The sequence below is a fragment of the Aulonocara sp. 'chitande type north' Nkhata Bay genome, linkage group LG15, assembly GCF_057382095.1.
Source record: "Aulonocara sp. 'chitande type north' Nkhata Bay isolate Kocher_YH1m ecotype deep benthic linkage group LG15, A_spYH_male_GT1.1, whole genome shotgun sequence".
NCBI classification, from domain to species: Eukaryota; Metazoa; Chordata; class Actinopteri; order Cichliformes; family Cichlidae; genus Aulonocara; species Aulonocara sp. 'chitande type north' Nkhata Bay.
Genome location: NC_141358.1, coordinates 42,862,874 through 42,933,356, shown reverse-complemented (window position 1 = coordinate 42,933,356; position 70,483 = coordinate 42,862,874). Strand labels below are relative to the sequence as shown.

At 44.2% G+C, this 70,483-nt stretch overlaps 6 protein-coding genes across 10 annotated transcripts in view; all 6 read left to right on the top strand.

The window, feature by feature from the left end:
* The window catches only part of mlpha (melanophilin a), a 15,193-nt gene extending 7,434 nt beyond the window's left edge, over positions 1 to 7,759 (top strand). For 2 of the 4 annotated variants that reach the window (XM_086263560.1, XM_086263561.1), the window contains exons 6-16: positions 586 to 644; positions 732 to 821; positions 893 to 995; positions 1,515 to 1,708; positions 1,961 to 2,044; positions 2,129 to 2,365; positions 3,373 to 3,543; positions 4,101 to 4,262; positions 4,431 to 4,487; positions 4,868 to 4,910; positions 5,060 to 7,759. In XM_086263560.1, coding sequence (XP_086119686.1) covers positions 586 to 644; positions 732 to 821; positions 893 to 995; positions 1,515 to 1,708; positions 1,961 to 2,044; positions 2,129 to 2,365; positions 3,373 to 3,543; positions 4,101 to 4,262; positions 4,431 to 4,487; positions 4,868 to 4,910; positions 5,060 to 5,100 — 1,241 coding nt within the window. In that variant the 3' untranslated portion in view covers positions 5,101 to 7,759. The remainder of the gene's footprint in view (positions 1 to 585; positions 645 to 731; positions 822 to 892; positions 996 to 1,514; positions 1,709 to 1,960; positions 2,045 to 2,128; positions 2,366 to 3,372; positions 3,544 to 4,100; positions 4,263 to 4,430; positions 4,488 to 4,867; positions 4,911 to 5,059) is intronic. The other 2 variants (XM_086263562.1, XM_086263563.1) reach the window with 2 other exon arrangements.
* Positions 7,760 to 27,036: 19,277 nt separating this feature from the next.
* On the top strand, positions 27,037 to 30,890 carry LOC147313766 (uncharacterized). 2 transcript variants are annotated; one of them, XM_086264769.1, is made up of 4 exons: positions 27,037 to 27,102; positions 28,456 to 28,605; positions 28,693 to 28,782; positions 29,753 to 30,890. In XM_086264769.1, the coding sequence occupies exons 1-4, from the start codon at positions 27,052 to 27,054 to the stop codon at positions 30,062 to 30,064; spliced, it is 603 nt and encodes a 200-aa protein (XP_086120895.1). In that variant the 5' UTR covers positions 27,037 to 27,051; the 3' UTR covers positions 30,065 to 30,890. The 2 variants fall into 2 exon arrangements, with proteins under 2 accessions (XP_086120895.1, XP_086120894.1); XM_086264768.1 differs by having other exon boundaries at positions 28,456 to 28,611.
* Positions 30,891 to 41,290: 10,400 nt separating this feature from the next.
* Positions 41,291 to 43,684, top strand: LOC147313765 (uncharacterized). The gene has a single exon (XM_086264379.1). The coding sequence runs from the start codon at positions 41,291 to 41,293 to the stop codon at positions 43,682 to 43,684; it is 2,394 nt and encodes a 797-aa protein (XP_086120505.1).
* Positions 43,685 to 45,700: 2,016 nt separating this feature from the next.
* On the top strand, positions 45,701 to 47,887 carry LOC147313764 (uncharacterized). The gene is made up of 2 exons (XM_086264766.1): positions 45,701 to 46,913; positions 47,370 to 47,887. Exons 1-2 carry the CDS (start codon positions 45,749 to 45,751, stop codon positions 47,885 to 47,887), a joined length of 1,683 nt encoding a protein of 560 aa, XP_086120892.1. The 5' UTR covers positions 45,701 to 45,748.
* A 5,655-nt stretch (positions 47,888 to 53,542) lies between these two features.
* LOC147313763 (uncharacterized) lies at positions 53,543 to 55,936 on the top strand. The gene has a single exon (XM_086264378.1). It carries the CDS (start codon positions 53,543 to 53,545, stop codon positions 55,934 to 55,936), a length of 2,394 nt encoding a protein of 797 aa, XP_086120504.1.
* A 2,016-nt stretch (positions 55,937 to 57,952) lies between these two features.
* On the top strand, positions 57,953 to 60,139 carry LOC147313762 (uncharacterized). The gene is made up of 2 exons (XM_086264756.1): positions 57,953 to 59,165; positions 59,622 to 60,139. Exons 1-2 carry the CDS (start codon positions 58,001 to 58,003, stop codon positions 60,137 to 60,139), a joined length of 1,683 nt encoding a protein of 560 aa, XP_086120882.1. The 5' UTR covers positions 57,953 to 58,000.
* The last annotated feature ends 10,344 nt before the right edge of the window (positions 60,140 to 70,483 follow it).

The window sequence follows — 70,483 nt, the reverse complement described above, 5'->3', positions numbered from 1 at the left end:
ATGCAACTTTGCACTGTCCACTGCTGTAACAAAACAAATTTCCCACGCGTGGGACTAATAAAGGTTATCTTATCTTATGTTATTGGAACCTGCAGGAAGCGTTTAGAGGCTGTAATTTCTGCAAAAGGTGGATCTACTAAATATTGATTTCATTTCTTTTTTTGTGGTGCCCAAACTTATGCACCTGCCTGGTTTTGTTTAAACAATTATTGCACACTTTCTGTAAATCCAATAAACTTCATTTCACTTCTCAAATATCACTGTGTGTGTCTCCTATATGATATGTTTAACTGACATTTTTATTGTAACAACCAACGATTTATACAGGAAAATAATGACTATTAACAAGTTTGCCCAAACTTTTGCATCCCACTGTATACTGTGAATAGATTTGGTCCTAGTAAAGAACCTTGTGGAACTCCATAGTTAACCATGTGGTATGCATACAAATGTGTACACATTAATAATGATTTGCTTTTTTATAAAGCACTGTTCAAAATTAGCTGTGGAATCAAATGGTTCAAAAGGAGCATCATCTAAAACTAAAACTGGACAGAATAATGACAAAACATGTTGCATTTTCAGACGCGTATAATGGCAATGAGGATGATCAAGGAGAATTCGAGGGTCAGCGCTACAAAGTGGTAATAAACATAAAAGTGATAAAGATGTGATTCTACATCTGTTTTATGAAATAATCCACATTCAGGCGTAACGTGATGTGTTTTCAGATGAGGAAGAACAAACGTCTGCTGTCTGTTCATCCTATGGACTTTGACAATGAGGATTATCTGCCTCACTCACGGCGTCCGTCTGTACAGGTAAGTCAAAGTTATGAAAAGCAAACATACAAAAGAGATCTAAAACCATGTGTGTAACTTTGGATTCACAGCAGCAGCAGGATGATCGGTACTATAGGAATGACGTGGACTACGACCATTACAGCCACAGAGGAAACCGCAGGAAGAGCCTGGACCGATATGCCATGAGACCTGGTCAGTATACCAGCATACCAGTCTTCCAGCAACATGATGCAGGTCCCAAAATACACAACCAATTTCACATGTCCAACAAAATAAACTGTTTAAACCACTGTGGTCTATATGGGGGTTACTGGGGCCCACAGAATCTGTCCACCATGATTTACCTTCCCACAGAAAACTTCTGGGAGTAACCCTATGGAAATGCGGGAATTAATGGAAATGCTGTTTGTCCTGTAGCTGTTTTCACTGGGGCTCCACCTGCTGTCTATTGGAGGAATCACAGCTTTTGTTTCACAGATTTATCACATCAAACAGATGCCTTCAAAACAAGCCTGTGAGACTGGATAACTAATTGCAAATTTTACTTATTATCAGGTTTAGAAAAAATTTCTACTTTGGATGTCCGACATGCTGCTTTTTATTTCCAACATGTACATTTACCTGAATGTTTTTACCTACCTGTCCATCTTTGTAGATCTGCATCCACCTGGGTGTTTTTGTGTGTCCATGTTTACCTGTGTTTGTTATCAGATGACAACGGAGAGAATCGGATGGTCCGGACTCGCTCTCTGTCCAAGATTACCTCGTCGGTGGCTCGGCAGCAGTACATTGACACATCAGACGAGGAGGAGTACCAGAGGTACCCGCAGATGTACCAACAACCACCCCACCGCCGAAGGGGCAGTAGAACCTCCTCCCAGGAGAACCTGGGACAAGCCCCGCCGGTAAGGACAATCAACCAGTCACTTTAAGTTAAATTTTGGTGGCATAAACATTGGATTTTCTTCTCTTGATTCTTGGAAAACCTGTTTTAATTCTATGTTTTGCCTTTTTTTCTTCTTCATGGTATTTTGTACAAAAAGTTTCAGTCCGTATAATCTCAGCCATAAAGAACCAGGAGATATTGTTAACTGACACGGAGTCTTTTTGTCATACAAAATCATCTCCTTGGTGTTCATGTTGATTTTACATTGCAGATAAATGAACTGAGCAAACGAATGTTGGCCATCGAGAGTCTGCTGAGCCGCCTGGAGGAAAAGATTACACCTGGTGTAAACGAGGTGAGATGCGATGATGATGTGGGATAATGTGAGATCATTTCCTGAAACCAGTCGGTACAAACATTCTGTAACTTTGTTTTACAGCAGGCATCAAATCCATCAGCTCAGAATGAGGAGGAGAAACTGAGAAGGAAGCTTAGTGAGCTGGCGGGGAACCTGAGCGATAAGGGCCCGTCATCGGACGACGAAGCTGGGAAGAAGTCCTTTTCCGTGGGTAAAGGTTTGGCCGGACTGAAGGGTGGCCCAGCAATCGCTCTGAACTCCCGGAAGAACAAAGAACTGAGCTCATCCAGTGATGAGATGCCCACTGAGGCTCAAAAGGTAGGAAGACTGATTCAGTCCACTGTTTACAGAATTAATTGAATTCCAACCCATAAATCCAGAGAATGGGAACCTGGAGGTTTCTCAGACCACCAGTGGATCCGATGTTATAAAAAGCTTACTTTTGGATCAGTGCACAATCATTTAATGGCGAATTCGTTTTTAACATTGTTTTCAAAGAACAAAATAAAGTCTAAAAGGTTTTTTAACTCTTTATTTTGTCCGATGTCTCATAAACATCCAGGTTCCCACGTGTGATACATTCAGTGCTTCTACAGCATGGCTTGGCTTCTCCCCAAAAACGCTGTTTTACTCCATCTATAACGGGTCTGAACACCATGTTTCTTGTTCATTCTCATGTTTTTGTCCTCATCCACTCCTGAAAATACTGAACGTTTCTCTAAACTTCTCATTGGTTTTCTTATTCCATCTGTGACAAAAAAATAATAATGAGAAATGAGGTGTGGTTCCTGTCCTAGTAAATCCACATCTACAGACTAGATGTCCAGTGACCTCCTGATGGAGGAGAACTCTTTCTGATGCATCACGGACTAGTCCTCACTAACCTGCTGCCTCCTGCATTGACTAACAGCCGTCTGTTAGGTTACTGTTACTGTGAAGCTCAGCAGCTACCTGCCTGGACCACATGACCCCTCACCTGTACAGGTGTTCACCTAAAAACTAAACCTCTGCTCAGTCATGTGACACCAAACAGAAGGAGAAATCTGTAAAAGCACTGAGTGTTGGGAAACCTCTTCGTCTGCCTCTGAATCATAGCTGGGGAATCAGCAGCATGGTTTTTAACACTGTAGTCAGGTCTGTCTGAAACACATGCCACCATTTTAGGAACAAAAGGTGTGCACCACATTTAAAAGTAGAAAGTTTTTTTTATGTGAAGTCAGACACAAGAAATGCTGTGGTGCTGTGGGGCATCCAGCCCGGTAGCTGCTGCAGGATGGGATGTTGTTTTCCAGCTGCTAACATCTGTCCCTCTACATGGCTTTCAGAGATCGACTGCCGCCGCCCTCTGTGACCTCACCACTGAGGTCCTGAGAACCATTAATGCCACAGAAAACGCTATGGTCGAGTACGGCCTCTCAGAGCCGATCGACAGGTCCCACTTAGTAGGCACTGACGTAAAGCAGGCCGATGATGCGTTCAGGGAACTTGAGGAAAATGTAAGCCTCCAACATGAACTGCACACCTCATTGTCCCTGAAACCCAACCCTCTACCTCGTCCGAAGCATGACGGAAATGTCTGGACTGGCTTTAACCTTCCCGGCTGTTGTGTGTCCGTCCATCAGCGACAGGGCTGGTGTCGGTCAAACACACTGGGTCCAGTCTCAGTCCAGTTTGAGTCCAGTTACAGCAGTTCTAGATTTAGGAAAAGGTTACGTGATCATTTGAAACATGCCCCAGAACAGTTGGTAAAACCAGGTCGATGCTCATTATTGTTCAATAGCCTTAAAGCTATCAGTAAAAATGACCCGTTAGGAGAATGTGTACAATATAAGGGATTTGTTCTAGTTTCATCATCAGGTCATAATGTCATGACTGAACTCTACATCCTCTGATGAGACCAGGTCTTCTCCTGTTACCTGTTCAGTGATTGAGTCAGTCAGAGAACCAGTGTGTTTCACTGATGCTCAGGCCTGTCTTCATCATCATCACCATCATTCTCAGTGGTCTGGAGGCGTGTCAGCTGACCCAGGGGTCTGTCCTGTTACCTGTTTAGGTGTACATCACGGCCGGTCAGTCCTACGAGCTGGAGTCGAAGCTGCGGCGGCTCGAGCAGAGTGCCAAGAATCAGTTTGGAGGGGCGACGGACTCGGAACTGTCTGAGCTTGAGGACGTGGTGGCACTGACCGCCGCCAGAGTCCAGAGTGCTGAGAGCGAGGTGGGTCAATGGCTCTGGATGGACATGGTCATGTTTACGCGGTGTCTAGGAACAAAATGGCTGATGCTGGAATAAACACAAATTTCTTACTTACAGGAAGCTTTTCAAGTCTTCCTGTTTTTAATAAGCAAACTCAACAGTTTCCCTTCATGTTTGTTCCATCTGCAGGTCTCTGATATTGAGAGTAAAATCGCTGCTCTGAGCGCCGCCGGATCCAAGAAGAAGGTCAGTGTGTGAGGAAATGATGTCAAGGTTACATTAACGTGTGCTCACTCACAGGAACAAATAAAAAAGTTATCGGGCTTCAGCTGTTAGACGGTCATCACTTTTCTAGTGTAACCTTTTTGAAGGGAAACTCAGAGCATAGACTGGACTGAGTTACTGAAGAGAAATAATGGCACTGGATATCGGTACCCATCCCTAATTTTAACATGGGAGTATATGAGGACTGAGTCACTGCTGGAGCCTCTAGTGGACACCAGAGGAACTGCAGGTTTTGGTTTTCAGAGGTAGACGGTTGACTGGATGCCATGTTAGCTGCATGGAAACAGTTTCTTTCTAACATCACTCAGGACTAAGTTAAAAACTTCCATGTTTCTTTGCAGGTTTCAGGAACTCAGAGAAAAAAGTCGACTCAGGATTTTCAGAGTAAGAAACACACTCACGTTGCTTTCTGCACGTTTAAAGTGAAGAAGCTGAAACATGTTACAGTCACGTTCCAGGCCATGACATTACAAAGTTGTGATGCGTGTTCATTAACAGCGAAGAACCGTGTTAATGAGCATTTCTTGTTTCAGAAGCTAACGGCACTCAGTGGAAATCCAGCAACATGTTCTGAAGCAGAAACAGACCTTCAGCAGCTGCTGCTTGCTCCTCTTCGTCATGAAGCCTTCATCATAGAGCAACTCAAAGAGCAACTTTTATCTGTAACTGCTGCTGCTTATGTGTTAGAAACATAACCCATGATTACAGCTGGTAGATTTAGACAAAATATGAGAAAACGTGAAAAAGTACGTACCAAACTAAATGAGTATTCAAATGTACAGTCATTACAATATTTTTTGAAGCTCAGAGGCAGCTGGAGAGAATTACATGGGAATGAAGTAACATGAAAATGTTTAAAAATGTATAAATCCAAAATATTTCGTTTTAACACTGACAAAGTTTCGGCTTGTCTCAGCAACGCAAAGCCCCCAGCATCCGACATCAGCATGGAGGAGAGGAAGGCACTCACATCACTTAGTGATGACAACAAAATCATCATCCTTCCGGCAGACAAGGGCAGGTGCACAGTATTGCTAAACCAGAAAGACTGTCATGAGAAAATTTTGTTACTACTCAGTGACAAAAATACTTATGAGCCCCTGAAACGAGGCCCATGAAGTGGACTGTCTGTCTGAAGCAGTTAGAACAAGACAATGCTATGGACTTGATCTCATACCACAGGCTGTACCCAGGGTAATCAACACCAAGTCTGTATGGTTTACCGAAGATACATGAACAGGATGCACCTTTAAGACCGATTGTCTGTATGATCAACTCGGTCACCTATAACAACCCAAAGTTTCTGACTTCGATCCTCAACCCGCTGGTAGGCAGCTCTGAACACCACATCCAGAACACCTTGGAGTTTGTTGAGAAGGTGAGAGATGTCATTATGGAGGCAGATGAAACCATGGTCTCGTACGATGTTACATCTCTTTTCACTTGCATCCCAGTCACGGAAGCGTTGGCGGTAGTAAGAGATTACAGGATGACACCAACCTTAGCAACAGGACCACTCTCAGCATCAGGGATCATATTTTCCACATATTTCACATACAAGGGTCAGTGTGCCATGGGTTCCCCAGTTTCACCCGCTGTGGCCAATTTGTACATGGAAGAAGTGGAAAAGAGGGCTTTGCTATCCTACCCTGAAACACCACCAAGTCATTGGTTCAGGCATGTGGATGACACCTGGGTGAAAATCAAATTTCAGGACGTACCACAATTCATGTATCACATTAACTCGGTGGACCGACACATCAAATTCACCAGGGAGGATATGAAAAGTGGCAGGTTAGCCTTCTTAGACTGTGACATTTCCATCAGTAATGGGGGACATCTAAAAGCTAAAGTGTACCGGAAACCTACGCGTAGGGATCAGTATGGCGCGATATGGCAGCCTCGCTTCTGTCAGTCTGCCCCAGGGCAGCTGTAGCTACAACTGTAGCTGCCTCCACCAGTGTGTGAATGTGAGAGTGAATGAATAGTGGCATTGTAAAGCGCTTTGGGTGCCTTGAAAAGCGCTATATAAATCCAATCCATTATCTAAGGTTTGACTCTCATCATCCACTGGAGCACAAACTGGGTGTCATCAGGACGCTACAACACAGAGCGAACACCATCCCCACAGACACAGCAGTCAGGGAAGCAGAAGAACATCACATCAAGAAGGCGCTGAGTAGATGTGGTTATCCTAGCTGGACATTTGTCAAAGCTGGGACGGCACCGAAAGAAAGCTCCAGCCAATCCAGGAGAGAAGGGCAATCAGTGCCTAAGCAAAAACCTGTAGTGATCCCGTACGTGTCAGGAGTATCAGAACAACTGAGACACTTTTTTTCTAAACACCGGGCCTCTGTGGCTTTTAAACCCCAAAACATGCTGCACCAAAAATTGGTCCACCCCAACGATCGGTCCCCCAACTCAAACAGAGTAACATAGTGTACGCTGTTAAGTGCCAGGAGGATTGCCAGGACTTATACATCGTGGAAACCAGACACCCTCTGGCGAAGCGGATGGCACAACACTGAAGAGCCACCTCGTCAGGGCAAGACTCTGCAGTCTAGTCACACCTACAGGCCAGTGGACACTCTTTCAATGATGAGGATGTACAGATCCTGGACAGGGAGGAACGCTGGTTTGAGGGCGGAGTCAAGGAGGCCATTTACGTGAAAAGGGAAAGACCATCTCTGAATTGAGGAGGGGCCTAAGGGTCACCATCTTACAATGCTGTGATTGCAGCCATTCCCCAATTCTCTGTGAATGGTACTAATGGCCATTGATCAGTGGGCTTTGATCAATGCTCATGAGTATTTGCATATTAATGATCAAGGAACTGACTTCCCAGCCCATTGTTCCTTCAGTGGGCTGGTTTCAGTCATTATGCAAATGTCCTGTTTATAAGATTGAAACCTGCAGTCAGCTGAGACTGAAGAAGTCACTTGGATGAAACATTTCTCCCACTGAAAAAGTCCAGATGAACAGAATCAACTTTTGGTGACTGACAGAAGACAGATATAAAAACTTTATTTCAAAATAAAATCTATTAACTTTAAAACCATTTCTAAACTTAATCTCCTCTGACGCAATTTGATTGGCTCAGACAGACAATTCACTTTTTACTTTTATGTTTAATTCTGGCACCACTGAGCTTCTATAGACTTTGGTCAGCTGTTTATTAAACTTGTGTTTGTATCACTGCTGATACGATCAATAAATTTTAAAATCAAACCCTGTTCTTATTTGATCCATGTATTGATTTTATGGATGAATGGTACTGATCATCAGAACTGATCACATTTAGAGTTTAACATATTTAGTTTCTTTGATTATTGATAACATTGATCTGCATTTGCCTTTATGATCCATAAAACATCAAATCAATTCTGCATTTTTAACTTATTTCATATATTCATGAGAAAATTACAGGATTCTTTACCATCAGTGTGTTCAGCCTTGAGATTACTGAAGCAGTCCATCCTCTGACCAGCAGGGGGCGATAATTCCTGCAAAGGAGGGTGGATTCTACATAAAGGAGAAGTGGACTATCTAATCCATAGAGGGCACTTTGTAGCTCCTTTTATACGAGCTCACAGTGTGTCCAAGTACTTAGAGTGTCTAGTTACTGGCTAATGACATCAGGCAAACCCATGAAACACTCCAAATTCACTCAGCTCCAATAAAAGTGTTAAATGTACACACGTCATGAAAAAGAGCATTTACGAGCTAAGTTAGAGGCTAGCAGAAAGTTAGCTAGCTAGCTTGTAAAGATGAAGATGAACCATGTTGTGACTGAAGGACTTCTACAAACATGAAACATACAGATGTGTACAGACTGGTAGAGCTTTGGACGTAAACACAGGTGAAAAACTAACCAGCATGTGAACTTTTTTTATTTACGAACTTTACTGTTTGTTCAGCTCATGTTTGATTTCTTCACACAACAAACTGTGTGTGTTTTTATTTCCAGTCTCACAGTCTGGCAGAGGCAGAGTGTATGCATTGATGAAAGGACCTAAAATGCAGACACAAAGAACATGGAAGAAAACTTGAATATTAACAAAAAGCAGGCTGTTTAATATAAAAAAGGTGGAAAAACAAAAATCAGATACACACAGGGGAGAAACTAAATGCTAAACACGCAACGAAAAAACAAAACTTAGAATGTCGTAAAAACCTGAACACAGAAAAAAACCCGTAGACACGGAAACATGAGGAGAAACAACAGACGACATGACAATGAATGAGCAGAAACACACAGACTAAATACACACAGGGGTGATTAGGGGAAGTGGAAACACATGGGGAAACAGCTGACACAAAATAAAGCATAACTCAAAACGCTGGGTCGAAAGACCCAGGATCGTGACATCCAGTTTCGTGCCAAAAACTGTTGCCCCATTTATGAGAGCGCGCAAAGGAGGAGGAGCCACTTGCCCAGCTCCGTTTCTGTATGCTACTTGTCACTGATCTGCAGCCGTTGCAATAAAGCACTTTAATGGTAATTTAGTGACATTGTAATGTGCCGTGCGGAAGACTATTTACCCTAAACTGTGCACTGCAAAAACCTGCCGGGAACAGTTTGAAGAGGAGGTTGAATGGAGACATAAGGATGGGTTCCAGAGTTTGACAGACATAATAATCATTTGTTATTGTCACACTATATAAGCTTTATGGCCCGATGAGGGTCATCCTTTGTGTGAAGACAGATGTTTGATTTAACACAGAGGTCCACCGCTGTAACTTGTAATTTCAGCTGCTGAAGCAAATTAAATCTTTTTAAATTAAAGATATTTCTCCTGAATTCTTTCTGAAAAATCTGAACATGTCAGTAGATGAGTTAGTGAAAAGATAACTCATTTTCTTGCAACTAAAATCAATTCTGAAGTAGGATTTGTCCAACTCAGACAACTCAACTCAACTCAAACCATGGCAGTTTGTCCTGAAACAACTGTAATCTCCACTCTTATTCTGAAAATGATCAATAATATTTGTTTTCTTAATGGTAGCACTGGTTTAGCTCACTGAGATGAGCAGAGCGGGTGGTGAGGGTTCGACTGTAAATATAAAGACCCGAAGCACAGCGAGTCTCCGACCATGTGTTTAGTCTGAGTTACAGCTCTGTAAATGTATTCCTATCGCTGCTCAGATACTGTGTCCACACTGACATTTGATTATTAAATATCAGCTCCCTCCAAAATAAGAGCTTTCAAAAACAGTCACATCAACTGATTTTATTTTGAAAGTCAGAGTTTGTTGAAGCTGATGAAACCAGATTTAAAAACACTTCATGTCATCTGTGTTCATTCAACCGACATCATGCAGTTCATCTTCTCACCAGCAGAGGGCCACAAATCACCATCCATGAAAAGTTCAAGGACATGTAAGTGACATCAGAGCTGTACATATTGATCTGATCAATATGGAAGTTCATGTTTCTTTGATTGGATCAGTTTTTAAAAGCAGCTGTTTTTATAGAATGACGGAAACATGAGATATTCTGAATGCCTTTAATATTTGATACACTGAGCACTACTGGATGTCCACTTATTCACCCATGATGGAAAAATCCCATTAAGAAAGAGAAACCAGACATTTGGATTCATTTTAATGAGCTCAGGCTTGTTGGAAATGCAGAGCAGCTGTGCCTGACTGAACAAGGACCATCATGACAACAGTCCAAATTCCAGGACTGATCATTGTCTCCACACAAACAGTCTTCACTGTCTCCTTTCTTCTGTAATTCACTGATATATAAACGTCTTCTCTCCACTCGACCTCCCAGTAACAGCGACCAGTCAGACCATTTCTACACAGCAGCTGAAGAAAAACTTCAAATCTGATCAGGATATGACTGAATCTCCTCCACACTTGTCACATTCCTGTTGTTGTCAGACAGTTGGAGGTTTGTGTTCACTGTGTTTGTGTCGATTGTGAGTTGACAGGAATCTGATGGAGAGAACAAACACAATCCAGCTGCAGTTTTTGATCCATCATCTGTTCATTGATTGACACTTTGATGATGACTCCTGATATCAGAGATGTGACAGTTTGAAGATGGTTGAATGTGTGCTGCTTTGTTTTCATGAATCACATTAAAAACACACTTACACTTCCTCACAAGACCATAGGTCAAATATTATCTTCAAGTATATTAATGGAAGTTTGTGCCACTTGCTGTATGAACACATGTTGATCAATACTGTTTGAAAATGTAGTAATTAGGATCAGTAAGTAACCTTAAGTAACCTCATCGTGGACTACAGGAGGAATGCTGACCCACATCCACCCATCCACATTAAGGGGACGGCTGTGGAGCGTGTGAGCAGCTTCAAGTTCCTGGGAGTCCACATCTCCGAGGATCTCACCTGGACGACCAACTGCTCCAAGCTGGTCAAGAAGGCTCACCAGCGCCTCTTCTTCTTGAGGACTCTGAGGAAGAACCACCTGTCCTCAGACATCCTGGTGAACTTCTATCGTTGCACCATCGAGAGCATCCTGACCAACTGTATAACAGTCTGGTACGGGAACTGCTCTGCCTCGGACCGGAAGGCGTTGCAGAGGGTTGTGAAAACTGCCCAGCGCATCGCCGGAGCACCACTTCCTGCCATGAAAGACATCTACAGGAAGCGGTATCTGAAAAGACCCCAGTCACCTATCACATGGACTCTTCACCCTCCTGCCCTCTGGGAGGCGCTACAGGAGCCTCCGGACTAAGACCACCAGGTACCGGAACAGCTTCTTCCCCACAGCTGTCAGACTCCTGAACTCTGCCTCCTGACATCTGACCCACGTTAAACTCATGGACTGAACATACACACACCCACAATGGACAACTGTACCCTCAAACACGCAATAATAACATGGACTGAACCACCACTCACAACCACCAGCACTTTATATAGCCTCTGTAGGAATTATATCTCACTTATCTTAACTGCACTACTGTATAGCTCTGTGTAAATAATCATTCTGTACATACGATAATTTTTAATCCTACAACTGTTTACAACTTGCATAGTTCCCATTTCTGTATAGCTGTATATCTCAGATTCTGTAAAGTTATTTATTTCATATTCTGTATAGTTTTTCATATTTATATCCTGTTCATAGCCTGTACATAGCTTGTACTCACTACAGCCTGTACATACTTATAGTTATAGAATATTCACAACATACTTCATACCGTGTACATTATAACATACCATAATAGACCCATTTCTGTAATATACTCACATATCTATATTATTGCTAATATATATTGTAATATATCTATATCACTAAAGCACTTCTGGATGGATGCAAACTGCATTTCGTTGCCCTGTACCTGTGCATGTGCAATGACAATAAAGTTGAATTCTAATTCTATTCTATTCTTTAATTGTGTTATGGCCAACGGTGACTAGTCCAGATATTGGGTTAAACCCTTCCTCGGTGTTCATCTGCAATCATCTGTACCGCCCCACGTTGTGTCCAGCCCTTCCATTGCCTATACGTTAAACAAACCTGGCCCCACCAGGCATGCACCTGGGGTTCTGTTTTCCCACCTCAGCTGCCAGAAGCTGAGAAAAACCCTTTCTTAGCATAGATAGCAGTTTACTTTTGGCATGCACGCCCGAAATAATTGTCAAATTGTTGAATTGTTAACTGCCGTTTTGCAAACTGACAAAGGGACCCAGTTCAATGATGGATGTAAGACTGGTTCTCGGGAAGTTATGTGGTAGGGCCAGAAAGTTATGTATCATAAGTGGAAGATGAAAAGAAAGAACAAAGGATTAAAGGGTACCCAACAGCAGGAGGAGGGGTCACTGATCGTATATAAGCGTTGGGTCGATTTGACCCGGACTGCTGCTTTTTCCTGTCTGTCTTTTTGTGTGTCTTTTCTGTTTGTGCTTTAAGGCTCTACACGGTTGCTTCGCTTTCGTTTGCTTTAAATATACTGGTAAATGTACTGGTTTCTGCTGTTCATATGACACTGTTTAATAATCTCTATTCTAAGAAATCTACTCTTTTCCAGAGGATCTTTTTGAGTGATTTGATTTTAATTGGATCTGACAAGCTGGACCTTCACAGCATTGGTGGGACAAGGCTATCATACTGGCTTTAAAGTTTGTGACCCAACAGCACTGCAAAAAGGAAACACCTTTGAAAATGGAAAAGAAGAAAGGTTTTTGTCCTGATTTAGAACAGAAACCACAGATCTTTAAAAAGACCTCGATACATTCTGAATAGGTAACCAGTCCATCCCCGGACACCGGACAGAGAAACAAATACTTTCACAATCTTCAAATCGCAATTAACTTGGAAACCACCTCAGACACTGTGCAAACTTCAAGATAGACTCAGAAGTCACAACCCTAGACTTGTTGCATTTATGCTCAGTTACCTGCATAGTTACATACTTTAAAATGCCCTCAGTTACACTTTGTTCTTGATGCTAATATTAGGATTGCATAATGCATTGTACAACTGTGTTGTGAGCTACAGGTAATGGTCAAAACACTAACTGAGAGGTTTTTTTTCCACTTTTCTATTCAAACAATGATTATTAAAACAGCTTTTGTTTCCCAAAAATGCTTCTTTGAAACACTTTTCCACAATGCCAACAACTCTATTCTTTGTTTAACTCGATTAGTGTCACAGTGGAATATAACAAAAGTCTGGTGGAGGCCTGAATAGACAATACAGAGATGCCTTTACATTTGTGCTCACTAACACTTGTCATATAATGCGTGACACTGTCTGTAGGCATTTGGTTTGTCATCCATGTCTTTCAGTTAGAAGGCTTTGCTGAAGACAGATGTGGTTCTGAACAGACTATCTAAGAAAAAACTTTACTGTCATGTTTTAACATATTTCACAAAGGAATATATGCATAAATAAATAAAGTGGTGGGAGATGGAGAAGTTTTCAAGTACAGAGTGGTTGCTTATTTTAAGGCACCAAGGCTTGTCAGAGTGAGACAAACAAAGAGAGCTTCACACAAAGCATGCTGTGCTTCTCCAAATGCAATGCTTTCAAATTGTGTTTAAGTGTGTTTATCTTTATAGAAACCAGTTTGATATAGTGTCTGGTCGTTTCACAAACCTTTAAAGGCATTTTTGGTTTTAGTGTTGAGGTTTAATTTGGGTTAAGGCTGGTGTTAAGCACTGAGTGCAGCTGTTGTCAATCAGTGTCCCCCCAAAAGATCCCCATACAAACAAACAAACAAACAAACAAACAAACAAACAAACAAACAAACAAACAAACAAACAAACAAACAAAACATTTGGTGTCTTAAATAGACAGAGAAAAGTAAGACAATGTATGTCAATGTGTATGAGCAGGGCTGCTGATGACAGATGCCACACACTGTGTGATCAGACTGCTTGAGTGACACTCACAGATGCCTCAGTATTCTGCTCTGATGGAATAAGGAGAGTGCTGCTGACAGCACTGGGACTGCCTGCAGTATATTGCCACAGTGTCTTCAACAAAGCACAGTGTTGCACAGGCATTTGACGTATTTTAAATGTAAGCGATGATGTGTATTTCTTTCCAATGACTTTCTGACAACAATGAAGAATTTTAATTAATTAATTAATTTACACGTAGACATTGAGGGCTAGCAGGAGGGGCTATGCGCTTACCTGCTGCTCTCTGGCAGGTAGCTCCATGCCCTCCTGGGTTTTAAATGCACCTTAGAACATACATGCATCAACACTACATATGAGCGGGTGGAGGGAAGTTTGGAGTCTTCTCTCACCCCTGTTCTCTGCAGCCTGCTGGAGCGGGGGGGGGGGGGGCTAGGAGGAGGAGTTGGCCGTCCGACTGGGGTCTGGAGTGTGGGGCCTCCCTGCTGCTGCGGAGTCGGGGCGGTCTGCCTCCCCCCACCGCAGGGAAAAGGGTAACACCACCTGGGTCTGGGTGCAGTTCCCCCTCCAGGGGCAAAGGTACCTAGACCCGGTTCTTAGAGTACGCTTGGGGAGTGTGATTGTGTGTACAGCGTCTCTTTATGTCTGTCTCCACGTTGGTTGAGTGTGGAGTAAGTGCATATGAGAGCATGAGGGTGGGAATGGATGTTTGTATCTGTGTGTTCCTGTATGTCTGTGTCTATATGTCAGGTTGGGTATCAGACGCCACCTCTCTGGGGACATCTCGGGCCCTCTAAGGTATGGAGGCCTATCTCCCCCCACCACTTCCCCTGCCAGTGGCAGACTCCCTCAGACATCGGTGCGTTGGTGGTTCTTTGTGTCTGGGGATGGGCGTCCAGGTACAAACTGGCTCACTCCTTGGTGGCTGCTTGTCGGGGCCTGGAGCCTGGGGCTCGCTCGGGCCACTTCGGAGGTGGGGTGCTGTTAAGAAATATACTCTAAACACTTCTTCAGTAAAGACTCAGAGAAGAGAAACACACAGAACTTCTTGCTAGCAAGGGCAGCCTCCAGACTGAGAGACTCGCGCTGAGAAACTGCCCCAGTCTTTATTTATACTTCAGTGGGTGCGTGTGTGTGTATGTGTGTGTATGTGTTCCTGCTGATCAAAGGGTCATATAACATGAAAGCACAAAAGGTACATCCTTGGTCAGGAAGAGGGTAGTCTCCCCCTCACCCTAGATGGTTCGCCCTAGATAACACAGTGAAGAAGTCCAGTAGTTCATCTAAACAAAAGGCACTTAGACTAAAACTGACATAACTACGTTAATCCTACCGTAAAACAATAAGACAAGGTACGACCTCTCTCATGCTCCTACACTGAAAAAAATGCAATAGGCTGGTTGTTGAATTTGCATATAAGGATTTCATATATCCGGCTTGAGTAATTTCAATTTCTCATCTCAACATAATTTAGTCTTTTCATTTTCACATATTCTTTAAGGATGTTGAGTGTATTAGACTAAATCATGTTGGAAAGAAACAAAGCAGTGATATTTTCTCCTGAAGCTCCACCCCCTGGAAATGTTCAGGAGGAAAAATTGCCTGCACCGTGCGCCATTTTGTCTCTCGCTTTGGAAACTGGAAACCGTCTGGAGTTCTTTTATTGAAGGTAAATAAGAATTTAAAGCTAAAACACCAGTGAGAAAGAGTGTAGACCCTTTAGTTATGTGGACTTTTACTGGTGTAATGTTATTTTTCTGGTATGTGGGTTGTTTATCAAAAACCATGAAAGGCCAACGTAAGGCTCCAGTTAGCTAATGGTAACCGAAATTATGTGATAAATGTGTGATAAGTGTGATTAATAAATTAGTAATAATCAAATATAATGGGAAATAAGATTTATATATTTTTTCAGTCTAAATTTACTGAGTATTACAAAGTTGCATCAGTGTCTGTACTAAGTGGTGGTAACTGCAGTGGCTTAACCATTAACCCTTTACAGCCGATCGGAGCGGGCACGCTCTGTTTTGCGTAACTATGTCAGAGGTTGTGTGTGGAGGCGTGGAAGCGATGACCCAAACGCTGGACTCACGGTGCAGAAATGAAGAGGATTTATTGGAGGGTGAATGAACAAAGCAGGAACGATGGAGTGACTGGCTGGCTGAAAGACTGGAAGGATGGCTGGCTGACTAGCTGAACATACAGACGGAGACGACGACATAACATCAATGACACGACAGAGAACTGGTGAAACCGAGGAACTTAAATACACAGGTTGAATGATGACAATGATTGGAAACAGGTGAGTACAGAGCTGAACATAATCTGACTAATGACATGGAAGACAAGCTGACGCGGGGAAAAACAGGAAGTGAGAATATTAATGTGGCGAACTAAACTGAACATGAACAAACTGAAATCACTGGGTCAACGACCCAGGAACCCTGACAGTACCCCCCCCGCAAAGGCCGGCACCCGACGGCCAAAAGAACGAAAAACCAGGACAGGGCGGGCGGAGGGGGCCCAGGACGGAGGGACGGAGTCCACACAGAGACAGTTCAGGGGGCCGACCGTGCGGACGGCGACGGCGACGATGACAGCGCTGGTCCGGGGGCCGACCGTGCGGAAGGCGACGGCGACGATGACAGCGCTGGTCCGGGGGCCGACCGTGCGGAAGGCGACGGCGGCGACGTGGACGCAGTTCGGGGGGCCGGCCGTGCGGAAGGCGACGGCGGCCACCCAGGAGAAGAGGGTCCGGGGGCCGGCCGTGCGGAAGGCGACGGCGGCCACTCAGGCGATGGCGGTCCGGGGGCCGGCCGTGCGGAAGGCGACGGCGGCCACTCAGGCGATGGCGGTCCGGGGGCCGGCCGTGCGGAAGGCGACGGCGGCCACTCAGGCGATGACGGTGCAGTTCAGGGGGCCGGCCGCGCGGAAGGCAGCGGCGGCGGCTCTCCAGTGTCAGGCGTACTGGCCGAGGCCCGGTGGGCACAGGACCAGTCGAGACGGGACCAGTCAAGGCGGGACCAGGCGAAGCACAGGCTGAGGCTGCAGCAGACGAAGGCTCTGAGGAGGCTGCAGCCGACGAAGGCTCTGAGGAGGCTGAAGCCGGGCCGGGCGTGGGTGCAGCTGAGGCAGAGGCCGGGCCGGGCGTGGGTGCAGCTGAGGCAGAGGCCGGGCGTGGGCGCAGCTGAGGCAGAGGCCGGGCCGGGCGTGGGCGCAGCTGAGGCAGAGGCCGGGCCGGGCGTGGGCGCAGCTGATGCAGAGGCCTGACCGGGCGTGGGCGCAGCTGATGCAGAGGCCTGACCAGGCGATGCAGGCGCGGAGGCCTCTGGCCGGAGACAGGCAGGGCCAGTAGGCGCGGAGGCCTCTGGCCGGAGACAGGCAGGGCCAGTAGGCGCGGAGGCCTCTGGCTGGAGAGCGGCCGGGCCAGTAGGCGCGGAGGCCTCTGGCCGGAGAGCGGCCGGGCCAGCGGGAGCAGAAACCCCTGGCTGAGAAGCAGGAAGGCTCACAGCTGGCTCTGGGTGCTGTGGCTGCAGGTCCGGGAACTGAACGGGATGGTGGACAGGCGACTGGGAAACAGGAGGCGACTGGACTACAGGGCACTGGGCGGCAGACTGGACTACAGAAGAGTGAACGACAGACTGGACAGGCTGGAGGACGGGCGACTGGGGGACAGGAACAGACTGAGCTACAGGAGACTGGAGGACAGGAGCAGACTGAGCTACAGGTGACTGGAGGACAGGAGCAGACTGAGCTACAGGTGACTGGAGGACAGGAGCAGACTGAGCTACAGGTGACTGGAGGACAGGAGCAGACTGAGCTACAGGTGACTGGACTGACGGGGCTGGAAGCTGAGCAGCAGGTGAGGGAACTGACTGGAGTGAAAGCTGAACAGCAGGTGAGGGAACTGACTGAATTGAAAGCTGAACAGCAGGTGAGGGAACTGGCGGGAGTGGAGATGCTAAAGGAGGAACAGAGGTAGGCGAGGCTGACGACGGAGCTGAGGTTGGTGGCTGAGCTGATGACTGGGTTACCGAAGGGGACAAAACTGCAGCCTGGGCTAATAAAGCTGGGGCCTGAGCAGGGGACAGTTCAGCTAATCTAACTAGGGATAGTGCGAGGGCGTGAAAGGCTGGGTCAGGAGGTGGATGAAGTGGTGAGGTAGCCGGTGGACCGGTTAGCTCTTCCAGGCCTCCAGGAAGGTCAAGCTGGGTTCGGGTTGCCCTCAACCTGGGCGCTGGGACGGGCACGGAAGGTGGCTGGACACCAGTCACCCCCACCTGAGAAACAGAAGCAGGTGTGGAGGTAGACCGGGTCGCAGCTGCCCTCCTCCTGGGAGCTGGCACTGGTGTGGGCGTAGACTGGGCCCCCGTGCTGGTGGGAAGTGGCTGAACACTGGGTGTGGAAATAGTGATGGTGTGTGTGTTACTGGCAGGTTTATTGGCGATTGTTCTGGTTTTCCTGCCACCACTATTTACAGTCTTTGGAGAAGAGCAGAAAAACTCTTCCCAGTCCACGTCCTCGTCTAGGAGGGAGACTCCCCATGAATCAGAGGTGAGTCTATGGTGCGTTTCAAGTGAGTAGTCAGATGGTGAGTGCGAAAAACAGTCACTGGAGCTCACCATCGGGAGTGGCTGAAAGTAGTCCGTTTTATGGCGACGTGTGCGCCGCTTTCTCCGGGAAGAGGCAGCAGGCGGGGTACACAGCCGAGCCTCTGGCACGGGAGCCTCCATTGAGCCAAGGTGGTAGGCGGAGCCGCTGTGCCATGGCGAAGTTGAAGGTCCGGTGAGTAAAACGGCTGGCGGGCGAGCGAGGAGCGGAGCAGCGGGAGAGCGAGCGGCCGAAGCTTGGCCTGCGACGCCCACTCTCCGCGGCGAATGCTCCGATGCAGGTGAGGCAGCAGGTGGAGGACCGCGGCGTCTCCGAGGTCCGCCCAGAGCCAGACGAGTCCCCTCAAAGACGTGCTCCCTCTCTGAGAAGAGCCGCTGTTTCCACCTGAGCTTCTCCGCCCAAATGGAGAGCGCTGCGTCCTGCCGCTCGTAAAGGTCCGAGTCCGCTGGGTCAAAAGCGTGTCTTCTTGGCACGGGTCGTGTCATTCTGTCAGAGGTTGTGTGTGGAGGCGTGGAAGAGATGACCCAAACGCTGGACTCACGGTGCAGAAATGAAGAGGATTTATTGGAGGGTGAATGAACAAAGCAGGAACGATGGAGTGACTGGCTAGCTGGCTGAAAGACTGGAAGGATGGCTGGCTGACTAGCTGAACATACAGACGGAGACGACGACATAACATCAATGACACGACAGAGAACTGGTGAAACCGAGGAACTTAAATACACAGGTTGAATGATGACAATGATTGGAAACAGGTGAGTACAGAGCTGAACATAATCTGACTAATGACATGGAAGACAAGCTGACGCGGGGAAAAACAGGAAGTGAGAATATTAATGTGGCGAACTAAACTGAACATGAACAAACTGAAATCACTGGGTCAACGACCCAGGAACCCTGACAAACTATTTTTAAATCCCAGTAGCACTGCAACCACGTAAGCTAGCGCAAAAAAATTTTTTGCATATGAAACCGGAGGAGTTGTACTTACAACTTATGCCATCAGCTTGCCCTCGGTCACGGTTTCCTTCCACATAAAGCTTTGCAAAAACTGCATAAAAAGCGCTTGCAGCAACAAAAACATAATATTCCAGAAACAGGCTTTACCGATCCAATCAGCTGGTCATAACACTTCCTACGTTGGAATAGACGTCAGCGCGAACTTTTGCATTTCTGCCATTACCTGCCCGAAACCGGAAGTGACGTCATTTTCGTGGAAATGTAGTCTTTTTTACTATCAGGGCCTCAGGGCCTATACTCGTCTTTTTAAAAGTTATCTTTGACTTTATGACTTTCTGTGTCGTTTCTGGGATGCTTAGGACTCATATTGCACTGCTGGAAATAGTTTATTTTGATGCATATGCTGCTTTTTTGCAAATTTGCAGTATAATATTTATTTTCGTTTTTCCTGCAGTGTATAAAAATTGGTGCATTTCAAAAATAAAACTATGAAGACACTCAAAATAAATTTCCTGTGGTGGGAAACTATTTTGTGCAACTTTTTTGTATTTACAGTTTTGAGGGATACGCCTCTTAAATTTCTCTAACTACAAATATATGTTAAACAAGCAAAAACGATTTTCAATTTTTTTGTAGTTTATTGCACTTTTTTGCAATTTATGTAATTACTATGCACTTAATGAATACATATTATTAAAATCTGGGCTATAATGGTTGTATTGATGTATAGCAACTTGAAATGCTCCCAAAAATGGCTCCACAGCATGTAAAAATATAATATAAGCTCTGGCGGACTTGGTTCTATGTTAGGTCTTAAAGGGTTAAACAAGCTAATAGGGCAGGGATACGACTGTCTTCTGCCACAAAATAAAGTAAATTCGTGCTCATGTAAGGTCATATTTATGGGATGTTTGCTTTTCTGTAGCTTTAGTTCAATTTATTCTTCTAAAATCTGTTTTTATTATTATTAATATGGCTGCTCTGTTGATAGTGTGTCAGCGGTGACATTACCAGCACATAGCCACAGCCGCTATAAACATGCTGATAGGATGATGTTGCTTCTGCAGCCAGCAGCGAGAACACTCAATACAGATTTAAGATTCAGTGTAACAGTTATCTAAATGTTGCGTGTCCTGTTTGTAAGCCCAGAAAATAAAATTAAATAAAATGACAACCTCTAGCTTCAAGCTAATGTAAGCTTCATGCTATTGTGAGGTTGTTAAATTTGCAAATATGCGCTTCACATATTCTACATGAATCATTTATATTTTTGATCTAAACATAATTCAGTCTCACGCTTTTCACTTGTTTTTAAAAGACTGTTCAGTCTTTTAAAATAAGTCAATTAAAATAATCGAAAATAGTTATGTTTTCTGTTGAAACCCCGCCCCTATAGGGTGTGTTCTGCGAGGGAAGATTGACCGTGGTGTCCGCCATTTCTTCTCTTCGTGGGAGGCGTACGTTTGGCGCAGAGCTCTACTTTGTCGAGGTAAATTAAACTTAAAACTAAATTTTCGAGAGGAAATGAAGATAAAATCTATCAGATGTGTGAATTTTTACCGAGGTAGTTTTTCGTATATACTGCTGTTGAGCAACATAATGGAAAATAAGAATTATTCCTCAAATTAAATGACGATAATGCTAGCTTAAGCTGCAGGGCAGTATTATGCGTGTTAACATCTTTTCCAACAAACTTGTGTGCATTTAGTTAACTGGTGTTAGTAAAAATGTTTTACAAAAAAAAAGAAAGGTATGAAGGGCCTGCAGTAGTCATTAGTGCCAGAGAAATTGTAAGTTTTTTGTATTTTCTGGGTCATTGTGACAATATAATTATTTGAAATGTATTGACTTTTTCTTTACAGATATTTGGTGCTTGTCCCTGCTGAGAGGCAGATTGTTGTCACTTCAGAGCAATTCTCTAGTGCTGTTCTGTAGTGGTATTAAAAGTTAATGTTGTAATAATATTTTGTTTGTTAGTGAAGATTTGCATATGTTATCTTACTTTTTGTAAATTTTATTTTGCAGAAAGATCAAATTAAATTATGTAACTAAGTATTACTGAAAGAATTTTGGTGGCAGGATACAGATGTGTAATATTCCAGTTATCAACATTGTACTTAGTTTTAAGTTTTTGGATTAGGTTTGGGTTGCCACATGGAATTTTTTTTTTTCCAGATAAAGGTGCGTAGTAATTTACCATATATCTGTAATGCTTTAATCAGATGGAAAATTACTTTAATGTATAATTAATAACCATGATTAGTTTATTTTTAAAACACACATAGAACTATGTTGAACAGTTTGTCTACATCTTTAATAGATGCTAAATGTTTTTATAATTGATGCAAAATTTGATTTTTTCTAGATATCGTATTCTGCCTGTGAAACAAAATTTACCTCTGTCCTGAGTGTCCCTAAAGGCTCTGTAGGGGTGGTGAGTGTTTGAACTATAAATAGGGCAGTACTTAAGGGGTTTAAGTACATTTAAGTTCTACTAAATTGCATTGCAAATGTTAATGAATCTGTCTCTCTCCCTCTCCTCCTTCTCCAGTGAATGTGGCAGTGTAAAGGGTGCTCAGTATCAGTTAAAGGTAGATTGGAGCTACTTAATCATTACAAACTCAAACATCCACACTTTGGACGTACTTCCCGTTATCCATGTACGTATTCAAAATGCCCATGCACATTTAAGACATGGAACGCCTTAATTGTACATCAAAGTAGAGTGCATTCTTCACAAGACAGTCAGACATTGAAAGAGTTATCTATATTTAGTTGTCACTTATGTTCCTGCAAGAACTTGGCAAATGAAAGGGAGTACTTTATTCATATCAACTCACATCTAAAGAAAAATGAAAATGTTTCTTGCATGTTTGTTGGTTGCAGTTTTCAGACTTGTATTTATGGAACCTTTAAATCTCACAAGAGTCGCAGACATACACCCCATAACCTTGCAGATTTTAAACCGGGTACTGTGAAGAAATCTACAGTAGCATCTCTGTCATCATTTCCTGATGAAAAGTGTGAGGAATTTGTCGAGGAGGATTCAAATTGTATATCGGTAGATTGCAGTGATCAAGATGAAGCCCTGCCAAATGCAATAGAGCAGCAGCTTGCAGCGGCCTTACTGAAGTTGGAGTGTTTAGTACATGTGCCAGGTACAGCTATTGATGAATTTTTACAAGAACTTTATCATTTAAAAAGCGCTGCATCAGTCCCAGTATCTAGAGACTTCATAACTGACATCTTTAGCCGTCACCATCTTCAAGTTGAAGACTCTGTAGTTGAAGAAATCCTTGCAGCAGTTTGTTTATCTGACCCTCTTCAAAACGCAATAGGAAAAGGAGGCCCTCTTAGCACCACATATCAACGTAAACAATTTTACAGGGAAACGTTTGGTGTTGTGGAACCAGTTACCTACATACTTGATCAAAAAAAGAAGCGCACCTTTCAGTATGTCCCACTGTTACAATCATTACAGCAACTTTTAAATAGAAAAGCAATTCTTGATAAGGTACTTGAAAGTCATAGAGGAAAGGACGAAACTGAAGTTGACCCATCTTATGAGTACAGGTCTGTTAAAGATGGTTATCATTTCAAAAACAACTGTTTCTTGAATGCTGATGAGTTGCGTATATCACTTTGTTTGTATGTAGATGATTTTGAGACCTGCAATCCCCTAGGGACGTCTCGAAAGAAGCACAAGCTTTTTGGTGTTTATTGGATACTAGCAAACCTGCCCCCAGGCTGTCACTCTGCTTTATCATCTATTTATCTTGCTGTGCTTTGTAAAAGTGATGATGTTAGAGCATATGGTTATGACAAAGTTTTGGAACCTCTTGTGGAAGATCTTAAAAGTTTGGAGGACCATGGTGTGTATATTGCTTTGTTAGGGTACTTTGCATAGCATTGTGGCTGATAATTTGGGAGCACACAGCATTGCTGGCTTTGTTGAAAATTTTTCTGGTGATTACTTCTGTCAGTTTTGCACAGCAAAACGTTGTGATAGTAATTCTCACAGTGTTGCTTCAGGTTTTTTTGGCCTCCGAACTAAAGCAGTTCATGCAGAACATGTTAAAAAAGCCTCTGAGAACAGCACACAGTACTTGGGGGTTAAACAAGATTGTGTTTTTGCAAAACGATTGTCACATTTTCATGTAGTCTCTGGTTTTCCCCCTGACATTGCTCATGACTTATTTGAGGGTATTGTGCCAGTAGAGGTGGCTCATTGCTTAGCATCACTGATATCCAAGAAGATTTTTACAATAGATGAGCTAAATAAAGCTATATTGTCATTCCCCTATAAATGGTCAGACAAAACAAACAAGCCACATGTTGTGCCACAGAGACTCTTGCGTCTGAAAACAATTGGAGGCAATGCCCATGAAAACTGGAATTTGCTGAGGTTGCTCCCATTTTTAATAGGACATCGTGTGCCAGAAAATGAGCCAGCATGGGTTGTATTAATGGTTTTAAAAGATATTGTTGAGTTAGTTGTTGCCCTTGTACATACTGATGAGTCCATCTCATATCTTGAAAGCAAAATAGTTGAACACAGACAAAGGTACCAAGAGCTGTTTTCCTGTGTCAGACTTCTACCAAAGCATCACTTTCTTGAGCACTATCCTCAGATGATAAGGTACTTTGGCCCTCTTTCAGCAGTATGGACAATGCGATTTGAAGCCAAACATCGTTTTTTTAAGCAAATTGTCAAACACACCAGTTGCTATAAAAATGTACCTTTGACTTTGGCTTCAAAACATCAGCTGATGATTTCTTTCCACATCAGCTCACCGTCATATGGTAAATGCAACCTAGATGCACATCATGCGTCCCCAGTTCCAGTTGATCTACTGAAAGAGGACGTTTGTCAAGCTATTAGGTCAAAACACCCTGGTACATGTGAAGTATATCTGGCCAAAAACGTGTCAGTTATTGGCATAACCTACAGTGAAGGGATGATAGTTACTCATGGTTCAACATCCGGATTACCAGAGTTTGCCGAAATTATTCAGATGTGTGTTATTAATGAGAACCTGTTTCTCATTGTCAAAGTGTTGTGTGGGTGGTACAATGAACACTACAGAGCCTTTGAATTAAGTATGTCCCCTTCAAGAGAAATCAAGCTTCTAGCACTGAGTGAACTCTGTGACACTTATCCGTTGGCTGATTACATGATTGGCCCAATCCGAATGGTGACCTTAAAAAGACATATCATCATAAAAGGTTGGTTAATTAGGAGTTTTGATTAGTTTGCAGTTTTGTTCTTACTTGACTGCACTTTTTGTTTTTGTTTGGACATAGGGCTACAAGACAGATAATGTGCAGTGCTTAACACATTTGTTTGACCACCCAGTGTAAGGTTTAATGTAGATCTGCCCTATATTAACAGTATTGGTAATTACCAAAATTATTACCACAGCCAAGGAAGTGATGTCTTCAAGGTCAACTTAAGGATTTATTGGTGGAAAATTCACAAAAAGTCTTTTAACTTAGAAACTGATTATTACAAGTGTAGTTTTTATTGTAAACATAGATTGTATCATTTAACTTTTTAAAAAAAAAATATTATGTCACTTTCGACCTCTGACCTCTCCTTCAAGCTCAACAGATTTTTCTAAAGGTCAAAGTGACAGTAATGTTATATAGAGCTATTTAAAACTATGTTTCTTACTGCCATTGGTTATATTTACAAAATATAGTCATACAGGGATTCTAAATATCAAATTTCTTTGGCTCTCTGATCTCTTCTAGAGTGAGCTGGCTTGGCGGAGGTTTGCACTCTATGTGCTTCCTCTGTTTATGTTTCTGTAATGGTCAAAGTATATTTGTCTTATTTCTAGTCAAAAAAGATCATCAGTGCATCTTGAAACTGGAGAATTTTCACTTGTTCACTTGGCAGATTTTTAAAATTTATTTCAAGCAAAAATAACTTGTATTAGGTGAAAATTCTTCAGTTTTAAGATGCACTGTCTAAAAACAAGTTACTATATCTCACTGAAATGTAACTCTGTAGCTGAATGTGTATTATTTTAGGTGTGATGAGATTATTTTGACTAGAAAAAAGACAAATATACTTGGTAAGATTTTGAGCTTTTGCTGTGAAATTTCAGTTAAGTATCAATCCTGAACAGAAAAATAGATTTTAGTGGTGGATTGTGCTTGATTAATTTCTGATTTCTCAGAGAAGTCTAGTATGCCAGCTCACATTTGCGTATAAAAAGATGACTTCAGTTTTAAACTCCTCACTCCTGTTCTTAATGTTAAAATGTTGGTAATGCACTGAAAAGGAAAAGGACTTCTAAACTTTTAATTCTAAAATATTTCGTTTTTCTTTCTTTTTTGGGGGGGGGGGGGGGGGGGCTTGTGGTGTAATAAGTTTGTTAAACACTGGATATGCAGACATAATGTTTATTTTTTGGGGGGGCTACTTTTGATTTTTCTCTTTTTTCCAATTTAAATTGTTAATTTTCTTGTGGGCAGCTTATCAATCTTTTAATTATCTGTTATGTAGTTTTTAAGTTTGAGATTTAATTATTCAGACGTGTTTTTGTGATTGATCATTTCACATTTTTTTTTAAAGTATAGTGTTCTTTTACATCTATTTCGCAGATTAAGGATATACAATGGCCCCGGCAATTCTCAAAGTGATTTTGGGAGACAACAGCAGTCAGAGGCTGACTTTTCACTGTGGACTTCCAGGATCCGTTATTGAACTTATTGAAGAAGTGCAAAGACAGTGTGGCCTCAATAATAGCAACTTCCGGCTTCAGTTCATGGATCCACTATTTGGGAATGAGTTCATGAACCTTACTTCAATGGATGAAATACAAGATAGGGGAACAATCAGAATGACTTCCCTGGCTGAAGGCTTAACTACACAGTCTGCTGAGGCTGATGAAGCTGATGCTTCATGCAGTTTTGGTCTGGATGATTCCACCTCCCGGTCCAGTGGATGTGTTGATACAGACATACTCTCATCACCAGAATCTGAGGCATCCTGCTCATCAACCTCTAGGGCATTGTGGCCAAGGGTTTTCTGTGTTCCTGAGTTTTCCTTTGATGCAGAGCTAAAACTTGAGCGAGGCAATGCAGCATACAAAGAAAAGGGCACATTGCTTACTCCAGATCCTAAACTGAAGTCGCAAATTCTTGAAGGCCTCATTCAAGAAATTGTCAGATACAAAGTTTATGTCACTGATAAAGACTTTAACACAGTTGGTGAGGCCCTCATCTCAAAACATCCTTGTCTCACTGAGAGGGGCTCCCTCACAGGATATGCTGGATGGAAAGCTAGCTTAAAGAATAAACTGGCAAGTTACCGCACTCAATTAAGAAAGTTAGGATGCCCTGAGGTGGTTATGAACTCTGTGACACAGAAATCAGGGGGCAAATCAAGTGCTGCTTTTGCCGTTAAAAGACCACGGCGGTCTGAAGTAAACTATTGTCCCCCCTATCCGGTTGGAGAATCTGAAGATAGCCTTGAGACTGTGAGAGTGGAGCTTCTTTTAGATGTGAAGAAGACAAACAACCGGGAGGTGGTGAGAATGAAAATGGAGAAAACATTTGCATATAGGAGACATGAAGTAGTTTGTGACACACCCATGATCAGCGACTTCCAGGCAAGATGGCCAGCACTCTTTGAAGTGAGCGAGGTATGTAATTTGTGAATTCTTTTGTGAAGATCATTGTGTTTTAATGGTATCCTGTAATAGAACATTGACAACATTTACGTTGTCTGCCAGGTTTGTGGAAAATGTCAGAAGTCATTTAGAATTGTAAAGATTTTTTGTTATTGATTATAGCACCTGAAGCATACACTGTATATAAAAGATAGAAATGGTTTCTAGGTCTGCTGACTTTATCTTTGACCTCAGTAAACATGGTTTATGGTTCCTGAGTGTTTGTGGTCTAAGTTGCTAGTTTCACTGCCCGGCTTGGACAGTCTCGGTCGTTGTGTCCTTGGGCAAGACACTTCACCCGTTGCCTACTGGTGGTGGTCAGAGGGCCCGGTGGCGCCAGTGTCCGGCAGCCTCGCCTCTGTCAGTGCGCCCCAGGGTGGCTGTGGCTACAATGTAGCTGCCATCACCAGTGTGTGTGTGTGTGTGTGTGTGTGTGTGTGTGTGTGTGTGTGAATGGATGGATGACTGGATATGTAAAGCGCTTTGGGGTCCTTAGGGACTAGTAAAGCGCTATATAAATACAGGCCATTTACCATTATGACATGGTGTTCATTGTACCCATTAATATGGAAAAGGACAGTGGACTAGTGTATGCTCATTGGCTAACGATTTTTGATTAACTAATGAGGGTACAGTGTCTCTTGATTCCATAGGCAGATCTACACTGTGCTAATGACGTGCTATTTAAAAGAAAGCTGGAAGGGCAACTGTGGAAACGCACAGCTTAAGACTTCAAATTAGAAATTAACAAGTGGTGACATCATTCTCTTTTTATATACAATCAGTTGTTATAAGCCACTTCTAACGCGAGCAGTTGTGTAACTTTTTTCCTCTGGAAGCCTATCGAAATTAAGCTCTACTGATGGAGGGTTGTCAATCTGTGTGGCCTGTGACATTGTTCTTGTTGTAGGCTTTAGCTCAGGAGGTAGAGCAGGCCATCTACTGATCAGAAGCTTAGTGGTTTGATCCCTGGCTCCTCAAGTCTGCATGCCAAGTATCCTTCGGCTACAAGAGATACTAACCCCAATTGCTCTCTGATGCGTTCATCGGAGTATGAATGGTAGTTAGGAAGCACTAAAAAACTTAGAAAACAGTGTTTGTGTGAATTGATGTGATTGGATGAATGCGGCATGTTGTATACAGCGCTTTGAGTACTCCGGGAGAGTAGAAAAGCACTATATAAAAATCAGTCCATTTCACCACAAAAGTGAGTGGGATGCATAGCTAAAAATTAGTAATATGAGAAAAGATATAAGTTTTTGTAAATGTGACCTTGTTACATTTGAGTTCGTGACTGTATTTTTATGTGTCAACTTCTCTTTTTAGATAAATGCAGAGTTTAGGCGGATTACCACCATGCCACTGCAGTCCCGATTTCTCTCGCAAATTGATGTGCTATTGGACAAATTTATAAAGGTGTTTAAAAAGCGAGGAGGACACATAGGAAGAAGACTGCAGAATATTCTGGAACCCATGGCCCAGGTAAGAAAGAATTTTAATTTGTGTCTACAGTTTAGAGAAAATAATAATTTTAACAAAACGCTGCTTGTCACCCTTTGCCAGGATGATGTTGATCTTGTGCGTGAATGTATTATCAAGGGGCTCTGCGTGTACCTCAACGAAGACCCCAGCAATTTAATGACAGAACATGTGGTAAGTGTTATTATAGAAGGTCATTTTTATTGAAAATAAATGTGGTTGCTTCATGAACTAAACCCCCCCTCCCAAAACTTAAAAATCTAAAATCTCTTACCCCTTGGCTGAAAAAGGCTTTTATTGCCACAATGACGCGTGGACAACTGAACAACAAAGTCATGTCGGATTGTCAAATTCATCCCATTGGTGCAGCTACTAAAAAGATTTTGAATCTCAGTGACATTGACCTCTCGGATTTTGAAAATGATCTAAGATTTTCAAAATTGTGCCACAGGTGTATCTGCTGGTGACTGGGGGATACCACTGGCGGCCCACAGTTTGTATGTCTTTTTTTTATTCTAAAATGAATAGACATATCTGAAAAGGATTAGACTATATTTAGCTATGAAACCTTGTTTTATATACATGCTGACATGCCACAATTTCACTTTTTAATGGACATATCTAATAAATATTGGGGCCACCTTATTTATTAGACAAAATACTGTATGGCCTGGAAGTGTTTATAAAAAAAATATTTATGAAATACTTGGATCCAGCTAACGTCTTTGTTTTGGATCATAGTTTAGCACAGTTCAGATGTTAGTATCTCACGGTTATTGCAAAAACCAAACTAAATCAACAAGCTTGTTTTGTGTCATTCACTTTGTAAAAAATACTGCTTTATTCAGCGTCCTTTTTAAACCATGGCAAAATGTAGTTATCTACTAATAAATGGGTTGAATGTCACCTTAACCAAGAAAGAGATACAGAGAATTGTCTATATGGGTTAGAGAAGATATTATGTTTAGGTGTTTTACCTTTTTTTTTCTTCTACATGCATTAGGACCACGTGTTCTCTGAACACCTCTTCAGAGAATGAAGAGGTGTTCATAGTTGAACACTTCTTCATTCTCTGACAGTATTCTGCTTCTTTGCAATGACCAGTGTTCTGTTGAATTTAATTTTGGGAATGTGTATTTTCCAGGCCACAGATGAAGGAGTTATCCAACAATCTATTGAGGAAACAACAATGGGAATCTATATCATCAAGTCAAGAGATGCCAGTGACAGCCCTGAGGACATTGGGATAGTCCTGGAAGGCCAGAGAGTCTTGCAGGATTTGGACAACTGTGCCCTAGCAGCTGCTATGCTATTTGGATTAATGTACACTTTGAACCTGACCTACCCACCAGAACTGAAGTATACCTTCGAGGTATTCCAGAAACTGCTTATGGAGCTCGAAGGGAACAGCCTTTCAAAGAAGGTACAGGTTCTCAAGAACAGACTGTACGAGTGAACAGTTATGACATGGAAACAATATGTCTACCTCTCTGAATATGTTCCATTGATTCTTTTTTGCCAACACTGGTAAAATTACAGTATATAGCGAAACTGATTTTTCTCACAATTTTATAGGTTTTTACTGGTAGGAGCAACTTTCACTTTTAACTTTGGGGCCATCATTACTATAGCATTCAATGTTCATTTTTCAAGCCATACTCTTTTGAGGAATAGTTTGTACTCTAGTGTTTTTTTTCTTGTTTTCTTGGTTTGTTTGTATTTCTCATCACATTGAGGCTGAGTGTGCCACACTTTCTGCTTCTGCACAAATTTTCAATCAAGGTGTATTGCCACTGACATAACTCAGTCCCATTCAATTGTAAAATGATCGTTGCATCATTGCCGTCACCAAAGTCATTTTGAAGCTGGTAACTGCTCTCAGGTAAAAAGCCTGAAGTAATTGAAGCAGCTGTTTAGAAGGCATACAATTTTTAAGTTCATTGGACATGGTTACAGTAATTTTGGTTATGTTGTGATGTCCAACCACTGTTTTGTTTTGTTTGTTAGTATAAGTTATTGTGATGTTTCACTTATAGAAGGAAGCCAAAACGAATCACATTTTAGGGCTCTTGATTTTGTGTTTGTGGGTGAAAATGTTATTTTCAAGCTTTTCTTCGTCATATTTTAATATTTGCATTCCTGTTGCCATAGTGCCTTACGGCTCTTACATTTAAAAAAAATTTTTAAAAAATTACCCGAGGAATTCTCACCTTTTACCTTTGGGCCAGTATTCCTAGAAAATTCAGCGTTAACATTTTCATAGGCCCTAGAATGTTGAATTAAGATCCAGAAGTTGTTTGTGTTTGGTACATTTTGGAAGAGATGCATTCAGATGACTCAAGTATAATCTTGAACTGCTGTTACGACTTCCAATTGTATACTGTTTTGAAAAATACAGGTCATTGTTAAAAAATGTTTTGCTTGTTGGTTTGATTGAAAGCAAAATATACAGTACATACAGTGTGTGTGTGTGTGTGTGTGTGTGTGTGTGTGTGTGTATACATATATGTGTATATAGCATAAAATTATCTTGTCAATCTAACACATGGTAGTCAAATACAATTAACATAAAGGAACTCTTTACATTTTACATAACCAGTTAATGTCTGATAAACAAGTAGTTTCTATAAATATTTGACATGAATGAAAAGGATACAAACAACATGAAAAAATCATGTTCATGTTACAAAAAATTTGTGTGCAGTTATAACATGAAAAAATAAGGTTGACAAAACATAACTTAATTGCGTGCAACCGATTACAATGATTTTTTTATGTTTATCCCACTGATTATTTTTTTCAGTGTAGGATGTGGGGGTGAACACCCTAGAATGTTACAGACCTCCTATGAGACATTCTTTCAATATGCCACCAACTATATACTTCTACACACAAGTGATTACATGCAGTATTCTACCATATGCAAACTTATATCACTGAAAGATTATACTGACTACTAAGTACAATTTTCCATTGACAGGTGCCCTCGGCCTCTCGGCCTGGGGCTCGGTCACTCAGGGACGGCTGGCTGCCGGCGGAGCTCACGGGCGCGTCACTGCAACTCCCCCTGGCTTCTGCTCCGCGGCTGCTGAGTGAGCCCTCATCTGGGACTCTCCTCAGCTCTTTCTGGGACAGTGGCGATGCTGCCCCTCTGTTGGTCTTCCTTGGTCTCTTGTGTTCTGGGGGCCTCTGGATGTCTGGAGTTTTGATCTCCAGATTTTATGTCCACTGTTATAGCATTGCTGTACGTGTGTGTGCTTTATGAAATACATCAGAATACAGAATATCTCATGTTTAATCGTCGGCTAGCTAGCTTACTCCTAGCTCACCTCAACGTTGTAAATCTTCTTTTTCATGGATGCCTGGACACTTCCTTTTATAATTCCGCCTGGAAAAACGGTTACACTGACCACTTTACTAGAGTTGAAGGAATTAAGACCCTTTTTAACCCTAATTGGTACTTCGCTAAAGAAGGAGGTAATCGTGAACAAAGTCACTGGCTCCGCCATCGTTGTTTCTTGAGGAGCACTTAGGCCCGGAAATACCAGTAACGTCATCCGTGACGTCAGACTGAACAACCGGATTCCTCTGATCTACAGCTGGACCCTCTCATCCAAGCAAATTTAACACATTATATTTTAATTATGTTTTCTTTTACTCACAGTATCTAATATCATCAATGCCAGCTTACCAAAGCAATGTGTTTCATGGTGAAACGCCTGTGTGGAAGTATTGTTCTGGATTTAACATTTTAAAGGCTGCTTTAAAACTCAGAGCTATAGTTTAAGAAAATGTTCTCTTATTACATGTGAATAAAAAAAGAGAAACTCATCACAAGGTGGGAACGTTTTCATCCAGTCACAAGGGATACTTTAAATCTAAATTGGAAACTGCAGTTTAATGCATCTATAAACAGAAAACAAGAGAAAAGAAAAAAAACAATAAAACTCATCGTGGAAATAAAACACCATTTAAGATCTCATAATGTGCCCCCTGAGTTCAACAAATAGATGAATTTTAGAAGGATGTCCTGACTGAGATGTTCCAATTAGGATGTTAATTTGTGCAAATATGATGCATTACATTAGGTGAGGTGCAACAGTTACTTATAAAGTAGTGTCAGAAGCAACTGGAAGGTTATTTTTTGTCCTTTATTGAACAAGCATCATCTGTAAAGGAAAACGCTAAAAACTGACCTTTTGTGCGTCAGTGGGAAATCTAAGCCATAGCTACATCACAACCGCAAACCCCATGGTGTAACCTGACCTCCCTAGAAATGCAACTACTGGTTACATCAACTCAGCCCACACCAGTTGTTATTGGCTTGCTCAGTACTGTCGAATTCAGCTATACATGTTTGTCTAGTTTTTCTCTGCTGTTTTGTATTTATCGGTGACAGAATAATAATAATTGGCTCAATACAGAGAATCGTGTTGTGAGTGCTTGTTATGATGCTACAAAGTCTAAACCAGGCTAACAACATCTACTGACATCCTCAGTTTTCCAGTCAAGTCAGTAAAGTTCCCAAATTCCCTCTAAATATCTTTCTCTATTCTTTTTGGGATAGCAGACAGAGTGAGGTCCAAAATAACTAAACGTCTTTCAAGTGTAAGCGAAGATAATTTTTAATCTTGCAGAATCATTAGTTAAACCAAGAAACTCACATGATGTCAAAATAACAATTTTGTTCACCGAGACAAATGATGTAAAATGTGACACATGTGTGCAACTGTTTCTGTGTTTGGACTGGTATAAGCAGCTTTTCTACAGCAATAACTCATATGTCACTCACCTGAGATAAGTGTCACAATGACTGCACAGCTCAGCCAGCTTTGACTTGGACAACAATGAAACGTGACGACAAACACATCTTATTGTTGGATGACACAAATGGATGATACAAGCCTTTAAGGATTATACTGTAAAAAACTGATATTCTTTGCTTATTGTAGGTTTTCAGCTTTGTCATCTGTTCTGACTTTTTGTGTATCTGCAATATCATTGCTGAAACTTGTGCCTGAATGATTCACTGTGCCTCTTGGTGTTGGTCTTCTATAAAGCCTCAACAGCTTCTCCTCTGTGGCTCTGGCATCTCAATTAGATCCCAGCTATAATGCAATCAGCCCAGCTGTAATGAGCAATATTGCCTTGCATAACTCACTCATAACTCATTTGCAGAATTAATTGCTGCATTAGACACTGGGTGTCCCCAGTGGCAAGTGAGCTCCACTGATAAGATATTTCATTAAATTCAGTTGTTTACAACACATTCCATCAGTGGCACTGCTGTTATTCAGCATGAAGAGAAATGCAGCCTGCCATTGTTACAAAACAGGCTCCCCATGCATGAGGCAGAACAATGAAGTCAAGCCCAAACTGTCAGGTGGAATGGCAGACGAGACACGAGCAGAGCAAACTGAGTCGACACAAAATGTTGTTGTCATTCATTCACTGCTCCTTCCACTCTATAAACAGAGTTGTAATTAACACTAGATAGTAATAAAAAACCTACTCAGACTGCTTTTTTTGGTGCTATTAATGACATCATTGCTGTATTCTTTTCTCCTTAAACGTGTACTACTTGGTAGCAGTGGCACTCCATCAGGAAAAGTATGGCCAACGGTGTATGACTTGTCCAATCTAAAAACGGACATAAATGAAAATTTGCCAAAATAAAGTGATCTCTCTCCTTTCATCTCAGACAACGCTATGATAAAAGTTCCTCGCCTGTTTGCATTCATCCTTTACATTATTACTATTTTGTCACCGCAGTTACCTGCTGTGGCTAAAAGCTGTGTTTATTTCATACTCACACTGTAGCTGTCTCTGTCTTGCGGGGGGGACTGTCTCCCATTGACACTGACTTGAGCTGGGCCAGCTCAGAAGCCAGAAGCTTTTTTCATGTGGTCTGCATATGCACATTGTAAATAAACCTCTGGTGTTTCATCAAAAACTCATGGGAGAACAGCATGCAAGGCAAGTTGCCACTGGCTCTTCTTTCACTGCTCTGATCAGTTAGAATGCGCACTTTGTATGGAAACACAGCTAGCATTAGCAAGCAAATGACCTTCTGTTATTATCATCATAACAGATGTTTCCTCTTGCTAACCTTCTCAATCAACATTTTTAAAGTAGGGAAGGTGGCGTGTGAAAAAGTTGTCTGTCATACATTAGCAAAGTAGGCTAGAAGGATGATGGAGGTGCACCCAATGAATTAGAAGATTAGCAGTTGCCAACATTTCTCCTTTCACTTTTAGTATTTAGCATCGTATGGGGTATGTACATATCAATAGCAGCATGTATCATTGCACATTAGTATCCAACCACTACACTAGAAAGCATTGTGTGTGCATATTTATTATATATTTATTTTCCCACTCACACTGGAAGCAGTCTTCATCATTTGGGATAAGGTTTGGGTTCTCTACCAGAGGACTGGGAGCTTGAGGGTCCTTTGCTATCTTACCTTCGTTAGCTGTTTCTTGGATGTCTGCAAAGGTGATAGTTACTAGATCCTGTTGAGGGAGGTTGCTATTAGATCCACTAGCCACTAAGTATTGATGTTGTGTCCTTCTCCTGTATGCTCTTCCAGTATTCCTCCATCTCCAGTGGAGGTTTGGGATGGACAGCTTGCATCCCTTCTTCACACCTTTCTGCAGCTCCAATAGTTGGCTAACATCCCTCTGTGCTGCCTTGATGTTGGCCTAATGTCATGGAGGGTACTGCTCCTTTTGGCTGTTCATCTTGTAGCCAAGCATCTTAGTGATCACTGATGCTGTGGTGTCGATCAGCTGACTAGTTGATGATGGTGATTGTCCATAATGCTGCACTCATATCTTCTAGTAGACTTTCACCATTTTCACCACTTTCTAGTAGACATCACCATTGGTGATAAGACCCACCACTGTTTGCGGACGACACTACAGTGGTGGGTCTTATCACCAATGGTGATGAGACGGCTTACAGGGAGGAGGTCAGCGCCCTGACCCACTGGTGTCAAGACAACCATCTCACCCTCAACGTCGCAAAGACAAAGGAGTTGATAGTGGACTTCCGGAGGTGCAGAGAAGCACACACCCCCCATCACCATCAACGGCGCTGCTGTGGAGAGAGTGAGCAGCTTCCGGTTCCTTGGTGTACATCTGGCTGAGGATCTTACGTGGTCAGTACACACAAACAAAACAGTGAAGAAGGCGCAGCAGCGCCTCTTCTTTCTCTGGAGACTGAAAAGATTCGGCATGAGCCCCCGCATCCTCAGGACCTTCTATCACTGTGTCATTGAGAGCATCCTCACTGGATGCATCACCACCTGGTATGGCAACAGCACCGCCTACAACTGCAAAGCTCTCCAGCGAGTAGTGCGGTGCTCTGAACGGATAATTGGAGGTGAGCTTCCCTCCCTCCAAGACATCTACAGGAAGCGCTGCCTGAGGAAAGCGGGGAGGATCATCAAGGACTCCAGTCACCCCAGCCATAAACTGTTCAGACTGCTTCCATCAGGAAGGAGGTTCTGCAGCATCCGGTCCCGTACCAGCAGACTGAGAGACAGCTTTTTCCATCAGGCCATCAGACTGCTGAACACGTCATAGACACCTCAGCTTCACTACTGGAACTTTAACATTATGCACTCCATACTGTACAGTAACGCCACTGTTTTGCACATGTCTCAACTCTGTATATTTTTATATATTTTATTTATTGTTTACTCTATTTAACTTGTAAAATATGTGTACACACACAGAAAAATATTTAGTATACACATCCAGAAATGCATATACTATTATATATTGTACATATATTTATTAGTTTCAGATGTAGCCATTCTTGTATTTTGCTTGTTTACATTCTTGTATTTTGCACAACTCTGTTGCTTGTGAAGCTCGCACACAAGAATTTCACTCACATGTACTGTACCAATGTACCTGCACATGTGATGTGACAATAAAAGTGATTTGATTTGATTTGACTTTAACAACACGACACATGAAAATAATATGGACCAGAGATAACATAAAATTATAAATAAAGTGTAACACATTAAAAGAGGGCATTTGTAGATGGGGTTAACAATACTCAGCGTGGTTGCCTATGGTAACCTGCAAGCATTTGGGGTTTAGCTGTGCCTGACTATGACAGAGTTTTTCATTTAGATGTTTCTGGAACAAAAATTTGGGGTTTTGTTTCAGGAAAAAGGGGGGAGGTACATCAATCAATCAAAGCTTTATTCGTCACATGCAGGTTGCCCTGCAGTGAAATGGGACCCCCCCCCCCCCCCCCCCCCCGACCTTACACATATTGCACAAACATTACATGGGGATACAGGTCGGAGATTGGTAGAGTCAGGAAAAAACATTGAAATGTACACTACAGTGGGGAAAGTACAAGAGGAAAAAAGAGACCCCTACTCATGCTGTGCTTCCATGGTAGGACAGCATGAGAACAGGAAACAAAAAAACTCCTTTGCACAAAAAAGCACATAAATGTCCACAGCACAACATTGTGAAGACATGACAAGCCACAGGGGTGGGTGGGGGGTGAGGAGTAATCCGAAGAAACACAGCAGCCACCCTGCACAGCGCTATCATTCCAGCGCGGCACACAGACCCGCCGTGTTCCCTCGCCGGAAACAAGCATCGAAGGCGTTGGAAAGGGAGGGGGGATGAGTGAGTGCCTATCAGTGTAAGTGTATGTGTGTGCGTGTCCATAGTTCAGCAGAGACAGTGTCCTTCGCTCTATCAGGCTAAGTAAACAGTCTGCCAGCCAACCCAGGTGGCCTTCATGGGACGGGAAGAATAGTCATCACACAGTCGTTATCAGGGAGTTGTTTTGGTGGGCTCCAGCCTTGGGCCTAGCAGCTGGCGCCGTGGTGTCCAAATGTTGAATATTGTTGATTTCTCCTTTGTGAGCAGCTCGAATTTAGCCCTCTGACACTGGTCCCTCGATCTCCCATTGGAGAGCCGCGAGCCTCCCCATGATGGTATCAAACTTCTGTTCCATGGTGTTATCAGTCTTTTGATTCTGAGACCTCACAACTGCAGTGATCCGTTCCGCGATGTTTTCCAACTGTCGCTCAAGGGTGTCATTTTGAGCAGGCCTTTCTCTGATGTTTCCCCTCATACGCTCAATGGTGTTGTTTTGAGCCTTCACAGCAGCTGTAAGCGTCTCCAAGGTGTTGACCATATTACGTTCGTTGTGAGAGGTCGCGCCTCGTCCCGTCGCTTCGAATCCAGCGGGCAGCCTTGTGGGGGTTTGAACAGCCGGTTCCGCTCTCTTATTTCTCTGATAAACCAGGGCTAAGCCAACGCCAATCAGCATGAACCCTGTTATCATGGTTCCGAATAGGTAGTGTGGGGATAAACGAAAAGTATTTTACCAGCATAATATAATCTGCAGTATGAGCATTGCTTTAACAATATAACAGATAGCTTTAAGATGGCCTTAAGATGTTTATGATGATGTTAACTTTGTATTTCAGGTGCAGTTATAACCATTTTATACATATTGCATATCTGTGCTTATTTGAGTTGATGTTCAGGTTCTTTAAAGGTCGTAAGCCTCACTGACGTGACTGTTCAGGTGATACATGCTGAGGGAAAACTAGAACATAGAAGGAATTGCAATACATGCTTACAAAACACTTATATCAGTTTATTTTATTATCTTTTATATGTTCATATTCTTGTATTAAGGTTTTAGTAGAGGTTCTTGGTTAAAACATTTATTTAGTAGAAGACATACACATAGTCTTAGTGAGCTTCTGGTCTGGTAAAAGGTCAGAAGTGCAACAGGTGAATTGAGAAAGAGCATTTGAGGACGAGATACAGACAGTAGGTGAAGAGGTGACACAAAGAGCATGTGAGGTCAACACACACACACACACACACACTTTAAATTAGATTTATTTAGAGGAAGAGGTTAGTTATGTTTGGCTGTAACTGCAAAATTGTCTTGGTAAAAGAGGAACCGTTTCTTGGTGTCTCGGCAAGAAAGAGGAACAAGACAAGAACTGAAAGGTAGACAGGAAGGGCTAGCCATGAAAATAGAAGATGATTTTCTAGGTGAAAAGTCATGATGATGTTGATCTGATCTATGTATAAAATGTATCTGTGACGCATGAAGGGGCGTCAGTAAACAAACCCTGATGTTATAAAATAATTGTTTGTGCTTTAGTAAGTCGAAGATCAATTGCTGTGTTCAGTGATCTTCCCACATGTGAATTAAAATCTTCGTTTGACTTCACCCGGCCGGACCAGTGTGGTTATTTTTCGATCACCTCTTGTACCCTTTCTCAATTCTTGAATCTTAACATCTGGGGGCTTCGTCCGGTGGTTGAGTAAGGGAAAAAAGTGGAGGTGTGAGCGGTGGTCCGAGGTGGTCAGACGGGCAGACTTGGCCAGTGGTCAAAAGTGAGTGGACGCACGCCGGCGCATCATATTTAAAAAAGGTAAGACACTACCTGTTGAATTATTTCCAAAGTGTGTCAAATTGGGCTGTGAAAATTAAAAGTCTACTCACTGAAATTACTGGTGCATGTCTGTTTTGATTTTGATGAAAATTTCATGAGTTGAAAGCAGTAAAGTCTGCTAAAGCAGTTTGAGTCTGCCAGGAAAAAGTTTAAATATTGGGTTGAAGTCCCAAAGAAATTGAGTTAGAGTCTCAAGTAGTTTGGTAGGGAATTGGTTATTGTGTTGGTTAGAATCCAAATTTGGTCATAAGAGTGAACCTGAGCGGTCATTTTGTGAGTTGGAGTCTCCATTTGACCACTAGGTTGCACCTGCTTCAGTTATACACTTGTTTCGGGTGTTGATTGTTGTTTCAAAGTATTATAAATTATTCTAGAACGGCAGTTCGAGTCTGCTAGGAAGCGCAGTGCTCAGAGGTAACGCTTGCCAATGCAAAGGACGCTTATGCATTGTCCTCGAAGAGGGATAGTCAGTTGGTCACTGTGGAGCTTGGGGCACTCCAGAATAACTAGGAGTTAGAGTCTCCTTACCGTTTGCAACGGTATCTGCGCTTTTTTGGCCAGCAGAAGTGGATTTCGGGTGTGTAACTTTAACCTAAATCTTCAAAAAGTTTGGGTTGGTTGACGCTTTTAAATTGAGTTAGGGATTTTAGAAATGAGGCCAGAAACAGTTAAAGTCTTGATACTGGTTAATTGATCGCAAAAAACGCTTATGTTAAATTTGTCGAAATTCGATAGGTGTTAAAAGGTTTAAAATCTGTGCAGTTGTAAATATAAGACGTCTCTGTATTAAAAAAGATCTCTGTGGGTCGAGTCAGCAATGCACTGACTGCCTGCTGCTATTCTTAGATGAAGAGTGTGTGTGCATGCAAATGAGGCAGCTGATGCAGAGCGCATGAGAGGACTATGCTTTCGGTTTTGTGTGTCATTCAGCTCTATAACTATTGTTTGCAAATGTGGATAAATGTCTGCAGTTAAAATGCTGGCTTAGTAAATAACAACATTGTAAATATATGAATGGTGACAGCGTTTCAAAATAGAATATAAGAATTGTTTGTGTTTAAAACCAACGTTTAGGTAAAGAAGATTTAAGGTGGATTTGAAGGCATAAACAAAAAATAAAAGGGTTACAGTCTGCAAGGGTTGTTAATTCATGAGCTGACTGGATGCAGAGTAAGTGGAGTGGTCATCCTGAGAGGATTGAATGATGCTCTAACTCTGTGGTCAAGTCAGACATAGGCTTTAAGCAACCATGAGCCACTAATAAGCGTGACAAATTAATGAGTATGTGTAAATTAAACTTGTTAAATAGTTTTGATAGGAGTAACTCAATGAGCACGCAATAAAGTGGACTTTTTAGGGGCAGTTTATCACTGACACCATAAAAAGCAACTTAATTAGTAGTTCAATAACAAATTGTAAAGATAACCTTTGTTATTTGAAGAGAGAGAGAAAATTCAGGTTACATATAGTGAATAAATAAGGAAATGTTAATCTCTGCGTCATTCCACACTGAAATTTCAATTGTAGGGGATCATTTGGAGGTGAATTGTGTAGGACACGGGGAGACAGAAGAATCTCCCCATGAGTTTTCAGTGTGCATAGAAATTGAGGAGGCTGAACTGGAAGCCTGCCTGGGTCGTTGTTTTTGTTTATTTGAGGGTCTGCTGGAAGTTTGTGAAAACGACCACCTTGATATGTGGGAGCCTTCTCGGGCAGCGATTTTTTTGTTAAACCTGTGGCAGGCTGTGCAACATGGAGAAAGCTTTGACATAATGTCATAAAGGTGATTTCTTGGTTTTAGACTTATTAGTACGGGACAAGTTGAGGGACCCTTGAGGGTGTGTTGCTGTAAAGTATATAAGGGACGCGCAGCGCAGTTAATGGGTTTAAAATAAATGAAAAAACACTAATCCGAGGAACTATTGGAGAGGTAAGTATACGGAGGTGAGCGCGTTGCGCATAAGGGTTGCTGGTGTCATATATTAACACTTTGAGGGCGAATAATTTTGATTGAGTGTCAACGCTTGAGAACGCGAGGACAGCGTCTAACGTGCTGGGTTAAACTTTGTGTATCACCGAGCAGGAGAAGAGGAGCCAGTGGTTGCGAGAACAGCGAGACGAAGACTGAAACCGAAAGTTAAGCGTGTCTGGGTGACCTAGACCAAGAAGGTGGAGTCGACCAACGCCATTGGAAGAGGTAAGTCTGTGTTTCAGAGAATGGCTGACAGCTCGAGTGCGACACCTAGTGGGAAAAGGGGATGCAAACCTTTGAAGGATCAGCTTGAACAGCTTAAGAAAGCTATTCGTTTGGCTTCACCTGGAGCATTAAAAGCAGCAGAGAAAGAGTGCCAAGCGATGGAGGTTGAGGTAAGCAAACTTATTACATCTCAACAGAAAGGGCTGGGTGATAAAATAGCTCTGAGCCTGGTGTTAAAAACTGAGGGAGAGAGATGTGAACAGAAATTGAAACAATTTGAAGAGGAGTCCAAGGGACATTCAGTGAACAGGAAAGCCAGAGGAGAAATTAAGGATCTAAAAGAAACTCATGCCAGGTGCTGTAAGTGGCTGCTCCTGTGGAGGGCAGCCTCTTCCTGGATGACTGAGGAGGAGGATGACACAGGAAAATCAGGAGACATGGTGAGTATAATGGAGTCTTTGAAACATCTGAAGGAGGAAAATAAAAAGCTAGAGGACCAAGTGAAGGACTTGACTCCGAAGGTAGAAGAGGCTAATAGGTATTACACACCGAAATTATATCCTTGGGCTGAATTGGCACGTTGTGCACCACCACCACCATATGTCATGCCTGTAATGACCCTTGGAGGGGGACAAGTTCGTGGTCCTGATGGACAGACTGGAGTTGTCCTTGGCGGAATAGCAGATGTTGAATATACTACTACTCCCCTGAATATCCCCGAAGAAGGGATAAGGGCAGTGGAATGTCAGTCCCAAGATATGGGAGGGAGAATGACAGCCTCAGCTGCAGATGAAGGCTCGACCTTGCCTCCCAGTTCGGTGGATAGTGGAAACATCATACGGGCCGAGGTGTCTACAGTGGAACAGCCAAAGCAGGACGGGGAGGCCAAAAGGACCCCTAGAATGAAGGACAAAATACCACAAGGAGTGATAACCAAGGGAGAACATTGGGAAGGAGAAGTGTATGGACAAATGCATGAGCCCCCACGTGCGTTAATAGAGGCATTAACAGCATTGGAGGTTATAAAGCAGAGAGTAATGCAGGGAGGGCCAGAAGAGGAGAATGAAGACCGTGCGACGTCATCAGAAGAAGAGGACGATAAGGAGGACGAAGATGGAGGACCTGAGCCCCAACCAAGTACAAGCCTAATTTTGAGGAAAAGAAGTGTGAAGAGAGACCAAGCACAGAGACAGCCCATATTTAGGAGCTCAAAGGGAAAAGGAAAGTCGAGGAAGAGTAGAAAAGTGAGTTTTGAACAAGGAGCTCCTGACCCTGGTTTAAATCTGCCTCTAATAGCAGGTCCAAAGAACGAACCAGTTTATCGCGCCTATAAGGTGAGAGATTTGGAAGCATTGGTTAAACAACTTCCACCAATAACTGAGGGAGGAGCTAGCTGGTTGAGAAGGCTGGGCGCGCTGACCGAAGGAGAAGAATTAGCGCTGGGCGATTTTCGCGCTTTGGCCGGACGTTGTATGCTGGGTGGTGGGTTAGCAGATGTAGAGCAGATAGCTCAAACAACCAGATATGCAAATGACCTACAATACCATGAGGTGCAGAATGACTTAGCAGATGCAGTCCGGGAGAAGTATCCAACTCCTAACTCTGGAGCCATTCCAAAAATTATTTGGGATCCCAAAAACACACCCAGAGAGTTTTTAGCTAAAGCAAAGGAACAATGGTTGTTAGAAACAGGAATACATCCGGGGAAGGAGGGTGAAAGTAGAGCGTGGTTTCGTTCGGCGGTGCTGGCAGGGCTGCCCAATCAGGTTGCAGTTGATTTGGAAAAGAACCCAGATTTTGCCGTTGCAGACTCGGTGCAGTGGGACAGACATGTGACCCACAGACTTCAGCAGGAACAGGATTTGGCAAACAAACAAAAGAAAGAGTTGGAGGAAGCCCAGGCGTGGCTGGTCAAGTTGCAGCTGGCAGAAGCAAAAAACAAAGCAGGAGACAGAAAGAAAGAGGATAAAGAGAGCGCAAGGAAAATAATGGTGGCAAGGCCTCAGCCCGATCCTGTGCCTGACTGGCCAGATCAGGATCCGGGTCTCTACCCTGATGACCGTTGGCCCGCCAATGCACCAAGGCAGCGTCAACCAGTAGGGAATTGGGGGACCGGTGGACCGCAGAGAGGGCGTGGTGGATCCGTGAGGGGAGGACAAAGGGCTCGGAATCCAGGGAATCCTAACAATGTGTCTTGGACTGCCTGTTACAGCTGTGGAGCAGAAGGACACTGGTCCCGAGAATGCCCTGAATCGCAGCGAAATTATCAGAGGCGAGGCTATCAATCCCAGGCACGAGGAGGCCCAAGACAAAGAGCTGCTTACAGGGGAGCATATCAAGCTCCAAACCCGAATGCAGCACCAGCCGCCCAGTACCCAGTAGCTGACTGGGGCTGGGAGAGGGAGCAATATTGACGGAGCCCGGAGAAACTGAACAGCGTGGGGGCGGCAGAACCCATGCTGTCAATGACCGTGGAAGGCACTGAATTGCCCTTCCTGGTGGATACTGGAGCAACATACTCAACTTTGAAAGACACACCAGACAGTGCAACACTCTCCTGTCACACAGTTAATGTGGTAGGCTTTTCCGGGATTCCGATGACACTGCCATTGACAGATCCAGCATTGACACAGCTGGGAAAACAGACTTTGAAACACCAATATGTGGTGTCCTCACAGGTGCCTGCAAATCTCATGGGCAGGGACCTGCTTGTGAAACTGGGAGCCACAATCATGTGCTCACCAGATGGACTGATTGTTACTCTGCCTGGAGGAAAAGAATTCCCGTGCCTGGGATCACCTTCAAAGACTCAATATTTAGTCCAGAACTCTGAACAACCCACTGCCGAAATCTACTGGGGGAGGCTAGTGGAAGAAGGCATTCTGAGACATTATCAGCTGTGGAAACCCTGGATAATGAGCCTGGCCGTCTATTCCCCCCCGCGAGATCCTTTCCACGTTACACTCTTTTATGATAGGGAAGATAACGATATCTATCGGGAACAGTTCCAGTCTGATCTTGAGGGACAGACGTGGAATGTGCAAACACATAACATTTATGTTGGACCAGAAGGTGTGGCCGCGGCTGTGAAATTTACTGATGAACAACTGCCTTGGTACAATGTGGGAGAGGATTCAGCCCCTCACATTACATTGGCGGTCCACGAGGGTCATGGGCCAAGAGATCTGGGACCAATGGTTAAGCGGGCGCTGGACGACGCATGCTGGCAAAGCACCCAAATTCCAAATGTCTGGTATGCACCAAAATGTAAAATATATCGCATAACTTGTTTGTCCAACGATGCAGTGATCTTAGAACATAAAGAAATCTCCAGAATACATGGCAGGGAAAGAATGGATCATCCTGATGCAGTAGCTGAGCTCTCAAAATTGCCTGGTACTTTGTGGTCCGCAGGGCCCACAGATGTAGGTCTAGCTAACTGTTCGCCTGTCCTGTTCCAGCTGAAGTCTGACATACCAATTAACAGACCACAATATAAGCACAAAACTGAAGCAGAAGAAGGTATAGCTGAAACCATTGAAGGACTGTGGAAGGCAGGAGTGCTTGAGCCCTCATGGTCATTTTGGAACACACCTATTTTGCCAGTGGAAAAACATGGGACAGGGAAGTACCGTATGGCACATGATTTGAGAGCAATAAATGCCATGCTGAGGACTGACACTGTGCCTGTACCAAATCCCTACACGGCTCTGACCGAAATTACTGGGGACCAAAAGTGGTTCACATGTATTGACCTAGCGAATGCATTCTTTTGTCTCCCACTGCACGAGTCACTCAGAGACATTTTCTCATTCACATACAGAGGCCGCAAATTTAGGTACACACGCCTACCACAAGGCTTTGCACTCTCACCAGGAATTTTTAATCAGGTGTTGAAAGAGGCATTGTCCCCATGTCAACTGCCAGGGGGCTGTACATTAATACAGTATGTTGATGATCTTCTTATTGCAGCCCCGTCAGCAGCGGCCTGTACGGCAGCATCGCTCGTGGTGTTGAACAGATTGGCGGAGTGTGGCTTCAAAGTGAGCAAAGAAAAACTGCAGTTGGTCCGGCCAGAGGTAACATTCCTGGGCCGGGTGATCGCACACAGATCAGTGGGGCTAATGAACACACACAGAGACCAAATTCTGACACATCCAAAACCAAGAACTGTGAAGGAGTTGCTTTCCTTTCTTGGCTTGACAGGTTACAGCAGGCAGTTCATTCCGAACTATGCGGGTAAAACGGCCCCTTTAAGGGACATGATCAAGAAAGTTGGTGTTCGAAATCTGAAGGCTGAATTGCCTTGGACGCCGGACACAGAGACAGCGTTCATTTCACTAAAACAGGATTTGTCAAGAGCCACAGATCTGGCCACACCTAACTATGATGAGGCATTTTACCTTGATGTTTCAGAAACAAAGGGAGTTGTGAATGGTGTGTTGTTTCAGAAAAAAGGGGGAGGTAGGGATGTACTTATGTATGTCAGCATAAGATTAAATTCAACAGAAGCAAGGCATCCCACATGCACACAACACGCAGCAGGAGTAGCAAAGATAATTCAGAAAACAGCACATATAGTGAGGGAACACCCACTGAAAGTGCTTACTACACACAGTGTAGTGGCCTATGTGAACTCACAGGCATTCACAATGACTCCACTGACGCAACAAAGGTTGAGCAAAATTTTAGAGGCGCCAAATTTGATATTCACACATGAAGGAATAAATATGGCAGACCTAATGGGGTCAGGAGAACCACATGACTGTATTAAGAAAGCCCAGGTTGAAGGAAAAATCAGGGAAGACCTGAAGGCAGAGCCCATATACGGAGCTGAGGATTGGTTCACAGATGGATGCTGCCACAGAGATGAAGAAGGATTGAAAGCGGGCTATGCAGTAGTCTGTAGAGTAGGAACTGAGTTTCAGGTGAAAGAAGCAGGAAAAATTGAGGGACAACAGTCGGCCCAGAGAGCTGAAGTGATAGCCCTAACTCGAGCCCTGAGGTTGGCTAAAAACATGAGAGTGAACATCTACACTGACTCAGCATATGCGTTTGGAGCAGCTCATGTGGAACTGGCTCAGTGGAAGAGAGCCGGGTTCAGGACGGCCACTAATGCACCCATCTGTCACAAAAAGGAAATGGAGGAACTGGAAAAGGCCCTGGAGGACCCAGACGAGGTAAGTATTATAAAATGCAAAGGCCACTCACAAGCAGACAGTATGGTGGCAAGAGGAAATCAGAAAGCTGACGAAGCCGCAAAGGAAGCAGCGGGCTACAAAGGACAGAGACAACTGGTGCAGGTAACCCCAGAAGAGGAGGTTAGCACTAACAGCATGGAAGAAGTTAGAAAGGCTCAGGAGGAGACATCCCCAGAGGAAAAGGGGGTGTGGGAAAACAAAGGAGCCTGGCAAGATGGCGGTTTGTGGAGGGGGCCAGATGGGCGTCCCGCTTTAACGGCCAAAATGGCGGAACAAAAGGTGAATGAGGCTCACGGGCTTGGTCACGTGGGAGTGAAACAGATGGAGAGAAATTTGTGCCGATGGTGGCATCCTGATTTGAGAAGGATGATACTGGAAAAGGCCAGAACGTGCCTAATTTGTGGGGCACACAACCCAAAGCCAGCAGTAAAACCTGAAGCTGGTAAGTTTCTCATGCCAGAAAGGCCAGGAGAAGAGGTCGTGATTGATTATACCGACATGATTGATACAGGCCCAGGTGGGGTGAGGTATTTGTTGGTGTGTGTGGATGTTCTGACTGGATGGCCCGAAGCATGGGCGACCAAATGTGAAGATGCGAAAAGTGTGATTAAGTGCTTAATCAATCATTACATTCCAAGGCATGGGTTTCCCAAGAGAATTAGGTCAGACAATGGTACTCACTTCAAGAACAAAGATTTGCAAGAGGTAGAGAGGATGTTGGGAGTGCAACATAAGTTCGGGACGGTCTATCATCCTCAATCTCAAGGAAAGGTAGAGAGGATGAACCTAAATTTGAAAAACAAGTTGGCTAAAATTTGTGCGCAGACAGGGCTAAATTGGGTCGCAGCCCTGCCCATTGCTTTGATGACCATAAGATGTTCTGTTAACCAATCCACAGGTTTCACCCCTTATGAGCTGCTGACTGGGAGACAGTTTCCAGCACCCTGGACAGTGGTCCCGGTGGAGCAGCCCAGGACAAGCAACAGGTCTCATGCAGAATATTTTAATGAGTTGAAAGCTCTTGTGTCCAGCTTTACAAAACAGGTCACTTGTGAGAGACCCACGGGGAACGGAGAGGTCCCGGACGCAAAGGCAGTGTGGCTGAAGGTCATTAAGCGAAAGTGGAAGGAGCCCCGCTGGACTGGTCCGTATGAGGTGACCGCCCGGACGGCTACAGCAGTCCAGCTGAAAGGGAAAGGCGACACCTGGTACCATTGGTCGCAGTGTGCACCCGCACACGAGAGCTTGGTGGAGGAAAATTCGTCGTCAAGGAACGCAGGTGTCAAGGAACAGAGGCAGAATAAACCTCTTCACCTGTGTAACGGGCCGACCAGTAGTCTACCTGGAAGGCCGAAGAAAGAAGAGCAGCCTAGGAGGAGATCGCCGCGCCTACAAAAAGGAGTGGTAACAAATTGAGAGTTTGAAAAGGGGTGGTTCAAATAAAAAGGAGGAAAACAGAAACAAAGTTTTAAAATTTATGCTAAGTACAAATATACATAACACAATGCCATCCCGCGAACCGGAGATTCGTGAGGAAAGAGGACTGATTAAAATGTTGCTTGTGATTGTTAGTTTGATGACTGTGATGATATTGATAATGGCCCTATGTTTGCTTGTTTATATTTTGCAGGGAGGCCCCCGCGAACTGTCTGAACACTGGGGCCAGTTGAATCCAGCACTAAAAGAGAAATCGTTTATTGAAACAGGGCTAAAAAGGAGATCAAAGCGCGAGGTCTCGGGTAAAAGAGATGAGTGCCTGAGCACATATGGTGGTTTAGAGTTGAACTATGTTAATGGGTCCACAACTTCATTCACCTTTGACTTATGCGATGTTTTAAAGTGTGAAGGAGCAGATACTAGTTGGAGAGGATATAATGTGTGGGTTTGTTGGGATTATGCAGTAAGTACACATTGTGAAAGAGGGAGTAGGCCCTTTGCAAACTGGTGTCGGAACTGGAATCAGGTAAAGGGTTACACTGGGGAAAATGGGGAAACGTCAGGACAAGGGTCAGAGAACGTGTTAAAACTCCAAAGAGATTATAGTCCATCTAAGAATCCTTTGACTATGTCGCTGGGCAACTGGCGGCGTAAAAACTCTTTGTATTTAGTCTTAGGTGTGGAGACTGTGGGAACTGACCCGAAGGGGTTAATTAAAATTAACTTTCTTGAAAAGGCCAATCCCGTAAATCCCGTAGAGCCAGTTAGAGAAGAAAAGGAAATACACATGATTAACAACCAAATAAACGCTGTTGTAAATTCTACAGGAAAAAGGGGAAATGGGCCGTCATATGTGGTACCAGAGGAACAGGAACTAAAGGATAGACGAGTCCTGGCGGTGGACTACACCAGACTGAAGCCTCAGGATTTAATTGAGCGCGCCACTGGGTTCAGTGACAGTAATCTCTGGCTGGACTGGATGGCTCTAAATGCTAGGGAACAAGAGGTATCCAATTGTGTTGCTTGTGCCTCTGCTAGACCACGGTTGTTCACAGAGCCCGCTCCACTCCATCCGGAGGACAAGTGGGGTTATGATTGCATGTTGCGAATGACTAGAGGAGCGGTGAGTACTGGAGACTGTACTGTGTTATCCAGTTTGTTTCCTCCAGTTGATAAGCGGACAAAGGTAGGACCATTTTTGCCGAAAAAAGGTAATTATACGTGTTTTAAGTTCTCCACAGATAAAGTAATATACAACGTGGGGGAAATCGACCCAAGTTGGTGCGCTGTTACCCAGACGGGAAGAACCACAAACAATGTAAGTGATCCCAACACTTTAATTGGGACTTGGGCTAGAAGTGGACTTTATTATTATTGTGGGCACAAGACTCTTTTGGCTCGTGTTCCTCTGGGAAGTGTGGGGACGTGCGCGATGGTGAGACTAGGAGCACCTCTTATGTTAATTGGAAATCAGGTAAAAAACATTCCACAGCACAACACACGCACATTGGCAGCTAGGCGGAAGAGACATATCCTGTCCAAAAGCGGGATTGAGGGAACACACGCTTATGACCCTAGGCTGAACTCGCCAACCTGGATTGACTCAATAGGGGTCCCCAGAGGAGTTCCGAATGAATATAAACTCGTAGATCAAATAGCTGCGGGTTTTGAGAATCTTCCAATAATTTCTGCTCTTTTTCCAGTGACCCCGAACAAAAATGTAGACAGAATTAATTATGTTCACTATAATTTGCTGAGGCTCTCTAACCTTACCAGAGACGGGATGGAAGGGTTAGCGGAGCAGATGGGTCCGACCTCATTAATGGGAGTCCAAAATAGAATGGCCCTTGATATGTTATTGGCGGAAAAAGGAGGGGTTTGTGCGATGTTCGGAGATCAGTGTTGTACTTTTATCCCGAATAACACTGCTCCAGATGGCTCGGTGACGCGAGCCTTGGAGGGGCTAAAGAGTCTCTCTAGGACCATGCATGACCACTCGGGAATTGACAACTCGCTGGAGAGCTGGATGACCTCAGTGTTCGGAAGGTGGAAGGGGCTTGTTCTGTCAATTATGTTGTCTCTATCTGTATTGGTGGGTATTTTGGTGACCTGTGGTTGTTGTCTCATTCCTTGTGCCCGAAGGTTGGTAGAGAAAGTGATTGTAAAGGCAGTGGACCCTGGGGCGGTGGCCCCTAGGTCCATGATGCCGATGATGGATCTGGAGGTAGCCGAGTGGACTGAGGAGTGAACAACAACCTATGTATCGACCTCTGGGGTGTCAGAGGTCGAAAGGGGGATTGTGGGGATAAACGAAAAGTATTTTACCAGCATAATATAATCTGCAGTATGAGCATTGCTTTAACAATATAACAGATAGCTTTAAGATGGCCTTAAGATGTTTATGATGATGTTAACTTTGTATTTCAGGTGCAGTTATAACCATTTTATACATATTGCATATCTGTGCTTATTTGAGTTGATGTTCAGGTTCTTTAAAGGTCGTAAGCCTCACTGACGTGACTGTTCAGGTGATACATGCTGAGGGAAAACTAGAACATAGAAGGAATTGCAATACATGCTTACAAAACACTTATATCAGTTTATTTTATTATCTTTTATATGTTCATATTCTTGTATTAAGGTTTTAGTAGAGGTTCTTGGTTAAAACATTTATTTAGTAGAAGACATACACATAGTCTTAGTGAGCTTCTGGTCTGGTAAAAGGTCAGAAGTGCAACAGGTGAATTGAGAAAGAGCATTTGAGGACGAGATACAGACAGTAGGTGAAGAGGTGACACAAAGAGCATGTGAGGTCAACACACACACACACACACACACTTTAAATTAGATTTATTTAGAGGAAGAGGTTAGTTATGTTTGGCTGTAACTGCAAAATTGTCTTGGTAAAAGAGGAACCGTTTCTTGGTGTCTCGGCAAGAAAGAGGAACAAGACAAGAACTGAAAGGTAGACAGGAAGGGCTAGCCATGAAAATAGAAGATGATTTTCTAGGTGAAAAGTCATGATGATGTTGATCTGATCTATGTATAAAATGTATCTGTGACGCATGAAGGGGCGTCAGTAAACAAACCCTGATGTTATAAAATAATTGTTTGTGCTTTAGTAAGTCGAAGATCAATTGCTGTGTTCAGTGATCTTCCCACATGTGAATTAAAATCTTCGTTTGACTTCACCCGGCCGGACCAGTGTGGTTATTTTTCGATCACCTCTTGTACCCTTTCTCAATTCTTGAATCTTAACATCTGGGGGCTTCGTCCGGTGGTTGAGTAAGGGAAAAAAGTGGAGGTGTGAGCGGTGGTCCGAGGTGGTCAGACGGGCAGACTTGGCCAGTGGTCAAAAGTGAGTGGACGCACGCCGGCGCATCATATTTAAAAAAGGTAAGACACTACCTGTTGAATTATTTCCAAAGTGTGTCAAATTGGGCTGTGAAAATTAAAAGTCTACTCACTGAAATTACTGGTGCATGTCTGTTTTGATTTTGATGAAAATTTCATGAGTTGAAAGCAGTAAAGTCTGCTAAAGCAGTTTGAGTCTGCCAGGAAAAAGTTTAAATATTGGGTTGAAGTCCCAAAGAAATTGAGTTAGAGTCTCAAGTAGTTTGGTAGGGAATTGGTTATTGTGTTGGTTAGAATCCAAATTTGGTCATAAGAGTGAACCTGAGCGGTCATTTTGTGAGTTGGAGTCTCCATTTGACCACTAGGTTGCACCTGCTTCAGTTATACACTTGTTTCGGGTGTTGATTGTTGTTTCAAAGTATTATAAATTATTCTAGAACGGCAGTTCGAGTCTGCTAGGAAGCGCAGTGCTCAGAGGTAACGCTTGCCAATGCAAAGGACGCTTATGCATTGTCCTCGAAGAGGGATAGTCAGTTGGTCACTGTGGAGCTTGGGGCACTCCAGAATAACTAGGAGTTAGAGTCTCCTTACCGTTTGCAACGGTATCTGCGCTTTTTTGGCCAGCAGAAGTGGATTTCGGGTGTGTAACTTTAACCTAAATCTTCAAAAAGTTTGGGTTGGTTGACGCTTTTAAATTGAGTTAGGGATTTTAGAAATGAGGCCAGAAACAGTTAAAGTCTTGATACTGGTTAATTGATCGCAAAAAACGCTTATGTTAAATTTGTCGAAATTCGATAGGTGTTAAAAGGTTTAAAATCTGTGCAGTTGTAAATATAAGACGTCTCTGTATTAAAAAAGATCTCTGTGGGTCGAGTCAGCAATGCACTGACTGCCTGCTGCTATTCTTAGATGAAGAGTGTGTGTGCATGCAAATGAGGCAGCTGATGCAGAGCGCATGAGAGGACTATGCTTTCGGTTTTGTGTGTCATTCAGCTCTATAACTATTGTTTGCAAATGTGGATAAATGTCTGCAGTTAAAATGCTGGCTTAGTAAATAACAACATTGTAAATATATGAATGGTGACAGCGTTTCAAAATAGAATATAAGAATTGTTTGTGTTTAAAACCAACGTTTAGGTAAAGAAGATTTAAGGTGGATTTGAAGGCATAAACAAAAAATAAAAGGGTTACAGTCTGCAAGGGTTGTTAATTCATGAGCTGACTGGATGCAGAGTAAGTGGAGTGGTCATCCTGAGAGGATTGAATGATGCTCTAACTCTGTGGTCAAGTCAGACATAGGCTTTAAGCAACCATGAGCCACTAATAAGCGTGACAAATTAATGAGTATGTGTAAATTAAACTTGTTAAATAGTTTTGATAGGAGTAACTCAATGAGCACGCAATAAAGTGGACTTTTTAGGGGCAGTTTATCACTGACACCATAAAAAGCAACTTAATTAGTAGTTCAATAACAAATTGTAAAGATAACCTTTGTTATTTGAAGAGAGAGAGAAAATTCAGGTTACATATAGTGAATAAATAAGGAAATGTTAATCTCTGCGTCATTCCACACTGAAATTTCAATTGTAGGGGATCATTTGGAGGTGAATTGTGTAGGACACGGGGAGACAGAAGAATCTCCCCATGAGTTTTCAGTGTGCATAGAAATTGAGGAGGCTGAACTGGAAGCCTGCCTGGGTCGTTGTTTTTGTTTATTTGAGGGTCTGCTGGAAGTTTGTGAAAACGACCACCTTGATATGTGGGAGCCTTCTCGGGCAGCGATTTTTTTGTTAAACCTGTGGCAGGCTGTGCAACATGGAGAAAGCTTTGACATAATGTCATAAAGGTGATTTCTTGGTTTTAGACTTATTAGTACGGGACAAGTTGAGGGACCCTTGAGGGTGTGTTGCTGTAAAGTATATAAGGGACGCGCAGCGCAGTTAATGGGTTTAAAATAAATGAAAAAACACTAATCCGAGGAACTATTGGAGAGGTAAGTATACGGAGGTGAGCGCGTTGCGCATAAGGGTTGCTGGTGTCATATATTAACACTTTGAGGGCGAATAATTTTGATTGAGTGTCAACGCTTGAGAACGCGAGGACAGCGTCTAACGTGCTGGGTTAAACTTTGTGTATCACCGAGCAGGAGAAGAGGAGCCAGTGGTTGCGAGAACAGCGAGACGAAGACTGAAACCGAAAGTTAAGCGTGTCTGGGTGACCTAGACCAAGAAGGTGGAGTCGACCAACGCCATTGGAAGAGGTAAGTCTGTGTTTCAGAGAATGGCTGACAGCTCGAGTGCGACACCTAGTGGGAAAAGGGGATGCAAACCTTTGAAGGATCAGCTTGAACAGCTTAAGAAAGCTATTCGTTTGGCTTCACCTGGAGCATTAAAAGCAGCAGAGAAAGAGTGCCAAGCGATGGAGGTTGAGGTAAGCAAACTTATTACATCTCAACAGAAAGGGCTGGGTGATAAAATAGCTCTGAGCCTGGTGTTAAAAACTGAGGGAGAGAGATGTGAACAGAAATTGAAACAATTTGAAGAGGAGTCCAAGGGACATTCAGTGAACAGGAAAGCCAGAGGAGAAATTAAGGATCTAAAAGAAACTCATGCCAGGTGCTGTAAGTGGCTGCTCCTGTGGAGGGCAGCCTCTTCCTGGATGACTGAGGAGGAGGATGACACAGGAAAATCAGGAGACATGGTGAGTATAATGGAGTCTTTGAAACATCTGAAGGAGGAAAATAAAAAGCTAGAGGACCAAGTGAAGGACTTGACTCCGAAGGTAGAAGAGGCTAATAGGTATTACACACCGAAATTATATCCTTGGGCTGAATTGGCACGTTGTGCACCACCACCACCATATGTCATGCCTGTAATGACCCTTGGAGGGGGACAAGTTCGTGGTCCTGATGGACAGACTGGAGTTGTCCTTGGCGGAATAGCAGATGTTGAATATACTACTACTCCCCTGAATATCCCCGAAGAAGGGATAAGGGCAGTGGAATGTCAGTCCCAAGATATGGGAGGGAGAATGACAGCCTCAGCTGCAGATGAAGGCTCGACCTTGCCTCCCAGTTCGGTGGATAGTGGAAACATCATACGGGCCGAGGTGTCTACAGTGGAACAGCCAAAGCAGGACGGGGAGGCCAAAAGGACCCCTAGAATGAAGGACAAAATACCACAAGGAGTGATAACCAAGGGAGAACATTGGGAAGGAGAAGTGTATGGACAAATGCATGAGCCCCCACGTGCGTTAATAGAGGCATTAACAGCATTGGAGGTTATAAAGCAGAGAGTAATGCAGGGAGGGCCAGAAGAGGAGAATGAAGACCGTGCGACGTCATCAGAAGAAGAGGACGATAAGGAGGACGAAGATGGAGGACCTGAGCCCCAACCAAGTACAAGCCTAATTTTGAGGAAAAGAAGTGTGAAGAGAGACCAAGCACAGAGACAGCCCATATTTAGGAGCTCAAAGGGAAAAGGAAAGTCGAGGAAGAGTAGAAAAGTGAGTTTTGAACAAGGAGCTCCTGACCCTGGTTTAAATCTGCCTCTAATAGCAGGTCCAAAGAACGAACCAGTTTATCGCGCCTATAAGGTGAGAGATTTGGAAGCATTGGTTAAACAACTTCCACCAATAACTGAGGGAGGAGCTAGCTGGTTGAGAAGGCTGGGCGCGCTGACCGAAGGAGAAGAATTAGCGCTGGGCGATTTTCGCGCTTTGGCCGGACGTTGTATGCTGGGTGGTGGGTTAGCAGATGTAGAGCAGATAGCTCAAACAACCAGATATGCAAATGACCTACAATACCATGAGGTGCAGAATGACTTAGCAGATGCAGTCCGGGAGAAGTATCCAACTCCTAACTCTGGAGCCATTCCAAAAATTATTTGGGATCCCAAAAACACACCCAGAGAGTTTTTAGCTAAAGCAAAGGAACAATGGTTGTTAGAAACAGGAATACATCCGGGGAAGGAGGGTGAAAGTAGAGCGTGGTTTCGTTCGGCGGTGCTGGCAGGGCTGCCCAATCAGGTTGCAGTTGATTTGGAAAAGAACCCAGATTTTGCCGTTGCAGACTCGGTGCAGTGGGACAGACATGTGACCCACAGACTTCAGCAGGAACAGGATTTGGCAAACAAACAAAAGAAAGAGTTGGAGGAAGCCCAGGCGTGGCTGGTCAAGTTGCAGCTGGCAGAAGCAAAAAACAAAGCAGGAGACAGAAAGAAAGAGGATAAAGAGAGCGCAAGGAAAATAATGGTGGCAAGGCCTCAGCCCGATCCTGTGCCTGACTGGCCAGATCAGGATCCGGGTCTCTACCCTGATGACCGTTGGCCCGCCAATGCACCAAGGCAGCGTCAACCAGTAGGGAATTGGGGGACCGGTGGACCGCAGAGAGGGCGTGGTGGATCCGTGAGGGGAGGACAAAGGGCTCGGAATCCAGGGAATCCTAACAATGTGTCTTGGACTGCCTGTTACAGCTGTGGAGCAGAAGGACACTGGTCCCGAGAATGCCCTGAATCGCAGCGAAATTATCAGAGGCGAGGCTATCAATCCCAGGCACGAGGAGGCCCAAGACAAAGAGCTGCTTACAGGGGAGCATATCAAGCTCCAAACCCGAATGCAGCACCAGCCGCCCAGTACCCAGTAGCTGACTGGGGCTGGGAGAGGGAGCAATATTGACGGAGCCCGGAGAAACTGAACAGCGTGGGGGCGGCAGAACCCATGCTGTCAATGACCGTGGAAGGCACTGAATTGCCCTTCCTGGTGGATACTGGAGCAACATACTCAACTTTGAAAGACACACCAGACAGTGCAACACTCTCCTGTCACACAGTTAATGTGGTAGGCTTTTCCGGGATTCCGATGACACTGCCATTGACAGATCCAGCATTGACACAGCTGGGAAAACAGACTTTGAAACACCAATATGTGGTGTCCTCACAGGTGCCTGCAAATCTCATGGGCAGGGACCTGCTTGTGAAACTGGGAGCCACAATCATGTGCTCACCAGATGGACTGATTGTTACTCTGCCTGGAGGAAAAGAATTCCCGTGCCTGGGATCACCTTCAAAGACTCAATATTTAGTCCAGAACTCTGAACAACCCACTGCCGAAATCTACTGGGGGAGGCTAGTGGAAGAAGGCATTCTGAGACATTATCAGCTGTGGAAACCCTGGATAATGAGCCTGGCCGTCTATTCCCCCCCGCGAGATCCTTTCCACGTTACACTCTTTTATGATAGGGAAGATAACGATATCTATCGGGAACAGTTCCAGTCTGATCTTGAGGGACAGACGTGGAATGTGCAAACACATAACATTTATGTTGGACCAGAAGGTGTGGCCGCGGCTGTGAAATTTACTGATGAACAACTGCCTTGGTACAATGTGGGAGAGGATTCAGCCCCTCACATTACATTGGCGGTCCACGAGGGTCATGGGCCAAGAGATCTGGGACCAATGGTTAAGCGGGCGCTGGACGACGCATGCTGGCAAAGCACCCAAATTCCAAATGTCTGGTATGCACCAAAATGTAAAATATATCGCATAACTTGTTTGTCCAACGATGCAGTGATCTTAGAACATAAAGAAATCTCCAGAATACATGGCAGGGAAAGAATGGATCATCCTGATGCAGTAGCTGAGCTCTCAAAATTGCCTGGTACTTTGTGGTCCGCAGGGCCCACAGATGTAGGTCTAGCTAACTGTTCGCCTGTCCTGTTCCAGCTGAAGTCTGACATACCAATTAACAGACCACAATATAAGCACAAAACTGAAGCAGAAGAAGGTATAGCTGAAACCATTGAAGGACTGTGGAAGGCAGGAGTGCTTGAGCCCTCATGGTCATTTTGGAACACACCTATTTTGCCAGTGGAAAAACATGGGACAGGGAAGTACCGTATGGCACATGATTTGAGAGCAATAAATGCCATGCTGAGGACTGACACTGTGCCTGTACCAAATCCCTACACGGCTCTGACCGAAATTACTGGGGACCAAAAGTGGTTCACATGTATTGACCTAGCGAATGCATTCTTTTGTCTCCCACTGCACGAGTCACTCAGAGACATTTTCTCATTCACATACAGAGGCCGCAAATTTAGGTACACACGCCTACCACAAGGCTTTGCACTCTCACCAGGAATTTTTAATCAGGTGTTGAAAGAGGCATTGTCCCCATGTCAACTGCCAGGGGGCTGTACATTAATACAGTATGTTGATGATCTTCTTATTGCAGCCCCGTCAGCAGCGGCCTGTACGGCAGCATCGCTCGTGGTGTTGAACAGATTGGCGGAGTGTGGCTTCAAAGTGAGCAAAGAAAAACTGCAGTTGGTCCGGCCAGAGGTAACATTCCTGGGCCGGGTGATCGCACACAGATCAGTGGGGCTAATGAACACACACAGAGACCAAATTCTGACACATCCAAAACCAAGAACTGTGAAGGAGTTGCTTTCCTTTCTTGGCTTGACAGGTTACAGCAGGCAGTTCATTCCGAACTATGCGGGTAAAACGGCCCCTTTAAGGGACATGATCAAGAAAGTTGGTGTTCGAAATCTGAAGGCTGAATTGCCTTGGACGCCGGACACAGAGACAGCGTTCATTTCACTAAAACAGGATTTGTCAAGAGCCACAGATCTGGCCACACCTAACTATGATGAGGCATTTTACCTTGATGTTTCAGAAACAAAGGGAGTTGTGAATGGTGTGTTGTTTCAGAAAAAAGGGGGAGGTAGGGATGTACTTATGTATGTCAGCATAAGATTAAATTCAACAGAAGCAAGGCATCCCACATGCACACAACACGCAGCAGGAGTAGCAAAGATAATTCAGAAAACAGCACATATAGTGAGGGAACACCCACTGAAAGTGCTTACTACACACAGTGTAGTGGCCTATGTGAACTCACAGGCATTCACAATGACTCCACTGACGCAACAAAGGTTGAGCAAAATTTTAGAGGCGCCAAATTTGATATTCACACATGAAGGAATAAATATGGCAGACCTAATGGGGTCAGGAGAACCACATGACTGTATTAAGAAAGCCCAGGTTGAAGGAAAAATCAGGGAAGACCTGAAGGCAGAGCCCATATACGGAGCTGAGGATTGGTTCACAGATGGATGCTGCCACAGAGATGAAGAAGGATTGAAAGCGGGCTATGCAGTAGTCTGTAGAGTAGGAACTGAGTTTCAGGTGAAAGAAGCAGGAAAAATTGAGGGACAACAGTCGGCCCAGAGAGCTGAAGTGATAGCCCTAACTCGAGCCCTGAGGTTGGCTAAAAACATGAGAGTGAACATCTACACTGACTCAGCATATGCGTTTGGAGCAGCTCATGTGGAACTGGCTCAGTGGAAGAGAGCCGGGTTCAGGACGGCCACTAATGCACCCATCTGTCACAAAAAGGAAATGGAGGAACTGGAAAAGGCCCTGGAGGACCCAGACGAGGTAAGTATTATAAAATGCAAAGGCCACTCACAAGCAGACAGTATGGTGGCAAGAGGAAATCAGAAAGCTGACGAAGCCGCAAAGGAAGCAGCGGGCTACAAAGGACAGAGACAACTGGTGCAGGTAACCCCAGAAGAGGAGGTTAGCACTAACAGCATGGAAGAAGTTAGAAAGGCTCAGGAGGAGACATCCCCAGAGGAAAAGGGGGTGTGGGAAAACAAAGGAGCCTGGCAAGATGGCGGTTTGTGGAGGGGGCCAGATGGGCGTCCCGCTTTAACGGCCAAAATGGCGGAACAAAAGGTGAATGAGGCTCACGGGCTTGGTCACGTGGGAGTGAAACAGATGGAGAGAAATTTGTGCCGATGGTGGCATCCTGATTTGAGAAGGATGATACTGGAAAAGGCCAGAACGTGCCTAATTTGTGGGGCACACAACCCAAAGCCAGCAGTAAAACCTGAAGCTGGTAAGTTTCTCATGCCAGAAAGGCCAGGAGAAGAGGTCGTGATTGATTATACCGACATGATTGATACAGGCCCAGGTGGGGTGAGGTATTTGTTGGTGTGTGTGGATGTTCTGACTGGATGGCCCGAAGCATGGGCGACCAAATGTGAAGATGCGAAAAGTGTGATTAAGTGCTTAATCAATCATTACATTCCAAGGCATGGGTTTCCCAAGAGAATTAGGTCAGACAATGGTACTCACTTCAAGAACAAAGATTTGCAAGAGGTAGAGAGGATGTTGGGAGTGCAACATAAGTTCGGGACGGTCTATCATCCTCAATCTCAAGGAAAGGTAGAGAGGATGAACCTAAATTTGAAAAACAAGTTGGCTAAAATTTGTGCGCAGACAGGGCTAAATTGGGTCGCAGCCCTGCCCATTGCTTTGATGACCATAAGATGTTCTGTTAACCAATCCACAGGTTTCACCCCTTATGAGCTGCTGACTGGGAGACAGTTTCCAGCACCCTGGACAGTGGTCCCGGTGGAGCAGCCCAGGACAAGCAACAGGTCTCATGCAGAATATTTTAATGAGTTGAAAGCTCTTGTGTCCAGCTTTACAAAACAGGTCACTTGTGAGAGACCCACGGGGAACGGAGAGGTCCCGGACGCAAAGGCAGTGTGGCTGAAGGTCATTAAGCGAAAGTGGAAGGAGCCCCGCTGGACTGGTCCGTATGAGGTGACCGCCCGGACGGCTACAGCAGTCCAGCTGAAAGGGAAAGGCGACACCTGGTACCATTGGTCGCAGTGTGCACCCGCACACGAGAGCTTGGTGGAGGAAAATTCGTCGTCAAGGAACGCAGGTGTCAAGGAACAGAGGCAGAATAAACCTCTTCACCTGTGTAACGGGCCGACCAGTAGTCTACCTGGAAGGCCGAAGAAAGAAGAGCAGCCTAGGAGGAGATCGCCGCGCCTACAAAAAGGAGTGGTAACAAATTGAGAGTTTGAAAAGGGGTGGTTCAAATAAAAAGGAGGAAAACAGAAACAAAGTTTTAAAATTTATGCTAAGTACAAATATACATAACACAATGCCATCCCGCGAACCGGAGATTCGTGAGGAAAGAGGACTGATTAAAATGTTGCTTGTGATTGTTAGTTTGATGACTGTGATGATATTGATAATGGCCCTATGTTTGCTTGTTTATATTTTGCAGGGAGGCCCCCGCGAACTGTCTGAACACTGGGGCCAGTTGAATCCAGCACTAAAAGAGAAATCGTTTATTGAAACAGGGCTAAAAAGGAGATCAAAGCGCGAGGTCTCGGGTAAAAGAGATGAGTGCCTGAGCACATATGGTGGTTTAGAGTTGAACTATGTTAATGGGTCCACAACTTCATTCACCTTTGACTTATGCGATGTTTTAAAGTGTGAAGGAGCAGATACTAGTTGGAGAGGATATAATGTGTGGGTTTGTTGGGATTATGCAGTAAGTACACATTGTGAAAGAGGGAGTAGGCCCTTTGCAAACTGGTGTCGGAACTGGAATCAGGTAAAGGGTTACACTGGGGAAAATGGGGAAACGTCAGGACAAGGGTCAGAGAACGTGTTAAAACTCCAAAGAGATTATAGTCCATCTAAGAATCCTTTGACTATGTCGCTGGGCAACTGGCGGCGTAAAAACTCTTTGTATTTAGTCTTAGGTGTGGAGACTGTGGGAACTGACCCGAAGGGGTTAATTAAAATTAACTTTCTTGAAAAGGCCAATCCCGTAAATCCCGTAGAGCCAGTTAGAGAAGAAAAGGAAATACACATGATTAACAACCAAATAAACGCTGTTGTAAATTCTACAGGAAAAAGGGGAAATGGGCCGTCATATGTGGTACCAGAGGAACAGGAACTAAAGGATAGACGAGTCCTGGCGGTGGACTACACCAGACTGAAGCCTCAGGATTTAATTGAGCGCGCCACTGGGTTCAGTGACAGTAATCTCTGGCTGGACTGGATGGCTCTAAATGCTAGGGAACAAGAGGTATCCAATTGTGTTGCTTGTGCCTCTGCTAGACCACGGTTGTTCACAGAGCCCGCTCCACTCCATCCGGAGGACAAGTGGGGTTATGATTGCATGTTGCGAATGACTAGAGGAGCGGTGAGTACTGGAGACTGTACTGTGTTATCCAGTTTGTTTCCTCCAGTTGATAAGCGGACAAAGGTAGGACCATTTTTGCCGAAAAAAGGTAATTATACGTGTTTTAAGTTCTCCACAGATAAAGTAATATACAACGTGGGGGAAATCGACCCAAGTTGGTGCGCTGTTACCCAGACGGGAAGAACCACAAACAATGTAAGTGATCCCAACACTTTAATTGGGACTTGGGCTAGAAGTGGACTTTATTATTATTGTGGGCACAAGACTCTTTTGGCTCGTGTTCCTCTGGGAAGTGTGGGGACGTGCGCGATGGTGAGACTAGGAGCACCTCTTATGTTAATTGGAAATCAGGTAAAAAACATTCCACAGCACAACACACGCACATTGGCAGCTAGGCGGAAGAGACATATCCTGTCCAAAAGCGGGATTGAGGGAACACACGCTTATGACCCTAGGCTGAACTCGCCAACCTGGATTGACTCAATAGGGGTCCCCAGAGGAGTTCCGAATGAATATAAACTCGTAGATCAAATAGCTGCGGGTTTTGAGAATCTTCCAATAATTTCTGCTCTTTTTCCAGTGACCCCGAACAAAAATGTAGACAGAATTAATTATGTTCACTATAATTTGCTGAGGCTCTCTAACCTTACCAGAGACGGGATGGAAGGGTTAGCGGAGCAGATGGGTCCGACCTCATTAATGGGAGTCCAAAATAGAATGGCCCTTGATATGTTATTGGCGGAAAAAGGAGGGGTTTGTGCGATGTTCGGAGATCAGTGTTGTACTTTTATCCCGAATAACACTGCTCCAGATGGCTCGGTGACGCGAGCCTTGGAGGGGCTAAAGAGTCTCTCTAGGACCATGCATGACCACTCGGGAATTGACAACTCGCTGGAGAGCTGGATGACCTCAGTGTTCGGAAGGTGGAAGGGGCTTGTTCTGTCAATTATGTTGTCTCTATCTGTATTGGTGGGTATTTTGGTGACCTGTGGTTGTTGTCTCATTCCTTGTGCCCGAAGGTTGGTAGAGAAAGTGATTGTAAAGGCAGTGGACCCTGGGGCGGTGGCCCCTAGGTCCATGATGCCGATGATGGATCTGGAGGTAGCCGAGTGGACTGAGGAGTGAACAACAACCTATGTATCGACCTCTGGGGTGTCAGAGGTCGAAAGGGGGATTGTGGGGATAAACGAAAAGTATTTTACCAGCATAATATAATCTGCAGTATGAGCATTGCTTTAACAATATAACAGATAGCTTTAAGATGGCCTTAAGATGTTTATGATGATGTTAACTTTGTATTTCAGGTGCAGTTATAACCATTTTATACATATTGCATATCTGTGCTTATTTGAGTTGATGTTCAGGTTCTTTAAAGGTCGTAAGCCTCACTGACGTGACTGTTCAGGTGATACATGCTGAGGGAAAACTAGAACATAGAAGGAATTGCAATACATGCTTACAAAACACTTATATCAGTTTATTTTATTATCTTTTATATGTTCATATTCTTGTATTAAGGTTTTAGTAGAGGTTCTTGGTTAAAACATTTATTTAGTAGAAGACATACACATAGTCTTAGTGAGCTTCTGGTCTGGTAAAAGGTCAGAAGTGCAACAGGTGAATTGAGAAAGAGCATTTGAGGACGAGATACAGACAGTAGGTGAAGAGGTGACACAAAGAGCATGTGAGGTCAACACACACACACACACACACACTTTAAATTAGATTTATTTAGAGGAAGAGGTTAGTTATGTTTGGCTGTAACTGCAAAATTGTCTTGGTAAAAGAGGAACCGTTTCTTGGTGTCTCGGCAAGAAAGAGGAACAAGACAAGAACTGAAAGGTAGACAGGAAGGGCTAGCCATGAAAATAGAAGATGATTTTCTAGGTGAAAAGTCATGATGATGTTGATCTGATCTATGTATAAAATGTATCTGTGACGCATGAAGGGGCGTCAGTAAACAAACCCTGATGTTATAAAATAATTGTTTGTGCTTTAGTAAGTCGAAGATCAATTGCTGTGTTCAGTGATCTTCCCACATGTGAATTAAAATCTTCGTTTGACTTCACCCGGCCGGACCAGTGTGGTTATTTTTCGATCACCTCTTGTACCCTTTCTCAATTCTTGAATCTTAACAGTAGATATCTTCAGCGTCCTCGATCGACAGTCCCGCCAGGCACACGGTCCTCCAGTTCTGCCACCCGTCCATCGTGTAACCGGCAGGGAAAGTCCCTCCAGGGCACTCAGGCTCTCCCGAGCCCCGACTTCTCGTTGAGAAAAGGGTGTCAATAGCACTCAGAGACCAGTTGATCAAATCCATAATTCTCTTTTAGGTTTTAGAGAACGACAGTGAGAGACTGTTCCAGGGAAAGTAAATGCACACAAGACAAGACAAGGACATAAAAGGATACATAGAAATAGGAAATGTATTAACGTTACTGTCATGGTCCTGAGTCTGAGGACTCAGTGTTTTGTGTTTCCTTATGCTTTTGTTCATTTCGAGTGTGTATTCTGTTGTGATTTTGCCATTTGTTAGGTTTCTGTTCCTTGCCTGCCTGCTCCCACTTCTCTGTGTTCCCTCTGTCTGTCCATGGTGTTATTGTGTCTGCTCATGAGTCTGCCTGTCAAATTCAGTGTCCTGTCTGGTTCTCTGTCTGTTAGTTTCCTGTTTTATTCTGAAAGTTCATGTCACATCAGTGTGTTCAGTTTTACCTCTCCCCTGTCTCGTTAGCCTAATTGCTCCCAGCTGTGTCTCCCTCCTGTGGCCCATTCCCTGATTACTCCCCGTGTATTTAAGCCCTGTGTTTTCCTGTGCTCTCTGTCACGTCGTCTGTTTAACTCCATGTCCGTCTGCATCATTCTGTGTAACCCGGTGTTCAGTTGGCGTCTCTCCGCCATCTTTCATTGTGTATTTTGTTCCTCCTCCCGTGCGTGTTTGGTTTAAGTTGAGTTCTTTAGTTTTCCCCAGTTTAGGTTTGTTTACTCCCCGCTCTGCTCCTCCTGTTTTTGTCACCTTATCACCGCTGCAAATAAACATTCACTCGCATCCCAGTCAGTGCCTGCATCTTGGATCCTTTTCTCAATTCACCACACGACTGCTGTGCAGCCGTGACACTTACTAACACACAAACACACACACACACATACACATACACACATGTAATGAAGTAATGAAATTCATTAGGATCAAACACAATTTTAAGTAGGTAATACTGTTACCATCATCCTGTCTGGTTTATTCAGTGGGTTGAGAACTGATACATAGACGACTGAATTAGTATTATTTTGGGGAACATGATAGCCGGGGTGAACAGAATCCTGCAGCCAGAGTTTAAATGAGTGAAACTACCAGATTATTGCTTTGTTTTGTTTTGTGTTTCTGAAGTATGGGGAAAGTTTTACCATGCCACCAAGTTTTAGAGTTGGTATTTTTTCACTTATAAGAGAAATAATATTCGGTGACAAGTCCTAAGACCCGGCTTCTGTTTTTTTTTTAATTTAATTTTGTTTTAAAGCTTTATTTTTGATTTTATTTTTTGAACAGTGCACTGATTTTTGTTTGTGAATTTCTTTTCTTTAAGCAGATCTGCACATCGGAAATTACAAGCATTACACGTCCGCGAGAAAATTGTTGCAAGTGAGTTTCTCCACATTAAAATGGGCTCTGGGGAAAGCCACTTATGGGGACAATTAGAAAATGAGAGTTCCTGCCTAAAAAGGATTCAGCGAGGTAATCCGATCTAAAGTTCTTGTTTTTCTTTTTGAAATGACGTCATTTTGCTGAGGGCGGAAATCTAAATGCGGCGATGGTTTCCACTATCAGCAAAGAAAGAATGAATGAATGAATGAATGAAAGACTGGAAATAGAAACAAACTGACTGACTGGTAAAAGCTGGTAAAAGCTGACAAGACTTGACCACAACTCAAGGTTAACCTCCACCTAGACAGGACTAAAGGGTGGATGAATTTATGTGTGTTTCTTTTTACAGGAGCAGAAAGATGACAGCGACATCTGAGGTTGCGTGACGATTTAACTTTTAAATGCCACGTTCTGTGTTTGTGAATCTACCAGGGGTGTGTTATTCATGGGTTTGTGTTGCTCACAGGGCCACAAACAGCAGAACTCTCTGCCTGGGAGGGATGTGAGATGGGCAAATGAACTGAATCATTTCTTCAACAGATTTGATTCAGCCATGAGGCAGTCTGCAACATCGGCTGCAGACTCACCCACCCCCACTGCTGCTGTTCCACCTCAGACACTTCACACCTCCTCTATTCACCCTGCTCACTCCCCCCCACCCCCAACTGCAGCATCCAATACACACTCAACACAAGGCTCCAGCCTGTCTCTCTCAACCACCCAGGTTAGGAGGGAACTGAGGAGGATTAATGGCAAGAAGGCAGCGGGTCCAGATGGCATCAGCTCGAGGGTCGTCAGGTCCTGCGCGGACCAACTGTGTGGGGTGATGGAGCACCTCTTCAACCTGAGCCTGAGGTTGGGAAGAGTCCCACAGCTCTGGAAAACCTCCTGTGTTGTACCAGTGCCAAAGACTTCACGACCCAAGGACCTCAACAGCTACAGGCTGGTGGCTCTGACATCCCACCTGATGAAGACCCTGGAGCGGTTGGTCCTGGCTCAGCTTCGGCGCCTAATAAGCTCATCACTGGACCCACTTCAGTTTGCCTACCAGCCTGGCATTGGAGCGGATGATGCCGTCATTCACCTCCTACATCGTTCCCTCGCTCACCTGGAGACCGCTGGAAGCACTGTGAGAATCATGTTCTTTGATTTCTCCAGTGCCTTCAACACCATTCTTCCCTCGGTTCTAAAGGACAAGCTGGTGAACTCTGGAGTGGACCATCACCTCACTACCTGGATCCTGGACTACCTCACCGACCGACCACAGTATGTGAGGACTCAGGGCTGTGTGTCGGACAGGGTCGTCTGCAGTACGGGGGCCCCACAGGGAACGGTTCTGGCTCCGTTCCTCTTCACCATCTACACTGCAGACTTCTCCCACAATTCCACCCAGTGCTTCCTGCAGAAGTTCTCTGATGACTCTGCAATAGTCGGCCTCATCACTGATGGGGACGACAAGGAGTACAGAGGTCTGACCCAAGACTTTGTGGACTGGTGCCAGCTGAACTACCTCCAGATCAACGCCAGTAAAACCAAGGAACTGGTGGTATACTTCCGCAGGCACAAGCATTCTCCACTGCAACCACTGAACATCCAAGGTATGGACATTGAGGCTGTGGACAGCTACAGGTACCTTGGTGTTCATCTGAACAATAGACTGGACTGGACTCATAACTCAGACGCCCTCTACAGGAAAGGGCAGAGCAGGCTGTACCTGCTGCGGAGACTCAGGTCGTTTGGAGTGGAGGGCTCACTCCTGAAGACCTTCTATGACTCTGTTGTGGCTTCTGCTATCTTTTATGGTGTGGTCTGATGGGGCGGCAGCATCTCTACTGGGGACAGGAAGAGACTGAACAGGGTGATCCGAAGGGCCAGCTCTGTTCTAGGATGCCCTCTGGACCCAGTGGAGGTGGTGAGTGACAGGAGAACGGCGGCTAAGCTGTCATCCCTGTTGGACAACATCTCCCACCCCATGCAGCAGACTGTGACAGCACTGAGCAGCTCCTTCAGTGGGAGACTGCGGCACCCACGGTGTGGGACGGAGAGATTTCGCAGGTCTTTCCTCCCCACTGCTGTCAGACTCCATAATAAAGACTTTAACTGATCAAGCACACACATCCATACATATGCAATAATACTAAGTGCAATAATCCTTTCTGTCATCGTTGTATTTTTACTCAGTTGTATATAGTATTTGTATTCTATTTTTATCTTATTGTATATTTATTTTATTTTATTCTACTGTATATAGTATTTTATTTTATTCTATTCTGTACAGTTGTGTACTGTATTTATTCTTATTGTATTCTAATTTTTGCCTCATAACTTTTGCACTGTCCACTTCCTGCTGTGACAAAACAAATTTCCCACGTGTGGGACTAATAAAGGTTATCTTATCTTATCTTATCTTATCTTATCTTATCTTATAACTGTGAGAAAGGGTGTACACACCTGCGCAGCATTAAACATTTGCATTTTCTTCTCTACAGCATTACAGTTCTTAATGTGCTTTGAATATGTGATTTATAACTGGACAAGTAGTTAATGTTTTCTAATAATGTTTTCCTACTACAGGATTTCTGGGCTTATGTGTGAAGAAACGGGGTTTATAGGTTATGAGTTGGTGATGCTATTAAACTGTGGGAGACACATCCTGTCTTGAAAACAGTGTGATTCTTTTTACAGGAAATCTTTTTACAGCACCTCTGGGATGTGGAGGGCTGACGCCTAACCCGAGATGGTCAAATGTGTTGCTAATGTTTGTTTTGCTTTTGTTAAGAGTGCATGTAGAGGATTCAGTAGAAAACAGACAAGTGACATGAGATAACAAATAAGAGATGCAGTTTGTATGGAACAGTTTAATAGAGGGCTCATAGTGATAAAACAAGTGGAGTGACATTGCTTAAGGAAGTCACTGATTAAATTGGGGATAAAATAAATTGCGGCAATAATAGTGATTTAATGATTTGGGAAATCCTGAACATGATACTTGTCTGTTGTGCTGAATACTTTATCACTCTCATAAATGAAGATGGCGCCGGTGAGGTCGGCTGCCGTCACGACTGCTCCGACCACTTTTTCTTTGTCTTTGCTTTTTAAGTTCGTTTTCAGCGTTTCTAAATCGGCAAAATCACCACCATTGGGTACATTAGGTATGACAGTGACACTCTTGTTTCTATTGGTATACAATGTACTCACAATTCGAAGTTTTTAACTCTGGATCCGAGCTGGCCGAGTGAGATCTTGAGGGAGAACAAAGGGAAGCGGCGGCGGCCTAGAGGGAAGCGAGCCGGCGTCAGGAACAGGCTGAGAGCTCGTGCACACCGCACACCTCTGCCTAGCATCCTGCTCGCCAACATCCAGTCACTGGAGAACAAGCTTGACGACCTCAGGGCCAGGATAAAGTTCCAGAGAGACATTCGGGACTGCAATCTCCTCTGCTTCACCGAGACATGGCTGAACCCAGCGGTGCCGGACCACGCCATCCAGCCGGCCGAGTTCTTCTCGGTTCACCGCATGGACAGGACACGGGACTCGGGGAAGTCAAGGGGAGGCGGCGTGTGTTTAATGGTGAACAACAACTGGTGCAACAGTGCGAACGTTGTTCCTCTCACACGCTCCTGCACACCAAATCTGGAACTACTGTCCATCATGTGTCGTCCTTTTTATCTACCTCGGGAATTTACATCGGTCATTATAAGTGCAGTTTATATTCCACCACAAGCGGACACGGTCACCGCCTTATGCGAGCTGCATGAGGCACTCACACAGCACCAGACACAACACCGGGACGCTGCGCTTATTGTGACGGGGGACTTTAATAGCGCCAACCTCAAACGCGCAGCGCCGAACTTTTATCAACACATCACCTGCCCCACCAGGGGTGAAAGGACACTGGACCACTGCTACACTACGGTCAAGGACGGCTACAAGGCACAATCCCGCCCTCCTTTTGGCAAATCTGATCACGCCGCCATCTTCCTCATGCCAAAATATAAACAAAGGCTGAAACAGGAAGTTCCGGTTCAGAGGAAGGTCGCGCGCTGGACGGATCAATCGGTGGCCGCGTTACAGGACGCACTCGACGACGCAGACTGGGGCATGTTCAGAAACAGCTCCGATGATGACGTCAACGTGTTTACGGAAGCGGTTGTGGGATTCATCGGGAAACTAGCGGATGATACCGTGGAGACAAAGACTATCACAACGTTTCCCAACCAGAAGCCGTGGGTGGATAAAACCATCCGCAACGCTCTGAGATCCCGCACCGCTGCCTACAACACGGGACTCACAACGGGGGACATGGACCCGTACAAAGCCGCGTCATATAACGTGCGGAGGGCGGTGAAAGAGGCGAAGCAGCGCTACGGGAGGAAACTAGAGTCACAACTCCAACAGAGTAACTCTAGGAGCCTGTGGCGGGGACTAAGGACAATAACGGACTATAAAACACCAACAACCGGTATGACGAACGCGGCCGTGACTCTGGCAGACGAGCTGAACACTTTCTATGCTCGCTTCGAGGCTGCAGCTAAGGACTCCAACGATGCTAGTGTTAGCGGCGCTAACGGCTGCAGACAGGAAGATACTGCCAGCACCGGAAACGTGCTCGTCATCTCCGAGCATGAAGTAAGGAGAGCCTTCAAAAGAGTGAACACCAGGAAAGCAGCAGGACCAGACGGCATCCCAGGTCGTATCCTAAGAGACTGCGCATACCAGCTAGCTCCTGTGTTCACTGAGATATTCAACATCTCTCTATCTCAGTCGGTGATCCCCACATGCTTCAAAGAGTCCATCATTGTTCCTGTCCCGAAGAAACCCCACCCTGCTTCTCTCAATGACTATCGCCCTGTAGCCCTCACCTCAGTAGTGATGAAGTGCTTTGAACGCCTGGTCAGAGACTTCATCATTTCTTCACTACCAGACACACTGGACCCACTACAGTTCGCTTACCGTCCAAATCGTTCCACAGACGATGCCATCTCTCATCTCCTCCACACATCACTCACTCACTTGGACACTAGAAGGGGGAATTATGTTAAAATGCTCTTCATAGACTACAGCTCTGCATTTAACACCATAATTCCCTCCACACTCACCACCAAGCTGGAGCATCTGGGACTCAGCTCATCTATGTGTCTGTGGATCTCCAACTTCCTAACTGGCAGACCACAGGCAGTAAGGATGGGCGGACATGTCTCAGCCTCCACCACTCTCAGCACTGGAGCCCCCCAGGGGTGTGTTCTGAGCCCCCTGCTGTACTCTTTGTACACATATGACTGTGTGGCCACTACCAGCTCCACCACCATCATCAAGTTTGCTGACGACACCGTCGTGGTGGGCCTGATCTCTGATAACAACGAGACGGCCTACCTGAAGGAGATTAGGAATCTGGAGAACTGGTGCCAGAGGAACAACCTCCTTCTAAACGTCAGTAAGACAAAGGAGCTGATAGTGGACTTCAGCACTAAGCAGGAGAGGAACTACCAGACCCCCGTCATCAACGAGTGCCCAGTGGAGAGAGTGGACAGCTTCAAATACCTCGGAGTTCACATCACGC

Excerpts from the sequence above, each read along its gene's own strand:
- LOC147313763 (XM_086264378.1), top strand. The coding sequence starts at position 53,543 with ATGGCTGACAGCTCGAGTGCGACACCTAGTGGGAAAAGGGGATGCAAA.
- LOC147313762 (XM_086264756.1), top strand. The coding sequence starts at position 58,001 with ATGTATGTCAGCATAAGATTAAATTCAACAGAAGCAAGGCATCCCACA. Across the intron at positions 59,166-59,621 it reads AGCAGTAAAACCTGAAGCTG|GTTTCACCCCTTATGAGCTG; the intron begins GTAAGTTTCTCA and ends ACCAATCCACAG.
- LOC147313765 (XM_086264379.1), top strand. The coding sequence starts at position 41,291 with ATGGCTGACAGCTCGAGTGCGACACCTAGTGGGAAAAGGGGATGCAAA.
- LOC147313764 (XM_086264766.1), top strand. The coding sequence starts at position 45,749 with ATGTATGTCAGCATAAGATTAAATTCAACAGAAGCAAGGCATCCCACA. Across the intron at positions 46,914-47,369 it reads AGCAGTAAAACCTGAAGCTG|GTTTCACCCCTTATGAGCTG; the intron begins GTAAGTTTCTCA and ends ACCAATCCACAG.
- LOC147313766 (XM_086264768.1), top strand. The coding sequence starts at position 27,052 with ATGATCAGCGACTTCCAGGCAAGATGGCCAGCACTCTTTGAAGTGAGC. Across the intron at positions 27,103-28,455 it reads CACTCTTTGAAGTGAGCGAG|ATAAATGCAGAGTTTAGGCG; the intron begins GTATGTAATTTG and ends TTCTCTTTTTAG. Across the intron at positions 28,612-28,692 it reads TTCTGGAACCCATGGCCCAG|GATGATGTTGATCTTGTGCG; the intron begins GTAAGAAAGAAT and ends ACCCTTTGCCAG.